This window comes from Physcomitrium patens, chromosome 21 (assembly GCF_059467195.1).
Source record: "Physcomitrium patens ecotype Gransden chromosome 21, ASM5946719v1, whole genome shotgun sequence".
Taxonomy (NCBI): Eukaryota; Viridiplantae; Streptophyta; class Bryopsida; order Funariales; family Funariaceae; genus Physcomitrium; species Physcomitrium patens.
Window position 1 is genome coordinate 7,066,101 of NC_143430.1, and position 71,318 is coordinate 7,137,418.

General features: G+C 37.7%; 4 protein-coding genes, 1 long non-coding RNA gene and 1 pseudogene across 14 annotated transcripts; 4 read left to right on the forward strand and 2 right to left on the reverse strand.

The window, feature by feature from the left end:
* The first annotated feature begins 3,860 nt into the window (after positions 1–3,860).
* LOC149986740 (uncharacterized) lies at positions 3,861–4,719 on the forward strand. The gene is made up of 2 exons (XR_016499756.1): positions 3,861–3,972; positions 4,473–4,719. It is a non-coding gene; the product is annotated as an uncharacterized LOC149986740 (long non-coding RNA).
* On the forward strand, positions 3,865–9,827 carry LOC112273950 (putative methyltransferase PMT18). 3 transcript variants are annotated; one of them, XM_024503040.3, is made up of 8 exons: positions 3,865–3,998; positions 4,764–4,964; positions 5,933–6,594; positions 6,962–7,172; positions 7,340–7,640; positions 8,118–8,510; positions 8,848–8,925; positions 9,220–9,827. In XM_024503040.3, exons 2-8 carry the CDS (start codon positions 4,943–4,945, stop codon positions 9,455–9,457), a joined length of 1,905 nt encoding a protein of 634 aa, XP_024358808.1. In that variant the 5' UTR covers positions 3,865–3,998; positions 4,764–4,942; the 3' UTR covers positions 9,458–9,827. The 3 variants fall into 3 exon arrangements, with proteins under 3 accessions (XP_024358808.1, XP_090101906.1, XP_090101905.1); XM_090245780.1 differs by having other exon boundaries at positions 3,872–3,907; XM_090245779.1 differs by lacking the exon at positions 3,865–3,998 and adding an exon at positions 4,486–4,576.
* Positions 9,828–16,353: 6,526 nt separating this feature from the next.
* On the forward strand, positions 16,354–19,079 carry LOC112274532 (photosynthetic NDH subunit of subcomplex B 5, chloroplastic). 4 transcript variants are annotated; one of them, XM_024504163.2, is made up of 6 exons: positions 16,354–16,613; positions 17,066–17,126; positions 17,319–17,381; positions 17,806–17,864; positions 17,999–18,135; positions 18,543–19,079. In XM_024504163.2, the coding sequence occupies exons 1-5, from the start codon at positions 16,374–16,376 to the stop codon at positions 18,113–18,115; spliced, it is 540 nt and encodes a 179-aa protein (XP_024359931.1). In that variant the 5' UTR covers positions 16,354–16,373; the 3' UTR covers positions 18,116–18,135; positions 18,543–19,079. The 4 variants fall into 4 exon arrangements, with proteins under 4 accessions (XP_024359931.1, XP_073386006.1, XP_024359932.1 ...); XM_073529905.2 differs by having other exon boundaries at positions 18,546–19,079; XM_024504164.3 differs by having other exon boundaries at positions 18,762–19,079.
* Positions 19,080–27,560: 8,481 nt separating this feature from the next.
* On the forward strand, positions 27,561–41,850 carry LOC112274409 (lysine-specific demethylase JMJ17). Of its 4 annotated transcripts, none has more exons than XR_016499925.1 (33): positions 27,561–29,096; positions 29,502–29,559; positions 29,670–29,792; positions 30,084–30,141; positions 30,326–30,462; positions 30,729–30,887; positions 31,450–31,536; positions 31,762–31,962; positions 32,343–32,495; positions 32,700–32,873; positions 33,050–33,121; positions 33,359–33,454; positions 33,617–33,715; positions 33,924–34,040; positions 34,261–34,465; positions 34,889–34,953; positions 35,171–35,229; positions 35,381–35,512; positions 35,668–35,827; positions 36,023–36,379; positions 36,579–36,764; positions 37,260–37,321; positions 37,764–37,842; positions 38,075–38,227; positions 38,393–38,514; positions 38,884–39,007; positions 39,166–39,239; positions 39,359–39,503; positions 39,640–39,786; positions 39,955–40,050; positions 40,382–40,477; positions 40,586–41,065; positions 41,332–41,850. XR_016499925.1 is itself a non-coding variant. In XM_073529738.2 (33 exons), the coding sequence occupies exons 1-33, from the start codon at positions 27,694–27,696 to the stop codon at positions 41,627–41,629; spliced, it is 5,781 nt and encodes a 1,926-aa protein (XP_073385839.1). In that variant the 5' UTR covers positions 27,564–27,693; the 3' UTR covers positions 41,630–41,850. The 4 variants fall into 4 exon arrangements, 3 of the variants coding, with proteins under 3 accessions (XP_073385839.1, XP_073385840.1, XP_073385841.1); XM_073529738.2 differs by having other exon boundaries at positions 27,564–29,096; positions 40,782–41,065; XM_073529739.2 differs by having other exon boundaries at positions 27,564–29,096; positions 31,762–31,917; positions 40,782–41,065.
* Positions 41,851–54,932: 13,082 nt separating this feature from the next.
* On the reverse strand, positions 54,933–56,066 carry LOC112274375 (uncharacterized). Its single transcript, XM_024503819.3, has 2 exons — positions 55,797–56,066; positions 54,933–55,570 (listed from the first exon to the last, which is right to left on the reverse strand). The coding sequence occupies exons 1-2, from the start codon at positions 55,971–55,973 to the stop codon at positions 55,145–55,147; spliced, it is 603 nt and encodes a 200-aa protein (XP_024359587.1). The 5' UTR covers positions 55,974–56,066; the 3' UTR covers positions 54,933–55,144.
* Positions 56,067–56,954: 888 nt separating this feature from the next.
* Positions 56,955–60,630, reverse strand: LOC112274374 (uncharacterized; annotated as a pseudogene). The gene is made up of 8 exons (XR_016499917.1): positions 60,399–60,630; positions 59,528–59,551; positions 59,194–59,299; positions 58,952–59,020; positions 58,594–58,794; positions 58,033–58,324; positions 57,357–57,827; positions 56,955–57,235 (listed from the first exon to the last, which is right to left on the reverse strand). The product of XR_016499917.1 is annotated as an uncharacterized LOC112274374 (transcript).
* Positions 60,631–71,318: the final 10,688 nt, after the last annotated feature.

Sequence of the window (71,318 nt, forward strand, 5' to 3'; positions counted from 1 at the left end):
TGCATCTATAAAGCTTCTAGGAAACTTTCATAATAAATTTTATAGAATTAACTTATTTTTACTTACTTTTATTTACTTCTACCTATTTATACATGTAATTATTGGCTTACATGCATATGTCTGTGACACCACTTTAAATATATTATTGTGTCTTTTGGACTCAAAAATATTCCAACCACTTCTTAACATTTGATTAAAATTACATTTATAAATTTATAGATAATTTATTGAAAGTTACTTTAAAAATATTTGTATCTATTCCAATAATGTAGATAAACATGAATAATATATTTATCTTATATAATGAAGCCTTAAAGCTACAAAACTATATGCTAAGATTAAAATATATATATATAATTGGATTAATAGAAGATATAGATTGTTAAAGATCCAAAAATTCTAAGAATTTTTTGTAATTTTTAATGTCTTTAGAAATTTTAAATTATTATAAAATATTTATTAGAAATAAATTTTAAGTTATTGTTTTACTTATATTATGGTATTTTCAACAAAAAAAATTATTAAAAAAATAAATAATAAAAAATTATTTAAAAAATATTATTAAAAACATAGACATTTTAGTAATGTTATATCTAATCAATAACTTTAGTTTGTATCAATTTTTTTGATAATATTCAATAATATAGTGAAGTTTGTTAAAAATTTGTCTTTAAATTTTTATTCTTAAATCAATAAAAAATATACATATATAAATAAATTATCAAAAAAAATTAAATAACTTTCTTGCTATTAGATAATGATATAAAAATATAATACTATTCAATAAAAATATTAAATTTTTTATTTTTATTTTAAAATAATAATAAAAATATCTATATTTAGAAATAATAATCTTAAATAAAAATAAATAGTAAATATTAGTTATTTTTTAATAATATTTAGACTAATTGATCTTATTATAAACTTAATAATTAGAGACTAGAAATATTTAATATTTAAATTAAATAAATTTATTTTTATGTATTATTAATATTAGAGATGATAAAAAATAACTATATAACTCAATAGTTGGTGATACTATTAGAAGCATGTATTATTCATCATGACATGTAATTTTTTTTTGTGAAATCAGTAAAAAAGACATTATTAATAATTAAAAAAATTATTAGTCTTTGTGTTGAAGTATGTGACATTATCAATAATTCAAAAGATTTATTAATCACCTTTATATAGGAGATAGATTAAAGCTTGTAGCAAACACCATTTAATGCATCTTGGATTTCATCAACTTATAAATTAGTTTTTTTTTTTTGTGTAATTTATTTTTAGAATGGATAATAATTTAATAAATGCCAATTTTATTTACATGAATGAAAATAAGTAAATTTAGATAAAAAATATTATAAAAAATATTTTTTAATAGATAAAAGAAGTTTTTTTAAACAAAAAATATATTTTTTTGAATTTTTAAGATACAATGACATGTAAGTTTGATAATTGGGCTACAAATCTAGTGGTCTTTTAAAAACTTCCATGTGACTTTCTTGCTAGTTAGTATATTTCAAGACAAGACTATCCTTGACACCTTATTGTATTTAAATTTAAATTTTAATATTTTTAATTTCATAATAACTAATAATATTTATTCTAATTTTTTTCTATTTTATACTTATATCACTTCTTTACTTTCTTTCTTCCTTCTTAGTGATACATATGTATATCTTTTTGGAATTTAAAAAGATCTATTTCGTCTGTTGAAAAAAAATCTTTTAATTTTTAATGTAGTCATTAAAAATCCAAAATGTATCCAAATACTCAAATAATTTTCTTTATATAAAAACTCTTTATAAATTCATATCCAATTCTTTTTGAGAATGTTTATCTATAAGTAAGCTTAAAACTTAAAGTTAATATAGATTCATATTTTATTAGAGTATATATTTGTAAGAAATATAATGCAAGTACAATATAAAATTTCAAATGTTTAAAATGATATAAAAGACTATGCTTGATCTTTTCTAATAATAAATCTAACTAAAATATAAACATGTATAAAATAGAATAATTAACTTAGTTAGTATTTTAACTATTTTTGTATTCTTAGCTATCATTAAACCTTCTATTTATAATATGATTCTAGTTTCTACTTAATAAGTGCCAATCGTAGTTGTTGTTTGGCTATAAAAAAAACCTTAATTATGTATTTATTTTTATTCAAATTAAATTCATGTTATTATTGTAATATTTGACAAAAGTATCAATAAATATTTTTTATTTTATCATTTCTAGTAAAAACATAATTATGTATAGATTTTTTTTAAAAAAAGTTGCTTAATTTTTTTCTTCAAGATTTAATTTAATTTTTAATTTTTAATTTTAGCACAATACTAAATATTTTTAATGTCAACATTTTTTAATATTTTTAATGTGTAGTTAAATTGCAAAACCCATTGCTACATTTTAGACAGACATATATCATCCCAATTAATTCTTCTTCATTCGTAAAAAAATTCAATTAGAAGACTTACAAATTATTTAGCAATTTCAGAAAATCACTAATCATTATGATACATTTTTATTAATTTAATTTCTCCACGTCCACCTCAAGGAAATATAACCGAAAACATTAACAGTAATTAAGTAAAACACCTAACAAACAGAGATGTGAAAAAATTTATTCAACAAGTGGATAGCAATACAGAATTGGAAGATACACTGGAACAATGCTTATATATATATATATATATATATGTTTATATATATAAACAATTAAAGAGGACTTGGTCATGTGGGAAAGAACTCACAGATTGACTTTCCATAAAACCTTCATACGAACTGCCCGCTGCCCGGAGTCAGCAAGCACTCTTTCCCTCTCAAAAAGGGGTCCACTTGCAAACCACATGGGGATCCTGACTCTTAGAAAAAAGAACATTCCAGACCCAATTATCAACTCTGCCTGCCTCAGTTCCACTATCATTTGTCAAGCCCCTCCCAACAAATAACATACTTGCTTTTTACTCTCTCCTCTTGGGTTCCATGACCACCTCCTTCCTGCAAGGTCTACCCTAAACCCTAATTGCAGCAACCCACCAAACCCTTTGACCCGTTCACACCTGCGATATGAAACGAACCAAGCAAAACCCTGGCTGGAGTAAATGAGCCCATGGAGGAGCGTTCAAGGGCATTCTACCCTCCCAGATGAATTCCGACACCCTGTGCTGGCATTGAATGCGCTAGGTACCTTCTTCCTTAGCAGCCCTGCCTCTGTAGGGTGGTACCATCCCTCCACTCTGCACCTGCACAATTACTCTCAGGACACATGTGGATGATCCCCTTCCATGGATGAATAACCTACGCTTTTAAATATCTGAAGGCTACGAAAGGCGCCTTCACTCCATCGTTATTCATCCTCAGGGTTTCTCAACCCGAAGAGAGGTCCCACTCATAGTGAATTAATGGAGAAGGGGTTCTTGGAATGAATGAATACAGCTCCAGATGGATGAATGTTGTTAGGATGAATGATCCACCGCCTGAGTGGGCTTTTATAACCTGGCCATGCTTCGTGAGTTGAAGGACAAGTGGAGTGGGCTACTGCCTTCGATAGAGTCCTCCTCTACGAAGACATCGACGGCAACCCCGGACGGAGGGACGAGGAATCAATGATTTACCAGAGGGGAATTAAAGTAACTTTTGAAGAAAAGTAACCGCGGACTCTGAACCGGACTGGGCCGGGCTGGAGCTGGGCTGGCAGAGAAGGGGACGGCTCCTGCTTTGGACCGGCCTCCCCCCCCCCCGGTTTGCTTTCAATCTGCAACGACGACGACGACGACGTCGACGACGTCGACGACGAGTCGTGCTGCTTTGCTATGCTTTGCTTTGCTTTGCCTTCCCCACTTCTTTACTTTCATGAATCCTCTCAGCATTTGCGGCATTCCAGTTGCGCCCGGTGCCACTTCCGTCCCCACCACCTCCTTGTCCAGCCTCGTCCTTTGCGTCGTTACTTCAATCTTGGTGCGCTCTAGTTGTTACTTATCGGGGTTAGATACCTCTCCTTGATTCGCTTGATCGGTGACAGTGTGTGTGCATTTGTGGACCCTGATAACGTCGTTGAGCTGGGATTCGGTATTTGTGTTAGTTCGTTGAGTTGGACTGTGTTGTTTTTTTTATTGTTTCGTTTTCCTCTGAGTTGAGTCAATGTGATGGTGGATTGAATGGTGTTTGATTTCGTGGGTGGTGTTGCATTGTTGGAGAGTGCGTGTCGCTGGTGCTAGGGGATGGTTGTGACGGTTGGCTCTGTTGCGGGGGTCGTTCTTCTTCTTGAGTTTTTTGAATGAAGGGAGATCTCGGTATTGATATAGCTACTTCCTTTTCTGGGTGATAGCCAAGCTTTGTATTATCTAGGAGGAGATCATGTTCACTTTGAACTTGTGTGGTTCAGTGTGAGACTCGTCTGCAAGGAAACTTGACAATCGTTGGTACTTTTCTAATAGAGCGCTTTTGAGCTCACACAGGCTCCACTCGTGTTCGACATACCGCCTGACAATGGGGACATTTCAATGCTCTTTCTGTGCTTTGTGATTCTTGTGTGGAGATTATTGGACAACGAGACTGAGAGGTTAGGAGTAGGATTCGCAGCCCTGTATGAATATCGGTCATGAACGCATGAGACGTCAAGGGTCATACCGTGCTTCTCTCTTTGTATTCAGTTAACGCCGAGGTCTCATGATTTGGACTCGTGGTTACTGCGCACACGTATCACTTCGGAAATCGGCCACTGATCACTCTGCAGACGTCCTTTCCAGGTCCACTCTCTATTCGTACTCTCCGAGGGTACATGGAGCGAGGAACTGGGTACATTTTTTATTCAGGGATATCAGTATAAATTGCTTGGAAGTTTGACGGAAGTCCAGTAAACAACCAATATCCCAGTCCGCGCATAGCGGATGGTGTATCAGTTCTTGCTGCAGTTGAAGTCCTCATCATGACCTCAAAGACCTTCATGGGTAAATTTCTCTGATCTCCTAATAACCTAGCTATGATGCTTTGCGTGATTCATGTTATGTTGCCTTTCTCCCATGAGTTTCATTTTGCTATTGGTCAGTGCTTCGCTTACTCATTCCCGCACCATATGCAACGTTCATGTTTAGGAAGGAATGGCTTTCAATCGGAGGTACCTTAACATAATGCTAGTTTTCTGTCAGAAGTTCATATAGATCCGTAATATTGAAATACCTGTGTGTCACTTCACTCGACAAATGTTTTTATTGATATCCTTCAGTGATTTTGCAATGAATAACTCGTATGTCAATGACTGCCTGAGGAATAGACCAGAGGTTTTAGATGTGAATTTCGGTCGCTGTTATGTTACAGTTATCGTTTGTTAACGAGTTTGCATTAGCAAGCTGTTTGAGCAACGCAGAGACTCATTTACAGACGAAATAGCGAGAAATTATATGGTACAACTGTGAGAAACACTTAGTAGGTTGGACGTCTTTTTCAGTAGAATAGGGACTTCTAAAATTTCACTTTTCGTCTGCACGGTCGTGCATGAAATTGCTTGTATATTCCCTGGATACTTTGTGAAACACACTGTACATCTGTTGGGAATTCCACGAGATGATTGGACATGACCTTGTAACGGAAACCTGATACTGATTTTTTTCTAGGTATGAAATCTGACACTGATTTCCTAGTGTAAGAGTCCCTCGATGAAATCCATATTAGCGCAAAACAATGGTCTAGATTTCAAATTCGTAGAGAATATTCGAGAACAACCATTCAGCATCTTTTTATCGGAGAATATTAGCTCAAAAGTGTGAGACTAAGAATGATTATGCATAAGAGCCGGAGGAGGAGCTAGTACTATTTACGAAATTCGTTTGACAAATACTGCGTGTGATTGAAATGTTAACAGCTCCTTCTCCTTGGCACTGCACAAAGTCCAGGTTCTGACGGTCACTTGTTTTAGCAGGTGTTCTTGGGAATGAACCCTGGTCGCCCAAGATTCATACTGCTGATCTAGTCAAGCGCAAGAGACTTGTATGGATGGTCAGTGTTGCTGGCTTATGTTGCTTTTTCTACATCTTAGGCTCCTGGCAGAATAGCGCTAACGATCTCCGACTGATTTCATTCGAAGACCAGAAGGTTGCCCGTTTGCCTTGCAAATTACCGGGTGGGCTTGATTTTAGCGCCCACCATAGCTCGTTGAACTCTGAATCCGGATCGAATTACACCACATTCGAGCCATGTGACATGAAGTACAGTGAATACACTCCATGCGAAGACACCGAGCGATCGTTGAAATTTCCGAGAGACAAATTGATATACAGAGAAAGGCATTGTCCTAAGGAGGACGAGCTCCTCCAGTGTTTGATTCCTGCTCCGGCTGGATACAGAAATCCGCTGCCATGGCCTCAAAGTCGAGACTATACATGGTTTGCCAACACCCCTCACAAGGAACTAACTGTTGAGAAAGCAATCCAAAAGTGGGTGCAGTTTCAAGGTGAGAAGCTGTACTTCCCAGGAGGTGGAACTTTCTCTGCTGGTGGTGCTGATAAATACATCGACGACATCGCTGCTCTCATTCCCCTTAATGACGGGTCTATCCGAACGGCAATCGATACTGGCTGTGGGGTAAGTTACAAGTAGACTTTCGAATCATGCAGATCTACTAACTTCTGCAAATCCATATCTTCCTGAAGATTATTTTATGATCCCATATTCACTATCCAATCTGACTTGGTCTCCTTGGTCTTCATCTTCTTACTTAGGTTTCACATTTATTTAGTAATGTTTAGTTTGACACGATTTTCTTTCTCTTTCGCTCTCTGTGTTGAATAGTATGTGTTTTTCTTATATGGTCTGCATGTCTTCTCTATGATCGCGAAGTCACACCAGTTTCCAAAGAGGCTGGCTAACATTACATTTGTTTGTGTGCTGAAGTGTTTCTACTTCAGTCCTAACTCTTCTCTCAATGATTAATCAACTTCATTGTTTCCAGGTTGCAAGCTGGGGTGCATACTTGCTGAAGAAGAATGTATTAACCATGTCGTTTGCACCTCGGGATACGCACATTTCTCAAGTCCAATTTGCTTTAGAGAGAGGAGTTCCGGCGATCCTTGGAGTTATGGCTGAGAACCGCATGCCATACCCAGCACGATCATTTGACATGGCACACTGCTCTCGTTGCCTTATTCCATGGGCTAAATATGGTAACTTCATAATATCTCTGGGTTTGAAGTGTACATATTTAGGTCTATGTAGGTTTCAATTTCGATTTGATCTATCAGAACGTGAAGCCGACGTAGCTTTTGCCCCAGAACAGTAGCTGCATTTCTTGGAACTTCAATGTTAACATTCTTTGTTGCATGGTTGGCAGATAGTTTGTACTTGATTGAGGTCGACCGTGTGTTAAGGCCAGGGGGGTTTTGGATCCTTTCTGGGCCGCCAATCAACTGGGAAACTCACCACAAGGGTTGGCAACGGAGCGAAGAGGATTTGAAAGATGAACAAGATAGTATTGAGAACGCAGCTCGAAATCTTTGCTGGAAGAAGTATGCTGAGAGAGACAACCTTGCAATCTGGCAGAAGCCTCTAAACCACGCTAAATGTGAGAAGCAGCGAAAGCTTGACTCAAGCCCCCACATATGCAGCCGCGCTGAAAACCCTGATATGGCCTGGTGAGAAGATCCTGGTACCCACTGCGATTGTTTCATGCTCTCTGGAAATTATTTCGTTCACAAAACTTTGATTGATTTCCTATTAGAGTCACTAGAACGTTACTCGTTTACTAACAATCGCTTGCCACCATAATGACCTGTTCATATTCAAGCTTCTGTAATGATGCGAACACAATTTGTGTAGTATATATTCTGGTTTGAAGTTATTGTTTGAAGAGATTCATTTACCCAAAGTCATGTCATGCCTGTTCAAGGAGGAGGAGTCAAATACAAAATGAACTTTACTAGTTAGCAAAGGCATCGATTCAGAATGATATCTGGTTTAGTGCAAAATTTGCATGAGATGAACTTTGACTCGAGAAGTGAGTCAATCTACGGGTGGAGTGTTGTGTGAGTGAATTCTAGACTGAAATGCTCACCAGTTGATGCGGGGATAATCTCTGACAATACATTATACTTTTAATTGATTCTGCACAGGTATTGGAAGATGGAAACATGTATTACCCCACTACCCGAAGTCAAAGACACGAAAGAAGTCGCTGGCGGCGCTCTTGCAAAGTGGCCTGTAAGGCTGACAGATGTACCTCCTCGAATTTCAAGTGAATCTATTCCGGGATTAACTGCTGAGAGTTTTAGAAACGACAATCTTTTATGGACCAAACGTGTGAATTATTACACTGCACATCTGATTACTCCATTGGTCTCAGGCAGATATCGGAACATCATGGACATGAACGCAGGACTAGGAGGCTTTGCTGCTGCTCTGGTGAAGTATCCAGTTTGGGTGATGAATGTCATGCCTTTTGATGCTAAGCTCAATACTCTAGGTGTAATCTATGAACGTGGGCTGATTGGCACATATCAAAACTGGTGAGTCTCCAAACCTCAATTTCCAGTTCGATGTAAATGGAGTTAAGGAACAGAATTTCTAAGGAGATCTGGTTTCCAAATTTTTAACTCAATACTGGTTATAGCACAGTTCTTCACACAAGGTATAGTGAGATTGAAAATAAAAGTAAACATGACTAAGATTTCATTCTTCAGTAGCTGTATAAAATAAATAATTTAATCAACTGTTCGGCTTGAGGAGATGCAGCTCTCATCTAATATTGCCATGGTCCCATAGCCCATCCTACATCTCCGCAACATTTTATATATAAATAAATCCCTGAAATGCTGTCTTTGTAACATGAATTTTTTTGATCAGGTGCGAAGCATTTTCAACGTATCCACGAACATACGACCTCATTCACGCAAGTGGCGTCTTCAGCATGTATCAGGACCGGTAATTATGTCTAAACAAACTTGGACAAGGAATGAACCTTACAATGGCTGCAGAGGATCAGTGTTTGAGTCTCATGGTGATCTAATTTTTTCAGTGTAACATCCTGGTTTAAAATCACCTGATTGAAAGCTAGAAAAATTTAGCTAGGCTGAGTCACTGCATCTGTTTTGAAATCATGAATTTAATGAAAGAGTTCCAACACGGAAGTACCTGATCCTTTGTTCTCTAGGGTAATAAAAGGTTCTACTCTGACACTTGAACCATCTTCAGTTCCCTAACTCTGTGATGTATCAGGTGCAATATTGAGGATATCTTGCTGGAGATGGACCGGATATTGCGACCTGAAGGTGCCATTATAATACGTGATGAAGTAGATGTTTTGAACAATGTGATGATGATATCAAATGGTATGCGCTGGGAAACTCGTATTGCAGACCATGAAGATGGGCCTTTGGTGAGTGAAAAGATACTCATAGGGGTTAAAACCTACTGGGTTGGATCAAATTCGAATAAAACAGGTGCAAGCACATAGCATGCCATGAATGCGTATCGTATCATGAGCTGTAGGTTTTAACATTCTGTTTTGCCCATTCTTTTCCTGAGTGAAACGTCAGTAAGATATAAGTTTGTCCTTAATTTTACAAGCTTGGCCAGTCTCTAGAGAGGATTATAAGTCTTAAGAGTTGGTTAGCATAGGCCCCAGTGTCCAACCCTCTGAGAGTTGATGTTCTTTATCGGAGAGGACACATAACTCAGAGCAAGCTTCTTCCTGTGTGGAATCGGTGACCATTGAATGCTGCGATCACTCTAAATCATCAGAGATGGAACTAACATCAGCAATGACATTGCATTATTTTGTAACCCTTCACATTGATTCATCAGTGATTCTGAGACCTGAAAAATGATCTGCTTCAACTGAAGATTGGTCAATCTTATTCTTGTTGACTTTGTCGTAACTTAGACAAAAGAACATGAACTTGAACCTGAACCTGGAGAATCTACTTTGTTCTTCTCATTTGTCGCGTCTATGCTCTATGTGATAAATTTAGTTTCTGCACATTATTCAATTCATGTCCAGACTGCACTATCCATCTTGTGTGAAAAGCATTATGTATATATATATATATATATATATATATATATGTGTGTGTGTGTGTGTGTTCGTATGCACTAGAAAAACGCACCCAAACACAATATCCACAGCATATATTCTGAGCTACCCTGGTTCTGAAGGAAGAACCCGGGTATCTCAGTAACGACGCATTGAGTGCTGAACTCGAAGACGCTCCTGCTCCGAGACAATGAGTTGAAAACCAACAGTCACAAAATCTCAGAGTTCACGAAACTTGCTTTTCCAACTGCACAACCCCAATTAATGAGCAACTACAGACGCCCTCTTCCCCAAGTCCTTCCCTACGTATTAGAGATATTCTTGTGCAGCAGCTCTGATAAATCCCATGCACAGTTGAACAGTGAGAAATGGGTACTAGATCCACAAAACACCTACAACACACACACATACACACTTGTCATGAAAGGATAACCAATCTGGGTCTGCGAGATTACTAAGCAAAACTCCCTCTTCGGTGTTTTTTCAAGTTGTAGCTCATTGTGTTATGTTTTGGTAATGCATGTGAATGGAATACAAGAATTTATTGAAAGAAGAAGATTATTAATGATTATATCTATAATAGTGTATTTACAACTTATTTTAAAAAAAATGAAATTATCAAAGCTAACTGTAAAATAAAATAAAGTAAAAAAATAAACTAACCTGACTTATATATTTTAGTATTTGAATTTAATATAACAACATTAGGATCTTTAAAAGTTATTATTCCAAATTCAAGTATACATGTTGAGCGATGTCTTTAACTTATAAAGATATTAATCTAAATACATCTTAATCAAAACACATATGTATAAAAAATAGCTCTAAATAAATTTATGTGAATTTTAAAAAATACTTTTATATTTAGAAATAAGCATGATGTTATCAACCCCATACATCTGAACACATACCTACAGGTAACACACAATTTGTAAAAATCAATGTTATTTTACCTAACCTTCAATTGAATTTTATGAAAAACAATTAATACAACCAAACCAATACTTATCACAGACAAAAATACTTCCAAGAAATATGAAACAAAGAAGCTCTAAGGAAGTACTAAATATCAACAAACAACTGGATTCTGAGATATACGTTTACAATCTGAGGGGATACATCACTTGTTTTGATCAAACAATAAAGCAATAAAACACATAAATGCAAGCAGCGGTTGCGCGATTTCTAAATAGTAGGTCTGGTGATGTGTGTAAGATCAATAACTTTCTGATCTAGCGGCCTGTTGCACTAGCAGTTGCTAGAAGGAATTGGTTTGACAAGTGTTTTCACCGTTACTATTCTCCTCATTTGCTATTGCAACAGCCGTCTAGTGTAATGCCGACGGCAGCTTCAGCAGCCATCCTCAGATCATGAGAATTGACAGTGTGAAGTTTTATTTACATGACCACAAGGACGCAAGCCTCTGTCTATTGTCGAACAATAACTAACTCCCTGACCACGGCCGTCAAGGTGGCCAAGCGGGACATCACCGGAGACCAGCTGAAGCTACACAAACACCAGAAATGCATTTGAACAGGAGAACTCATGGCGGGTGTAAGTTTTTTCACGAGGGGAACAGCATTTAACGAGTTGGCGGAGCCAACACGCTGGACTTGTCGGTGCAGGGCATGATGGGAGAAGAGCTGATAGCGGTGCCCATCTGGCGTGACGAGAGCTGAGTGCACAGTTACGGCATCGACGACGCCGACTGGTTCTCGCAACTCACCATGCAGTTCAGGTTCTGCGGCATGTTCACCCTTGTGAACGGCGTGCTGGGTTAGACCTACCTGCCGGAGTTTAAGAACTCGTCTCGAGGTGAGCGTTTACCGAGTTGACTGGTGCATCGCCTCTTCCTTTCCAGGCAACTGAATTGCAAGATTAGCCAGAAACAGCGACGACTGTCACTCCGGAGAACAAAATCCACGCTGTCTCCCTTGACCTTGTCCAGTAGTTGCAACGTAGGCGCCTAGATACATCGCAGATGATCGGAATGCGTAGAAATCCATCTAGCTTTGTTGTTTACCAGTTTTTCGGACTTCCGATCTGTCGGTGCTGGCGGACGATGACCAGGATCTAGACGACCCACTTCAACTGATGCAGTAGATTTAAACAGTATAAACTTCACTAACATTTGTACAGTAAGTTGATAAAAGTAAGTAAAACCTCTGATATCTGCAACTTGCCTCCATCGTGTTGATGTTAAACACCACAATCATCATAAGTTTGTTCCATTACTTGTTGAGTTCTCTTCTTTTTTTCTTTCTTTCTTTTGTATGTGTGTGTGTGTGTATATGTGTGTGTGAATGAAGGCAACTCACAATTTGCATGGTATTTCATTCATTTGTTATTCTTTGTTTTCGTCAACAAAATGATTAAGCTAAACGGGTAATAACAAATGGTTCTCACTCGTGTAAAACAACAAATTTGAACGTCTACAGTGAAATTATTTCATGGTGATTAAATAGAAATTTTGTGATGTAAGCAGGACCAAACATTCTTAGAATGACGAAAGAAAAAAAAGACAAAGTCTATATTTCAATTGAATGTCACTCATTTATATTATACTTAAAATTAGATGTTTGTCTTCCTAAATTCTTACAGTCGAAAAATTTGTCATAATCATTTTTGGACTACGTTTTGTGATAGTTATCTTGGTAATAATATCTTGATGATGAGATTTTCAATAAAAATGATAAAAATAGAAATTTTATCCCATTAAAAAAATTGCCAATAAATGTGTTTTTTTAATTTACAAAATAAATTTAATTTACAAAACTTAGTATATTTACAGCAAGTATTATATGTAAACGTATTGACCCCTTATTACTTCAATTATTTTACAATATAATGTATATTAAAGTTATTTAATTATATACTATGAGATTATTATATTATAATATTTAATACTTAGGAATATATAATTGATCAAGTTTTATTTTAAGTAATTTTTGTAAATAAAATTAGATCTTTGCTTTCATATTCACTTTACATTTATTTTATTATAATTTGTAAATAATGTATGTTTATTATTTTTTAATTCTGCCATTATTAAAATTAAATATCACTATTTCAATTTATTATTTTACTTTTAATTTTCCTTTTTTATTTCAAAAATATTATAAATAATTCTATAATAGTATCTTTTTAAATTATTAGAGATGATTATAAAAGATGAAATATAAAGTCCAATTTTTAACAAGAGAAAAATCCTAGAACACATATTAACAACATACATACTAAATTACAAATTCAATATCTTCATTTGCATACCATGTCTACATTACAATTTTAACTATCTTTTACATAAAACAACTCAAGTAGAAGAGAGGGGGACAAATACATGGGATAAACAAGAAGAGATAAAAACCCTCTCTAATTTGTTACATACCCTATTGTTTTCATCAAAAGTGAACCAAATCTAGAATTCACAAGGCCTTAACAGTCTACCCTCTACTCTCTAAGCCTTTACCTTTGCAAAGGTTTAAAAAAAAAAAAAAAAAAAAAAAAAAAAATCCCTCCCATTTAATATGTTGATGCAGCTCGCCTTTCCTGTTTGTAGGCTATGGAATTTTTTTTTTTTTTTTTTTTTTTTTTTGCAGATATAAAATCCATGCCAGTAGATTTTTAAAAATATATTTTTGTTTCTACAAACATAAAAGTTGTACCAATGGATCTTAAAAAATCTGCTTTTGTTTTTGAAGATAGGAGTACTTTGAAAATCAAAGAAGACGATTTCACATATCTGCTAATATATGTGAGAGGAATTTTTAAATTATTTATCTTTTTTAAAAGTAATTGGTTGCATGTATACATTTTATTTGTTGCTATTCTTTTTAGCGACAAGGTATGATTTGATTAGTATCTTTTGTTGCTTTACTTTTAGGTAGACTTTAAGGTTGCTATAAATTTTTTTTTATTATTATGGGTTGCTCTAAAAGTAATAGGTTCCTATCTTCCAATGTTACCAAATGCAGAAGCTAATATACAGGAATCTTAGAAGCATTTACTTTTTTTTAATAAAAGAATATGATGATTTGAGGTTTGATGTTTGCTTATGAGTATTATAAATTTAATTTGCTCTAAGAGAATGAGCAATAATATATATGAACAAGTATTTCAAAGCACAAATGCTTCTATGAAGTTCATGTTGAATTCATTAAATATGATACTTTTGTTCAATTGTATACCCAATAATTCCTTGGCTAATCTTTACAAGTGATTGCCTTTACAAGGTAACAATATTCTTTGTAAACTTGGACTTCATAACATTTAATCACTAATAGAAATTATTTGAGTTTAAAGTAAGAGAAGCTAAATTTTCATGAGCATTATGTTCTTCCAAGCAAGAAAGTATGTTTTGTTTTAATTATTAGCACATGAAACCTACTTGGTGACAAAAATATTGTTGACACTTAACTCTATACAAACATAATTTTTAAATGAAAATCTACATGTTGCTTTATAAAGTTGATGTTATTACTTTAGACATTAGTATACAAATGATCATCAAGTATTAGTGTAGAATCTATTTTGTTATGACAAACATTTATGTTTATTCTAATAATTACCTACAACATATGAGTAGGTAGTAATAGATTTAAGTAGATAAATTTAAAAATATCTTGTAGAGAAGCTTTATAAATATAGTTTTGCCTTTACATGTGTCTGTATGTGATTGATAGGTTAAAAACTTAGCCAACAAGTTGGCTATATGTCACATATGTTGGTGACTTGTGGTACAAGTTAAAAATGTGGTGCATATATTAGAAGCTTTTCTTACAAGTTAGACACATGTTAGAAGTCTTATAGAATGTTACCACGTAGTTCTTAATTAAATATTATATATAGAGATAAGAATGAAGCTTTCTTCACTCTTATCAATTCCTTTTTTGCTTCTACTTTAGTTTCAAGGATCTCTAATTTTCTTGTCTTTAAGAAATAGACATTTTAGTTTTTTTTGGAACATATATGTATATATATATATATATATATATATATCATCTTTCTTTGAGAAATATCTTACTTGTTTATTTTCATTTATTAAGTTCTTATCCTTGATATTTTCTTGGATAAAATCATTTTTTGAAACTATTGATTTTTATAATTGTGCTTCATATATTTGTGACCTTCATGTATGTTGTGTCTCAACATTTTATAGAGCTAATGCATACAACACTATTCTTAACCAATTAATATTTAATATGGGTAGAAGAGCAATTTAACCACTACGTATAAAGGGCTTGAAACATTTGAAAGTCTAAGGTTGTTCTTATAGAAAAAAATGTATAACATGATAAGGCAATACTTACATAACATTTGAATGTGAGAAGATAATTAGTCACATATATACATATACTATTACTTTGATAAATTTGTCTCAATATATCTAACTTTTTATTTTTAAGAGACAGAATTGATATTAATGAATTAATAACTTAATGTACGATGAATCGTGTAAAAGTGATTAACATAAAAGGTTCTGAAGACACAATCAACCAAACACCTTTAGTCCTATAAACAGTGTTTGACAAATTTTAGATCAAATTCTAAACTTATTATTTTTTTTGAAAGAAGCTCATTGCAAAAATCTTGACTTTGATGCATAATTCCTATCTTAAACAAAAGACCTACACTGATATCAAGTTTGAGATCATACCAATGTTTTAGTATTGTGGATTGAATTAACATTAAACGATCATGTCAGCCTTAAGGTGGACTAATATTAATTCATGAAACAATGCAAAATTAGGTTCACATATTTGACAAATAAAGCAATGTAATAGACGGCAAAAAAACAGAATACTCACTTAAATATAAAGAGCCAAACATAATTAATTACATGGAATTGATAAAAGAAAAAATAAAAAAGAAAAAATATTCTATTTAGATAGGAAGGTGATATTATTGTAATATGTTAGGGATGCATGGATTTAGTTAGCTTTTACACTTTTATACCTTTTTAGTAGCCAGCAGCACGAGTTTCCACTAGTGTATGTGTATGCATATATATATACATATATATATATATATATATATTTCTCTGAAAAAGCAAAAGAAGAAGAAAAGTAAGCCTTTACTTTAAAGGTTCACCCCAGCAAAGGTCGGAGACCATCCTTTTGTCTTGAAGGTCGGTGCGGGAGTTGAGAGGACGAACGAGATGCCATTCCGCATGTGAAACGAGGGACTGGGACCTAGATCAGGATGTGGGACGTGGGACATGGGGAGCGTGATCTCTGGAATTCCATCGCGAGGCTGCGGGCCAAGCTAGTTCTTCTTCTTCGACTGGGCAGGGAAGTGAAGAAGTGTTGTCCACCCCTCCTCCTCCCTCCGCCTTACAATGGCAGCCATGGCGTGCCTCACCACTCCTGCCTGCCTCTGTGCGGCTCCAACTGCTCCCCTCTTGGTGCGCTCCATCACCATCTCCGAAACGTGCATTGGGTCCTCCTCGCAACACCTCAGGGCGTTCGTTAAGCGGTCGCCTCGGTTGGTGGTCCTCAAGGCTGGAAACCGCACTGGCGTGGAGCCGGATTTGGAGGAGGATTTTCGTGATGTTCACCAAACCGCTGGAGAAGATATGGTGAGGAAATTCAGCTGTGGTGTGAGTTTTGAAAGAATTTCAGGTGACTGAGGTTCTGTGAGTATCGCCCTTGTGGGCATTCTGTTGGATTTGCTCTGGTACGTGGCGTTTTGGGAGTCTAGTCGTGTCTTGTTATTTGGTTTTTTCAGATTAGCTGGTGTTCAGCTTTTGTTCGGGGAGCGAGCGTTGCTTCTGCGGTTTCGCTTTTGACATTGTGTTGCCAGATTTGAGTTTCTTCCGCCGTGTTCTATGGTGTGAACTGCATAATTGACGTTATCGTTGAAACTGTGCCTAGTCCTACAAGATTGATGCTTTCTGCTCAAGTGTATTTGAAGAGATGGAAGTTTTCTGCCAATTCAGGCTTATGCGTGTCCTTTTCCACAACAGAAATCATGGACCTCCTTTGCATGTAGCACGTCCTTCTGAATCCAGTTTTTATAACCTTTTTGCAGGAAGATTTGTTTCCTTTCGGCAAGGCTGATGGTGCGCATACTTGGCACGAGGGGGACGACGGTAAGTTGGTCGCGAAAAAGAACCCACAGCTCATGGAATATACAACTTAACTAATAGTTCACTAGAGGTCCATGCATCGGATCTCTTTTTATTATTTATGCTCACGCTTACGTCTGAAAGTCGTAGAATGATCGTTGCAGGCACAGAGCGCCTCCTTTAGCTATCATCATGAAAATGTCATTTGCATTGCAGGTACTTGGTGGGATGGAATAAAAGAGGTCTTTGAAACATCTGGAGGACCTGTTGGTGCACAAGGTAAGGCTTTGATTGGCGTGTGATTCAGGGAAAATTCGGTAGATTCCTCAAAGAATTTTGAAAGTTTCTGGATAATTTCACATATGCTCATTTGCTGGCCTGGTTATTTTCCTTGTTTCCCATTTCAAGTTGAGTGGTTCTGTTACAGGAATTTAATTGTTCATATGCCTTATTCTGAATTTTCCAGTACTCTACGCAACAGTTTGTATTTGCAGTAGTTTTCCCTATCTAACATAGTATTTTATTTTTTCCTTTCTCTTTTCTGAAGCTAGAGTTAGTAGCAAATGTGTCGGTCTTTTTATTTTTTTACTTTCTGTTTTTCGTTGCGTGGGCTCAGCATCTTGTAAAGCTCACTGTTCATGAATTCTAGTGGTTTGAGGTGGACCAGCAACTCACTTTCAGGAGCATTGAATCTTATCCTCAGGTGCTATATCGTGGCTGTTCGTTCCTGGCCTTATCGCAGGCGTGGTCTTCAATGTTGATGTAATAATGGCGAACCATTCTGGACATCGAACCTTCTAGTTGGTGATGTTTTGAGTGTTAGGGTTTCCATTCTGTGCACTGCCTCTTCCCTGCGAAGATCACTGACGGGTTCTGGCATGGATTTTTGTGTGCAGCAAGAGTATTTGTTCTTGTACACAGCCCTCTTCATATTTGCATTCATTGGAATGGAGATGGCGAAACCTGACAAGCCAAGCCACTTCGAGCCAGAGATGTACAAATTGAAGGAATAAGTGATGGACAACAGATGAAGGCATTCTCTGCACCCCTTTTACCTTCGGCTGTAATTGTATGGCATCCATGTATGTGTATCAGAGAGGAATTTCTTATGAGTCCAAATCTAGAGAGGATTATATCTCTCAAAATTCCGCATTATTCTTAGCTTTTTGCTTATGAACAAACTAGCTTGAAGTGGTTGGTGATTTTGGTGAATCCTCAGTTGTGGTAATCGAAGCGTGTCATGTGAGCACGTTTGACTTCCCCAAATTGATAATCCCTTTTCTGGAAATGCGACCATCTATGTATAACGCAATGCTCATACAGTTTTACATGCAAGGATTATTGAATCTGGCGTCATTTAATGGATGATATTGATTAATAAGGTCACACCTTACCCTGTAGTTGGTATGGATACTGAGTTCGATGGATTGATTTCTGCAGCAGGACCCACCGCAGAACGACCTACTATCAATCAAAAATTGTATCAACGTACATATATTGTTTGAGCTTAATTCAGTTCACACAGTCGCCGGAAACGTCACATTAGATTTCTTAAACTAAAAATGAAAACATTCATTGTGAGCAATGTCATGCTCTAGATCATTTGGAGATCCCACATGAATTTATCTACTTGTGCTGTCACATTGTGTTGTTATCTAGATCGGAGCCTGGCTGGTTGTGAGAAGGATTGCTCCCCAATCTTCAACGAGAGAACCAAGTATATAATTGTTCAAAACATGCATGGGATAGGTACCTGAGATATGTGAAATTTACTGTTTCATATTTTATATCATTCGAGCGCCCTTTGCCAAGTGTTATAAATTAGGGTTGTGGAGCAAATGCTTTACAGTTGACCCCTGTCTATTCAAAATGGAATTGGCACAGGCTGTGACCTGATGACAAAAGTAGTTTTAGTTCTAGATTTAAATAAAAACTAAAAATAAAAACAGGGTATATCCATTCTATTGATGTGTCCAAGATTTGTCCTATTACTTGAGAATATTTATTTTTTGATTTGGTTTTTATTCTATTTTTTTCTTGTGCCTTTCAAACTAATTTGTCCATCTTCTAATAAACTTGAGGAAACCAATTATTGAGTATAGAGATTATTCCATACTTTCTTTTCAAAGATAAATGTGTTCCTATTAATCCATATTGTCCACATTACATTGTATTGATTAATCAATTATATAATGCAATGTGTGCAATTATCTAATGATTCTTTAAGGACTTCTATAAGATTTGTTAGGATTTGATCAAAATTTGATTATAGATTTAAGGCTCAATGAAGGTTTTTTTAGAATAATATTAGGATTGTTAGGTTCTTTGTTTGTTGCATTTGTAATTTATCTTCTACAACTAAATGCCAATGCATTCTCAAGTTAAATTTTTACATAACACAACATGCTTTGGGTTTGGACTATATATAATGATATTTAAAGAAGTCTAGTTCTATTAAAAAGCTTTATTTATTTGTTGGAAAATTAATTTTATTTACATAGTTTGTCAAAATATGTTATGAAATTCTCTTCCATAGACCAAAAATAAGAATGAAGATCAAAAGTAAGCTCATATACTAAGCTATAAAATAAATTGATATTTTCTTCTTTCTTGTGAAGATCGTTATAAAAATTACACTAATAATTTTTAAGAATCTAGCAACTTGAGGCACGTTTTTAGTGTTGTGCTGGTTTTTTTGGTTCATTGATAGAATTTAATAATAATAAAGAATTATTTATTGTATTCTAGATATATATACATATATATATATACATATATATATATATATATATACATACATATATATATATATATATATATATATATATATGTATGTATATACATTTTATTCTTTTGGTTGATTATGATAGACAAAACCAAGTATCTTCTTTTATCTTTATATGTTAAAAGCAAAGATAAAAAATAAAAAATAAAAATTGAAGGAAGTTAGTTAATTTCAAGGTATATAAGTAAATTCAATCTTGACATTTAAGAACAACTTTTATTTGTTGAATGAGAGCTTTTATATTTTTGAAAAGTAATAATTTAAGAAAAATCACATATATCCAATTCATATTATAAGTTTATTTTTTGGTCTAGTTTTTTTGATACAAGGTGGTTGTATATAGTATTAAGGTAGATTTTTAACTTGTTGAAGACCATTCAAGTGTAACATTGCAAATAACAAAAAAAAAAAAAAAAAAAAAAAAAAAAAAATGTAGAAAAGAAAATGGAATACTATTCACAATTATGACACTTCTCACTATGTTAAATTTAGCATCATATCAATAGTCTAACTTTTATTCTTTCAATCTATAATTTATTAATGTCTTGTATATGGAGAGATAAGCCAAAAGATGTATCTAATAGTTTGTTGAGATTTCTTGATAATTGATAAGTCCATTTCAAAAAATTGTAATTCTTTTCTTAAATTGTTCATATATTCAACAATTTTAGATTAATTGGCTTCTAAACTATATGCAAAATTAATATGTGTTGGAATATTTTTGAATGCCTTGTGCTTTTGATTTGGCATGATATAATATTTTTTAAGTAACTAGAAATTATTAAAAATGTATTTTATCAAAAAAATATTATTTGATCCCAATTTATTACTTCTATTAGAATTACTTATAGTTTCTTTTAGGGAGCTTTTACAAATATTTTATAAGTTTTAAATATGGTGATAAGATTTCAATTTCAAAGTCTAGTTCTATATTTTTCTTTATGTAAAAAAGTAATATGGTTTTTTACAACATTTTATAGAAAATGGTCTTCTTCAAGAGATTAATTAGTCATTATAATATATTCTTTTTTAATAATATTCCAAAATATATTTTTAAATTTTAATTTCAATTTCATCTACATTAAAAGTTTTATTTTTTATTATTTCTTTTATATTTTTATATTTAATATAATTAAAATAAAAAATAATTCATCATTTATATTTTATGTGATTTTGTAAGATGATGAGAGAGCTGTAATTTTAGAATGTGCTGAAAGACAAAAGACAACATTAACTTCATTTTCTGAAACATATACAGCAATGCCAATGGCAAGACAATATATATACTAATAGTTTCCACAACATTTTGTTTGGCATAAGATAAGAAGGACATGGGTATTAAAAATATGTAGATTTTGGTAGTTAAAGATTTTTTAATCTATTTATATTTATATAAAAATTTAATCTAATAAGTTAATATATATATATATATATATATTCTAATAATAGTTGAAAAATCTTCTATACTTGAAGAAGTTATTTAAAAAAAATCTAGAGTGAAAGAAATTTCATGTATATTTTTTAATTTTAACCAATATTTTTTTATAATATAAAGATTAATTACATGTTTTTTCCACCAAAATCATGTTACTTCCAAAAGCAAATGGGATATTTTCTATAATTATATCATCCAATTTAAGCCAAGTTTTGCTTCGATCTTGTTATTAATTGGATGTATATATATTGATTATATCAATAAAATCATTTAGAATGCTATTGAAAGTAAGCTAAAGAATCTTATTATCTATTAATTATCAAATATTGTTACTTACATGTTTAATTAATAATGAGATTAAAATGCATAATCCAAAAAGTCTTGCTATATTCAAAATATTAGCATAGCTAGGAATTGCTTTGAAGATGAAAAAACAACATAAGATTATAGAATGTTATTTAATTCTTGGGCCCTTCTACTACATAATATATGTTTTTATAAAAATTAAATATCACATTTTAGAAAGATGGTTTGAATATATCTTTGAACCTAAAGGATTTTAAATAGGCCATTTGATATACAAACATTATATAAAATAAGTTTTAAATTTAAAAAAGGATTAATAGAAGAGGGATCATATGACATATTATCATATAAGAGTTGTTAATGTAGAGATATATACATTTCTACTTTTTTTGCTATTAATTTCTTTTTTTTAATTCTTTTTATTTTTTAGATGCCTAGAAGAAATAAATTTCTAAAACAATCCATTACTTCACTTCTCATAAATAAGTCAAATGCAATATCATTTGATTTAATTAGAAGATTGATATAAGCACTTATTCACCTACAACTAGAGTATGGAAAACCATTAGTCCTATTAGAAGTAGATAGAAGCATGCCACTACTATCTATAAATATATTATTATTTTAATATTTAGAAAGTCTCAACATACTATTTGTTATTTTGTCAGAGGATTGAGAAGGATTAAAGTCTACTACAAATATTCTCAAGCCCTAATCAATGCTATAATGGTGAAGTAAGATGAATAAAATAACATAGAAATTGTGTAGTATTGTGCTTTATATGTCTGCATCCTAAATTGTATTTTGATGAGCCATCTAAAGTTAGAATAAAGTGATAGAATTATTAACTTGACCTAAGGAAATATTTGTCATGACTTTTACTATTTTGACTTGGTTTTTTGTTGTTGGTTTGTTTCTTTTAAGTCATATAATTTTAAGATGCTAATATTGATCTTATAATATACATTTTTTATTGGAGCAAGTGCGTAGTATTGATAGTTGATGGCACTTTATTTCTTATCAATATTTACTTTGATAAACATTTATACAAAGATTGCACCAAATTGATTCTTAGAGAATTTTACAACATTTTATTTTTAATATTGAGTTGAAATTATAGCTATAATAGTTGTCAATTTCTAAAAAATTAGAAAAGTAATCTAATATTAGAAATTATATATTATTAATATAAATTGATATAATTATATATTTTTATTTATTTATTTATTTTTACTTGATCTCATATTGAATTCTAGCATATGAATTGGAAGATAAAGCTTAAATGTTGTAGCTTGGAAATAGTTGTTTATTGTAGAATACAAATCATATGACAAATATATTTACTTAGTTTGAACTAATGGCTCAATATTATGTCTTCTTATTACATCCTTTCTTGTTTTCTATTTCTTTATACATACAAAAATAAAACCATTAAAAACAACATAATTAGTTCAAATAATCTTACAAGGTGGGGACAATGTTTTGACATAGAAGATATTAAGTGTTGGTAAAGAGAAAGTTTAACTATTGTGATGTGGTGCAAATCTTGTTCCAATTCTATATGTGACAATTGTTCTTTGACTCAGTTCTTATTAGGAGTAAGATAGTCTTTGATTCAATGGTTTATTTCTAAATAAAACAACATCTAATTGATAAATTAGTATAATCAATAAATACCAAATATTTTTATTACTCAAAAGATATATATATTACTAATATTTATATAGAAAGAGAAAGAATTATCCAACTTTTGTTTTAGTTTATTGTTCCAATTAATAAGGCTTAATTATTTTATTTTGCTATCCAAGAAGCATATAATAATTGTATTGCACCATAGATTTTAATTTCTTGTGACACCATATCTTGGTCTACAACAACCTCTCTTAGTTATATATGTGATAATAATCCTACATAATTTGTTGAGAAGCCTGTAGATATTATAAAAAAAAAATTAAAAAAAAAAAATTACATTGTGTGGAATAAAGATAGATATATTGTTAATAAATCTCAAACATACCTAGCATATCTTGCTTCTTGTTTAAATCTATTAGAAAGCATGATTCTAAATAATAACTTGTTTTTATACTTACCATTAGTATTTTATAGGTAGCAAAAAGATTGTCACTTCTATTTTCAACAAATGTCCTATTATTTTATTCCTTTTTCTTAGATCTTCATCTTGATACAACAAGACTTCATGTCATGAATCCCTGAAAGTAATTATAAAACGAAAAAAAGCAAAATCACAACTAAATACATCTTATTTGCATCATAATTTTCAAAAGATTGTTTTAACATGCCATGGCATGGCTAAGACTATATTTGTGGTTCACAAATGAGCATGGCTTTAAGAAATGAGTCTATCCTAATTTTCCTAATTTATTCCAATTTTTTTAATAAATATTTTTAAATTCATATTATACTCTTTTTTTATAGTATTTAATGCTATGATGAATTTCAAATTTTATTAGTGTTTATCATAAATAAATGTTAAACTCTAACTAATGTGATTTTAAAATTATTATATTTATATTTTAATTTAATTTTATATTAATAATAAAGATAAATAAGATTAATATATATAATTTAGATTAATAATAAATTATATATATATAGAAATTTACAAATACCACTACAATTTTTGCTATTGCCACCTCAATTTACTATCTACCACATGTCATTACAATTTTGCTTTTGCCATCACAACTTGCCATCCTCTTAATAAATAAATAAATAAATATATACATATTATTTTTATTTTAATAAAAAAAAATTGTATTTTTAAATTACATAAAGAAATAATTTTAATATTAACATAAAAAATTGATAAGTGAATTAGATTAATTTGTGATGACAATAGCAAAAAATGAAGTAACATGTGGTGGATGATAGATTAGAGTGGCAAGAAAAACTCGTGGTGGCATTAGCAACTTCCAATGTATATGTTTGTATAGTTTATTATCTCTCTACAATTATATCAATTCATGACTCTAAATTATTCTTTTTGCAAGAGCAAACTTGTAAGAAATTATCCTACGAAGTGAATTATAAGAAGTTAATGCATTAATCTATTATGATACAAACATCTGATACAATTTTAAAAAATTGAATTTGGAAAAACGTGCTCAAAACAATAGATATTCATTACAGGTTTTGATGCTGATTTTTATATTATTTTAAAAAGTAATTATATTTTTTATTTAAGTATTTCATAGGTATATTTCATGCACACTGTATAGAATTATCAAAGTACATAAAAATTATAATATGTACATATTTTTGTAATCTCAAATTTATTTAATTGCAACAAAATAATTTTTATTTATTTTTAATTTTCAGACAGCTTCAGATTTTTAGAATTTTTGTTTTATGATATCCACCTTTATGTTGATGGGACATCAAAATGTGTTATCTGTTTTATTATATACATGGATATAAGACTGAAAACGTAGAACTTAAAGCACAAATGTATGAACAGTGAAATGATTCTAGATTTAAATCAATCAATCAAATTAAAATTGTTGGATTACATGTAAAAGCCACTCCCAATGCATAATTTCATTTACTATCTTCAATAAATAAATAACAATATATATATATATATATATATATATATATATATTATGAAAGGTACAATTTCTCTTTTAAATCACCAAAACATTTTAACATTGCACATGCAACAAACTTTGTTCATTATTCTTCAAATATCTATAAATTGTAAACAAAATTTTCCAACTTTCAAACATGTATGGGTACATCACACATGCACACATTCATGCACACTTTTTTGTCATAAAATTTTCATCACAATGAAATTTTCAACAGCTTTTCTTTCCAAAGCTTTTCACAATCTTTAGTAGTACAGAACCACACCTTGATAAATCAATCTCTAATACACAACCTTGGGAATTATGTCATTGAAATCAACCACTCCATTGAGACTTGTGCATTCAACAATGACATCACAATTTAATGTAAAACCTAATAATAGTTCAGCTCTGTGTCCACAAAAAACATCACATCTCTTAGTTCAATGCAAGTCAGAGGGGCATTAGAAAACATTCTCACTGCCCACTGAGCTTGCTAGGCAACCACCAGGCAGTGGGTGTGGCCCACTTCATCATGCAACCCAAGATAACCAGCCCTGCACAAATCTGGATTTTTAACACCCAAACTCTTGAAAGCCTAAATATGTGCAACCCGATGTCTGATCTGGCAAATTATCAAATTTTTGGAATGCAACAATGACAATGCATAAAAACCATGTATTACTTCTGGGACTATAATAAAATGATGAAAGAGAATGTTAAAAAAATAAAGAGTACCATGGAACAAACTTCAAGCCTAAAATTGCTAATAACAACTTGCAAAATAATAATAGGCTGTAATGAAGGTTTTTCTGCGAATGGAAACCAATTAAGTCACTTTCGCAATCACAAGTTCCGAAGCTAGGGCTTAACGATTGCCCACGGCGCAATTGCTTGCAGCACCTGGACTCGTAGTTGCGTTAGAAGCGCACATCAAGGATTGATAGGAGTGAAGTGCAGGACGGTGAGCTTTTGGACTCCGAGATGGTGGCATGGATCTGGGTCAAGAAGTGACGGCGAATCCTTGTGGCACCAGTCACACCCAGCCAGTTAGTTCGAGAGGTTGTCATGGATGAGAAGCGCGAGGCACATGGATGGTAGACGACGACGACCCTTGCTTCCTGGATAATGGCTCGTTGCGATGTTGGTGAGCCGGGGGAGGGAGCTCTATGATAGAACGCCATAGCCATTGGCTACAGGAGAATAAGACGGAGGGCATAGCGATTAGAAGTCACACTGAGACAGCTCCCCACAGCACGCACTCACTCACTCATCAAGTCGTGTCAGCCACGCTCAACAATCCCCTCGACGCGTTCCAGACGTGGCCACTCACGTTCCCCTGCGTACCCTCCTCCCTACCGGAGTGCCGGGGGCTACGGATCATGAGCAGGCCGGACCACAAGGTTATCAGCCTGTTAGTCTTGATAAGAACTCCAAACGGCGACAGCGAAGGCACCCTAATTAGGAAATCCACCTCCACACTTGGAACAGGAATCCGAAGGCTTCCCTAGCCAGCAACTCATCCACGCACTGAGAAGTTGTATGCAATCGCAGGTAGGCTAAAGTCACACACTTCCTAAAGACCCAACAAACCGCTTGGCGATCGACGTTCTCACTTCCAGCACAGGGAGACAGAGAAAACAGAAGAGAAAAAAAGAAAGAAAGATAGAAAAAGCGCAGCTAGTGTAAGTCGGAATCGGCGTTCAGATGTTGAAGCAGCAGTGTGTAATGCTTGCGATTCGCTTATTGCAGGTCGGAACGGAGACAGATGGATGAGGTTTGGTCGCCGACCGCGTTTGCTAGGATAGCGGTGAGACATAGGGTTGCTCATATCGGACACTGAGGCCGTCCGGGGCATTTGAACGTCTGACTGCGGGACGGCGACTAGCTAGAGGAGTGAGGTTTCGTCTCTGGAACTCTAGTATTATGCCAGGGCAAGGTAGAGGCCCAGCCTTCCGCATTGTACCCTGACCCACTTTACGTAAACTCCCCCCCCCCCACCTCTCTTTCCAGTTACACTCGCTTAGCGGCCAGGTCGCTCGCGAGGTTACCCAATCTGTCGTAGGGGGTTCGTCGATCAATTTTTGGTTGCGCTTGGTATCGAAACCGAGGTTGTCCATGGCGAAGGATGTCGCGGCTGGAGCAGGAGGTTTGAGTTTTTGGAGTTGCTGGTCGTCGCCTGCGTCTCCGCCCAGTGAAGGTTAGGTAGAGAGCTTAGGCAGTGAGCGTGGCGCATTCTGGGGCGGGGAGAATTGGCTGGGCGTGATATTGCCGAGGTTTGCTACAGTTGTGGAGTCGGAACAGCAGCGTGCGGGAGGAGGTATTTTTCTTGGAGGTTAGGAAGGGGCTGTGGCGCGGCGGGGCTAGGTCGGGAGGGCATGATCGGATGAAGAGCGCGAATTGGATGTCGGAGTTCAGCTCGCGGTGTGTTTTGTGTTTCTGTTTGGAGGGAGCGTAGTCCGGGGGAGGGGGTGAGTGATGGGGCGGGGGAGGCAGAGGATTGAGAACCCGCCGTGGAGGCAGAAGCCTGGCAGCGGAGGGGACGGGAGCTTTTCGGCGTTGGGGTTGGAGGAGGGTCCGGTGTTCTACCCTACGGAAGAGGAATTCCGCGATCCTTTGCAGTTTATTGCGCAGATTCGAGAGCAGTCGGAGCCGTATGGCATCTGTCGTATTGTGCCTCCCGAGTCGTGGAAGCCTCCGTTCGCTATCGAGTCGGAGTCGTTCATTTTCCCGACCAAGCACCAGTCCATCCACCAGCTTCAGGAGAGGACCGCTGCGTGCGATAGGGACACGTTCAAGCTGGAATACAGCAGGTATTTGGAGAGAGAGGGGAGGCAGTTGGAGGCTTGGCCCGTGTTGGATGGAGAGGCTCTGGATTTGTGCAAGCTTTACAACGCCGTGAAGCGGCACGGTGGTTACAATAATGTTAGGGATGAGAAGAAGTGGGCGGAGGTGTTTCGGATGGTGAGGGACGACTCTCTCCAGGCCCCCGTCGCCACGGACTCGGTGTTGGCGTGTCTGCGCGAGGTGTACGAATCCCATCTTCACGGCTACGAGGTGCACCAGGCCAATGTGAGCGCCGGTAAGCTGCTGCGCATGAGCAAGAGCCGGGGGATGGACAAGACGAAGCACGTGGGGAGGAAGAGGCAGGGGGAGGAGGAGCAGCAGGAGGAGATGCAGGGTGGAAAGAGGAGGAAGAGCGGGGAGGGAGTGGAGGTGGTGGCGGTGGAGTCGGCGGGCGTGACGGCGGCGGGCATGGAGGAGCAAAGGGTGGATCAGATATGCGAGCAGTGCCACAGCGGAGCGTACGAGAAATCGATGCTGCTGTGCGATCGGTGCAACCGAGGATGGCATCTGTATTGCCTGTCCCCTCCGCTGTCCGCCATACCTCACGGGAACTGGTACTGCTTGGAGTGCCTGGCATCGGAGAACGACAGTTTCGGGTTCGCGCAGGGGAAGGAGTACTCATACGAGTCGTTCCAGCGTTTTGCGGACCGGTTCAGGCGCAAGTGGTTCGCATCGCGGAGCAGCCCCCCGAGCAACTCCGATGTGGAGGCGGACTTCTGGCGCATAGTGGAGAGAGGGACAGATCCGGTGGAGGTGCTGTACGGGAGCGACATAGACACGGGGCTATACGGGAGCGGGTTTCCACGAGCCTCGGACCGCGTACCGCACGGGTTTAAGGCGGAAGTATGGGAGGAATATGTGAAGGACCCATGGAACCTGAACAACTTCCCGAAGCTGGAGGATTCGATGTTGCGGATGGTGCAGGATGACATTCCGGGGGTGATCGTGCCGTGGTTGTACATGGGGATGATGTTCTCGTCGTTCTGCTGGCACTACGAGGACCACTGTTTCTACTCGATCAACTACTTGCACAGGTACGTGAGTCGGCGGAGGAGGGTAGGCGGCAGTGGTGGGGATGTTTTGGTACTGTGGTTCCTGGTTGCGTCACGGTCTTCGTGAATTCACAGCGGACTGGGCGATCCTGGTCGTTCCGGTGGTGATGGCCTCGTGGGTGCGACGCGAGGGGCGTTGGGTCCGGGTGGTTTGGAAGCTGTATAGAAGCATGGGTGCGTGGCGAGGTTCATGAGGGTGCCGATGAGCATGGTGGTCTCCGAGGCTGGGATGGGTGGAGGCGACCGGGCTGTGGAATGGCGTTGTGCGTGGAACGAGGAGAGGGGGCGTGTTTTCTGCGTAGTTGGCATGGGTGTGGGGTTGCGGGGATGTGTTTGTTGGGCATGGGAATGTGGGACTGACTGGTTTTACTTGTGGTGATGCGGCAGAGGCGCGCCGAAGACATGGTACAGCGTTCCCGGGAGCGCTGCGACGGAGTTCGAGCAGGTAAGCGCAGAATTGATGTGGAGGGAGATTTGGTAGGAGAACATGACATGTTGCGGGACGGGTGGAGGGGATTGTGGTCTGATAGAGGATGGATTGCATGGGTGGTGCAGGTGATGCAGAAGTCTTTTCCGGACCTGTTCGAGGCACAGCCAGACTTGCTGTTTCAGTTGGTGACGATGCTGAACCCAACCGTGCTGCGGGACAGCAACGTGCCTGTGTGCACCACGACACAGGTGAGGCGTGGCGGTTAGTTTGTGTGGAAGTTTGGGTGGGTGACGGAAAAGCTGGTTGGGTGCAAATGGATTGCAGTGAGCGTGTCGGATGTGAGTGACGGTCAGTGTGGGCAGTTGTGAGACGAAATGAGGTGGCATCTTGGTTGTTGCGTGATGAGGCGATCGGGTGAGGTGTGTAAGAGTAGCAGGTGTTCGAACGGCGGACGTGCAGCATCATTGGGCGGTGGTGCCGCACGGTGTAGGATTACAGCTGTGTGAGTGAAACCGTGCGTGGTTGTGATGATGTGGCAGGAAGCTGGACATTTTGTGATAACGTTTCCAAGGTCGTACCACGGGGGCTTCAATCACGGTGAGGAGGAGTGTTGAGAGGTGAAAATGAGATGCTGAATGATGTGTGTGGAAGCGCGCGTGGGCGGAGCAGTGTGTTTCCGGATCCCACGATGCGGAGAACGCTGTCGTGTTGTGGAAAAGTCGGGGGAGGGGTGGAGTGAGCGTTGTCGCTGATGTGGGGTGATGTGTGATGGTTTTGGCAGGGTTCAATTGTGCGGAGGCTGTGAATTTTGCTCCAGCAGATTGGCTACCGATGGGTGGATTCGCAGTGGAGCGGTATCGGCTTTACCACAAGCGAGCCGTGATTTCTCACGACGAGTTGCTGTGTGTGGTTGCCAAGGTATGTGACGTCGCGGAATGGAGTTTGGCTTCCGCATGTGCTTTTTCCGGCATTCCTTGGTTTGTGTGTGTGTGTGTTGTGGCGTGGTGTGGCGTGGTGTGGCGGGAGGTCGTGAGAGGTGGAAGTCCAGCAATGAGGACGTTGTGCATGTGGCGTAGAGTGGGGTGGGGGCACGAAGTAGGTGATGTTCATGGAGCACGAATCCCTAATCTGCTCCATGAACACGAGGTTGGTTTGTGGAGTAATGCTGGTGTGTGGACACGCAGAACAAGATCAGTGCAGAGGCAAAGCCCTACGTGCGGAATGAACTGGTGGCGATAATCAAGAAAGAGCGCGCTCATCGCGAGCAGCTTTGGGCAAATGGTGTAGTAAGGAGTGCACGGATGCCTCCTCGAGCATGCGAGAATCACATCAGCACAGAAGAGGTGAGTGGGTTGGGTTATGTATGTAGTCCATAGGTGATGTGATTGCAGTGGCGTGATGGAGTTAGGGGGTGCATCATGCTGAGCTGTGAAATGGGGTTGGCAAGCTGAGATGGCGGCCCGCTGATCGGGATACAGGTGGGATTAGTGAGAGACCAGTCGGTGCACGAGTTTGGGATCTGTGTAAGCGCAGGAATTGTTTCGTGGAGGAGCTGAACAACGCTATGGAAATATGTGGTGTCGTGGACAATCCTGGAGTGGAGTAGGCGTAAAAGTAGTGGGTTGTGGCATGGGGATGCAGTGAGGGGAGTAGTCCAGGGGCTTAGAAGCTGTTAGAGAGTGCAGTTTCGCTGTTGTATGTGTGGCGAAACCTCAGTGATGGCGGATGGGAGTGTAAGTGTGGAAGGTGGATGCATGGAGGGTTGGGGAGGAGGTAGAGGGTGGGGTGGCCTGTCGGGGTTTTTGTCAAAGTTGTCAAGGGCAATAGGTAGGAGCACAGGGATGGGGTGCGACGATTGTTTGTTGACTTGGTGATGTGGTTGGTATTGTGTTTACTCGGTGGCAGGATCCGATGTGCATCATTTGCCGTTACTACCTGCATTTGTCTGCAGTAGTGTGCAGTTGCCGCCCTTCGAAGGCCGTCTGTTTACAGGTTCGAGTTCTATCCTGTGTTTATCCTGGCCATGATGATAAGATTTTGGGAAGTGGGGTTGGCATGGATGACGCGTGCAGCAGCACTGGGTATGTGGAGTGATGGCGTGTTGTGGTGGCGAGTGGAGGGCGAGGTCGTGGGCTTTGGGCGACGGTGTAGGCCTTGTAGGATGGTGGAACGAGGTGGGGTGTGTGGTATCTGACGGAAAGGCGTGTGGTAGTGCAGCATGCTCGGCAGCTGTGCGAATGTCCGGCAGAGCAGCAGATGCTGTTGTATCGACACTCTCTTGCCGAGCTGGACGACCTGCTGGTGGAGAAAGAGAGCGCAGTCGATATTAAGGTTGGAGACCTTGCTGCGCAGTCTGAGCCTACGAAACGCAGTGTGCGTCGTGGCGCTCCTCCCCTTACCCAGTCCATGTCTAAAAAGGTTTGGTCGGTATGCTTTGATCTGATATGGTCTCAGAGTAGGTGGATAGTAATGGGTGCTGCATGCAGTGAGTGCGTGGTGTTGGGTGCACATGGAGAGGAGGGCGAGGTTCGGGTTGGAGTGACGTGGAGCTAGGTCGTGTTTCTGAGGAGGGTTGTTATTCGCGTCATATGGGTGGGAGTTGGATCTGAAGGTGGGAAGAGTGTGATGCGGGGTGGTTGGTGATGCCTAACTAGCGGGTGTTACGGCAAGGTGTGGTTTGGCAGTGGAGTGGTGAAGGTGCGGTACAGAGGGCGGGTGGGGGGTAATGCGTTGTTGTGGTCGGAGAGCAGGCACGACTGTGAGTGCAGCAAGATGTAACCGGGGTGTGTTTGGGTCAGGTGTTGGGCCGAGTGCTGAGGCAGACGGATCTAGCGGAAAAGTGGCTGGAAAAGGTGCAGCGAGTATCACACGCGAGTCCAACGATCGAGTTTTTGGAAAGCGTGCTCCGAGATGCGGAGCAGTTCCTATGGGGGGGTCATGAGATGGATGAGGTAGGTTGCTGCGAGCGGTGAGCTTGGTGGGGTGGTTGGTGTGTGGCACGGCGGGTGCGGAGGGAGCAGGTTGGGGAGGGTAAATGGTGCATGATAGTTGTGTAGAAAGTTGGTTTTGCATGGACGGGGCGATTGGATTCGAATGAGAGTAGGGGAACGGTTTGGGCGGCCAACATTGACGAGGCAATGGTTCTGTGGATACAGGTGAGGAAGGTGGAGAGGAAGCTGGCAGCAGCCCGGAGGTGGGCGGATGAAGTGGCGGAATGTGCCGTTTCGGTGAATGACGGACGGGTTCCCAAAGTTACGTTCCGTGTGTTGGAACGTTTGGTGGGCACGGAGCCGGTGCCATGCATCGAGTCTAATCTCGCGTTTGTGAAGGTAGTGACATTCGGTCATTATGCCACGTGGGATTGTGTTTTGATGGTGTTGTGAGGTGGTGGAAAGTCGGGCGTGAGAGATTGTGACGCCAGGGTCGCTGGGTGGAGCAGCGATGTGGGGATGATTCAATGTGACGTGGGTGGAGGTGTGCTTACGATGATTGTGGTTGCGCGCAGATGCTGTATGAAGACGCAAAGCGGATGCGGGAGAAGATAACGGGGTTTGTGTTGACAGAGCCATGCCTGCAGGTATGGGATTACGCGAGCATGATGGTGGTGGGCGTGTGATGCGAGTGTGCGTGTTGCGGTTGATTATGTTGGAGGTGGTAGAGTGTGGTGGTGTAGATTGTTGATGATTGTGGAGGACGAAAATATGCGTGGGTGAGGGTTAGCGGTGTGGCTGTGATGGCGGTGATTACAGATTGGGTGGCGAATGATATGGTGGTGCGATGGTGGGTCTTACTGGGGGAGGTTTTATGTTTGCAGAGCTCGAGTCTGGAGGCACTAATCAAGGAAGCGGGGATGTTTCCAGTGGAGTTTGCGGAGTTGTCAAGGTTACAGCAGCTGGTGGATATGGCAAAGGTGTGTTGGGATTGTCGGTTTTGGCAATTGTGCGTTGCAACGTCTGCGTGAGATTGTTGCTGAAAATTGGTGTGTTTGCCGAGGTCCTGTAACATGGTAGGACATGTATAGCTTTGTTCTGAAAGCTCGGAATGGTGTTATTGACGGGTTTGGTAATGGCAGTTGTGGTCTGAGCGAGTGAGGAAGTTGCTCCCGCCTATAAAAGCGCTGCGAAGTCGCAAGCTCGTGAGCCTGGAGGAGTTATTATTCTTGCAGCAGCAGGTGCGTGTTGGATGAGGAGTATGTGTTGGATGGAGAATTAGCGTCGGCGTGGATGGATGTGCTGGGTGCGGATGCAGGGATGATTGGAGACGATGTAGTTGTTTTGTTTGCATGGGTGACTGGTGAGTGAGTTGTGAGTGCGTGGGAAGCATCTGCTACGTTGGTTAATTGGTTGAACGCGCTACGCGGGTGGGTTGGTGTGCTGCAGGGGTTGGCCTTGCCGGTGAAGATGGAGGACAAGGAGATTCTGGACATGGTGATTCTTCGAGCGGAAGCTTTACAGGAGAAAGTGAAGGCCTCGCTTGGGTCATCTTTGTCTCTGGAGGTATGTTGGGAGTGACTTGAGTTTTGGTTTAGGTTTAAGTTTGGGTAGCGGGAGGAGCGGTGTGAACCGTGGACACGGTGTGGTGGGATGGATTGTGGATGTTGTATGGCTGCGCATAGTCTCGAAGATGTTGAGGCAAGCGGGTGTAGCAGTAGTGCAGGGTTTGCAGGAACGCAGATTGAGATGCCATGGTGACCGTGCGATGTTGTTGAGCGTGCAGGAGATGGAGAAAATAGTTGAGGTAGTGCAGGAGTTGCCTGTGCAGTTGGCGGGGCTGCAGGAGTTGGAGCAAGGTGTGGCGGACGCGCGTGCTTGGGTTTTGCGGGTGCGGACAACCCTGACGCTCATCCAGCACTACGACTACAACACGTCGGTGGATCTGTTGACAGAGTTGCTGGCGTCGACATCAAACCGTTGGGCACAATGTGAGTGTTGATTGGGAGGGATTGAGTGATGGGGAGATGTTAATGTTTGAAGGCTGAGAGATGGAGTCTGGTTAGATTGAAATTTGTGTGCAAGTCGCGTGGCACGCGGTGCACAGGGGTGGCCGCATGCGACTGATGCTAGTTTCCATGGGGTGTAGCGGCGGCATCGTTTTGGATGAGAAAATGTGTGTTCTTGGCGTCTGTGTTGGAGGCATGTTCGGTGGCAGGACGACGAAGCGATGGAATGTATTGGTTGAGATGTGGTGGATGGATTGGTGGATTGTGTGGTTGTATGCGTTGTGGACGGGGAGAACGGACATGAGTGGCCTTTGTTGATCAGTACGTGAGTCGATTTTAGGTGGATGCGGTGGTGTTATCTAACACATGAGTCTGACGTTTGTTTTTCTGCGTGCGTGGTCGCAGTGGAAGTGGTGGAGAGTGTAGAGAGTGCGTTGAAGAAAGTTCGATGGCTTGAATCTGCTGCAAAGGTATGTGGCCCAGGGGTTGGTGCAGGCGACGGACGAGTGAGGGGTTGGAAGGTTAGGATAGAGGAGTGAGCCGTGGGATGAGTAGGATGAATAGGCGGTGTGGATTTGCGGGCAGGGGATGGCGGGTTTGAGTGAAGGTTGGGAAGTTTGCGCGCGGGGAGGCGTGGTCAAGATGCCGTGTGCGGGATGATGAATGGTTTGGGTTTTTGTCTCACAGGTGGTTGAGGAAGAGCCATCCACTGACAAGCTAGTGGAACTGTTGAAGGAGGCGTCGAGGTAAGAGCTTGGTGGTCTTTGTTGTGGTGGGCGCCGAGAATGAAGTGAATTTTGTATTGCAAGCGAATTGAGGTGGGGTGGGTCGAAGGGGTGGTGCGGTGTGGTCGTGTGTGGTGGGTTGATTGGCATGAGGCGTTGTACTGCACTGCAGGTTGGAGCTGAGCGACGAGAAACTGGTGATGCGAACGCAAGAGTTGGCAAGCACGGCTCTGTCGTGGGAGAGCAAGGCCGCGCAGGTGTTGAAGGTTGGTGACAGTTATGCGAACGTGGACGAGCTGCTGCGGTATGTGGTTGATGAAAGGGCGTGTGAGAGAGTTGAGGTTGTAGGATGCGGGGTAGGTTTGGTTGGATGTTGATGTTGTGGAAAGAGAGGAGAGAGGGCAGTGCGTGGGAATGAGGAAGGATTGAGGGATGTTCGGACGTGAATGGGGATTGCAGTTGTGCGGTGAACATCAAGGCACGGTTGGAGGGGTTGAGTGCAGTGAAGGAGCTGCACGGCGCTGCGAGTTGTTGGAAGGGGCGGGCCCAGGCGTATGTAGATAAGAGGATGAAGCGCGGGGAGGCGTCGGGGGATGGATTGAGCTTCTGTACACTTCAGGTAGTAGCGAGTACGGTGGGATATGATAGGCATGGGATGTGAGAGGGGGTGTGTGGGTTATTGGTGACTTGCGGAAGTTAGATTGCAGTGAATGTTGATGGGGTTACGGATGAGCGTTGCGGTGTGGAGGTGCGCAGAGTGGCAGGGTTTGGCCATGACATGAACGTTAGAAGTTGTGACGGGTGGGTTTTGCAGGCTTTGGTAGGAGAAGCGCGGAAGCTGAGGTTACATGTGGAAGAGAGTGGCGTACTGGAAGCCTATTTGACGGAGGCGGAAGGGTGGATGGCGAGGGTTGCGGAGTGGATGCCAAGGGTGCGAGCAGCTTTAGCGGGTAGCGAGGGGTCGGAATTAGAGCATAGTGGCGATACGGAGCATCGGCGCGGTGTTTTGAGAGAACTGGAGGAGGTGGCGATGAAGGTGAAGAGTGCTTTGGAGGCGGGGTCGGAACTGGGACTAGATCTGTCGTTGATGTCGGAGCTGGAGACGGTTTTCAGAGTGAACGCGTGGTGTATCAGAGCGTTGCATTTACTGGACGAGCGTCCGGAGCTGGAGGTGAGTGGTGTTTAATTTTGTGGAGGCGTGGCGTTGGGGTGTGTGGAGAAGCTGGGTGATTGCGAGTTTGAGTGAGGTCATTTTTTTCTTTTTGGTTGTTGTGGTTGGTACGGGGGTGGGGGGCGGTGGCAAATCGGACGGGCTGGTTGTTATGGTGTTATTGCGTGGTGACGGGTCTACATCTGCGTGGGTGGAGCAGGTTGCGAAAAGTGTGTTGGAGGAGGGGTTGAGATTTTCTGTGAAAACGCGAGCTGCGATATATTTGGAAGGGGCAGTGTGCAGAGCCGAGACGTGGAAGAGCAGGGTGGAGATGGTGGTGCCTTCGTATGGGATAGCTGGGTCGTGCTCCAGACAGCAGCTGGAGCAATTGGTGTCGGACGCCAAGGTACGCTAGGGTATGGGTTAAGGCGTGGTTTGTGGTGTCAGCATGGGTGTTATGACATGCACAAAGTCGGGAACACACGGGACGAGGGAATGCGGGCGACGAAGAGGTGGTTGTGCGCGGTTTTTTGTGGGAAGTGGGTGGCTTTGGATGCATTCGGTAGGATGAAGTGGGCGTCGTGAAGTGGGTTGTGGTTTGTTGAGGTGGGTGAGCGGATGAGGTGGGTTGGGGTGGATGGGAGGGGGTTGGTTGTAGGCGTGCATTGGTGGGGTGTGATGGGTGGAGTAATGCATGGGATGGTTCGGTGAATGTGGGAGTACGTGAGGTGTGAGTGTCATGTGGTTTGTTTGGTTGTGGATCGTTACGGTGGGTTGAGATGCACTGGGGGGATTGGAGTATTTGAAACCGTGGTTACCAAGTTCGTAAATGTGGCATTTCCGGCATTAGTTGGTGGTGGCGTTGAACTTGGCGTAATGAGAAAGTGGTGCGGTGTCACAGGGTCTAGAAATCGCGGTTGCGAGCGAGGAGGCGTACATCGAAAGCGCTCTGAGGTTTCATAGGTGGGTGGACTGCGTGTGGAAGTGATTGGATTGTAGCATTGGGTTTGGTGGGGAAGGTGTTTGTGCGTATTGATGCCCCGGTGTGGGTTAGTGGTTTGGTCCCACAGCAGAGTTTTTGTTCTGGTGTGTTTGGTGGGCAGTTGAGAAGAAGTTTGGAGGTAGGGGTTTTGGGAGGATGGCAGTAGCGGAGGTGTCCAGATTCCTTTGGGGGCGTCCGCATGGAGTAGTTGTTGTGATGTACTGGAGATGATGTTGTGTTGGACGTGAGTGCTGGATGCAATGGGCACGCGGAGATTGTTGTGTGGATGGTCGGTGTGCAAGTGTGCCTGAGGCGTGCGTACGTGCGGATTGAGAGGGACGGATGATTGCGTGTGGGCCGAACTAGTGGAGATTTGACATGTGGTGCATCCTGACGCGGAGAAGTGGGTGGCGTGTGGTGTAGTTTGTGGCAGAAAAGAGTCGGGGAGGCACTGGGAAGAAATGGAGGGCATTTGACGAGGCAAGAACTGGTTGATCTTCAGGTAGGTTGGCTGCAACACTGGTCGTGGTGGTGGCAGGGGGTGAGTCCTGTGGCTTGGAACGAAAGGGATGGTACGCGCAGGAGAGTGGCTTTGTGGGTGTTGGTTCTTTATTGGACGGCACAGAAGCAGGCGGTGATGGTTGTGTTGGTGCGGGAGGTGGTTTTATGAGGGGGCTTTTGAGGATAAGGGTGAAAGTGGGGGTTGGCATCTGAAACATGGGTGTGATGTGCAGGAGGACAGTGTGGCGAGGTGGGTGGAGTGCGGCGAGAAGGAACAGATTTGTGCAATATTGGGTGACATGGATGTGTGGTTGTCAAGGTGTCGGGATGCAATTGGTGGCCCTACAACGGAGTCCAGAATGGAACTGAAGGAGATGCTTTGTCGGGTGAGGCCTTGGAGGTGGAAGTGTATTGTTCGGTTGTTGCGTGGTGGAGGGGAGTAGCGGAGTTGTGTGTGGTGTAAAGGCATGTGGGTGAGGTTGGAAGAGCAAGTAGGTATGGAGGGTATGCAGCTAATGATGAACGTGTTGGACGATTGTTGGATGATGCAGATGCGCGAGTCTGTGGCGAGAGCCTTGCAGAGAGTGGAAGGGGAGGAGTTGAATTGCGTGTGCGGCGAGGTTCTTCACAAGACAGACGCTAGCATGTTACACTGCGATTCTTGTGACGACTGGTATGTATGGTTAGGTTGGGTGGTCGGAGGTGGGTATGAATGCGAGGTCGTGTGTGCTTAGGGGAGTTGAGGAGATGTGCATGTTGGCTGGTGATGTGGAATGCTGGGTGCAATCTAGAGGGCTGTGTATTGGGTTGGGTATATGTAGGAGTTTTGGTTAGATCGTGGCGGATGGGTCGGAGAGTACTCTTGGAATGCCGAGATGGCGTTGGAGACGGTGTAGCGGGAGGTGTTTTTGTTGCTCGTTCCTTGTTAGCGCAGCAAGTGTGGACGGTGATTGGTGATTGTGTGGGTGTGGAGTTGTTGGTGGTCTCATAGTTGATTCGGGAGGCGTTTTGGTGAGGTTCATTTCTGTGGGTGTTGATGCAGGTACCATCCCAGTTGTCTTGGTCTATCAGCGACTCAGGCGAGGGTTCAGAAGCAGTATATATGCGCATATTGCAGTGCGTTGTCGAGTGGCGTGTTGTCCGTGAACGAGAATTCGCAGAGCAAGGTAGTTTGTGGTGTGGTTTAGCTGTGCCTGAGGTTATAAAGGCAGTTAGGATGCAGGCGAGAGCATGAAATTGTGATGGTTTGGTGCACAGTGGTTTTGAGGTTGAGATGTGTTAGGGTGGAACAGAGTGTGATGAAGCGATGTTTTACGATGTGCAGTTCCATGTGACGAGGAGGCCATGTTCGTCAACGATCGTGAAGTTGCTGGAATGTGCAAGCTCGATACCGTGCAGGTTCGGTTTGTTGCGGGAGTGGTTAATCTTGCAGCAATAGGTGTGGGTTGGTTGATTTGGAGGAGTAGTAGGCGGCAGGGCGCAGGTGGTGGATACTGATGCGGCGTTGGAGTGTGCAGGATGGAAGAGGCGGTGATCATGGTAGATGTGATGCGTATGCTGGAGGTGTGGCGGCAGATGGTGGACGACATAGTGGAACCGGCGCTGGTGCAGCGGTCTCACAGTGTCGTGGTGAACTTGTGCTCACTTCTGCGAGCGCTGAAGGTGAGTGGGGGTGGATGCATTGAGTTGACGGCGTATGATGTAGCGGATTGGTAGAGATGGTGGGTTCGTATGAAGGGGGCGCGTGGTCGACAAGGTGGACATATGGGGATGGCTAAGTTGTGGAGGGAATGTGCAGGCTGTGGAAGGCATGGAAGTGCAAGAGGAATCGAGTTTGCGGCTGAGGCTGGCGATCAAGTCGAACGCGTGGCGGAACCGGGCAATGATATTGCTTGATGGAGTTGAGAAACCTTCTCTAGGATACGTTACGAAGAGCATCGAAGAGGTGGGTAAGAGCGGCGGGTTGGTTTGAGCGCAGGAAGAGTAGTTATGTGTTGAAGTGGTTGTGAGCGAGGATGCGGGAGGGAGTGAAAGTTGGAATGGGTTGCTTGGAGTGGTATTGATGCATGGTGAACTGACGTGAAGTGGTTGGGGTGGAAATGGAAATGAGCAGGCGGCGGGAGTGCCGATGAGCGAAGAAGACTGCATACTTCATGATCTTAGAGTGCAGGAGGCACTTGCGGTAGATTGGATCGAAGCTGCAAGACAGGTGCGTAGTGGCGTGAGCTTATAGGGTTTTATGAGGATGTATCGTGGCGGTAGGCAGGTGTGTTGTGTGTGAGGCATGTGACGAAGGGTTGGTGGAGGAGTGGGTTTGCTGGATGCGGTGCGAAATCGTGTGTTGTTGTGCATGGCGTTCATATGGTGGAGGTTAGGAAGAAGGGGTGGGTGATTTGAGGAGATTGCGGTTGGAGCGGTTTTATGAGTTACTTCGTTTTTACATGTTAGGACGGTGTGAAGGCGGGCGGTTTATCGAAGGTCGGTTGGTGGGTGCCGAGTGTTGGTGCAGTATGCGTTTCTGACAGTATGTTGATTGACAGGTGATGGGGGACGAGGGGGTAGCATCGCTGGAGGATGTGGAAGATTTGATCGCAGAAGGCGAGCGGTTGTCGGTATCAGTGTCAGAAGAGCTGAGTGTAAGTGTGGAAGCATTTCGTGTGGTGATGAGCAGTGGCGTTTGGGTTTGCAGTGGGTGATGATGGGGAGGTTTTGGCGTGATGGATGGTCGTGGACTTGAGGCGCAGGTTTGATTGCGGTGTACATTGCTGGGAGTTGAGGAATGGACGATGGATGAGTGTCTGAAGTCGATAGTGGGTGTGATGAGGGAACGGGTGATGGCCGCGTCGAAGGAAAGGGGTGGTGATTGTGGTGGAGGTAAACGTTGTGAGGAGTGATAGCGTCTAATGGGAGTTGGATTGCATGGGGTTTTGGTTGCAACAGGGTTTGAGGAGGAGGAGTGTAGTGTACTGCATATGTCGGAAGCCTTACGACGAGGAGGAAGCCATGATAGCGTGCGACCAGTGCAGGGAGTGGTACCATTACGGATGCTTGGGTTTGGCGGAGCCAGAGAGAAGCGAGGGGGGGTCGTTGGGCGAATTGGAGAACGCGGAGTACGTGTGCCCTGATTGCGAGCAATCGCAGCACGTTGGGGTAGCAGAGGCGCACGGGATGGAGATCCCATGCATGACTTCCAAAACATTGGAGTTTTACGACAAGGAGACGGAGTACGCAACCTCCCTCACGACACCCAGTTTGGTTTGCGTAGAGCGTTGGATGAGGAGGGTTGGGTGTATTGTGTGGATTGGTGGAGATGGGATTAGGGTGGAAGATTGTGGGAGGGCAGGGTGACGGTGGGGTAGATGAGCGTGTGTTGTGTTGCGAGGTGAGTGGTGTGAGAGTCACGGTGGGAAAGTTGGTTTGATGAAGTCACGATGATGAGTGTCGCTTGTAGGGTGTGGAGGAAACTGATGGGAAAGAGTTGATTGGACAGGGATAACGGGTGTGGGTCAGAAGCTCCACCGGCGCCGGTGACACCGGAGACACCAAAGGAGACGGAGGTGCCACAAGCAGGTCTAAGAGGGAAGAGAAGCAGTCGAGGCAAGGCAAAGGCGGTAATGCAGCCAAAATGGCAACTCAGCCACGTTCTGACGAACGACGAGAACAACAACAGCAGCAGCAGCAGCAGCAGCAGCGAGGCCGAGACGCCGACGAGCGGTCGCCCCTGCCGCCGCACTGCGGGTCGCCACAGTGGGTTCGACAACTACGTGCTTCTGATGCGGACAAGATAGGGGGGCGACACATTGAAGTAGGGAGGAGTGAAAATTCTTTGACGTTTATGGAATAAGTGGTGGTAGGGGTAGCACAAATCGGGAGTTTTATTGACGATTTGTGAGGATGAAGTGATAGTACTGTGGATAGGCTTTGTGAAGGGTGGAACAGTTAGCTTTTGCCATTGATGGCGTTACTTTGATTCTTTATTCATTAACCCGGTAGCTGATGCAGCATGGTATGTTTGGTTTGGTAGAGGGTGGGAGGTGTGGATGCGATGTTTTGGAGGTTGGAGTTGGGAGAGTTCATGGATGGTGTGTTGCGACAGCGGATGGTGACGAAATCGTGAGGGGTGGTATGGTTTGGTGGTGTGTTGGGACGTCGCATTGAAGCTGCGGTTGTGGGTTGTGGGTTGTGGGTTAGTGTGTAAAAGTTTTGAGTCATTGAGTGGTGTGTTAGAGTACGTGGTCTGTGAAGTGTTAAGTGGTGCGTGGAGGAGAGTGGTGACGAGATATTATGCTTTGGGTTGCTTGGAAAAGCGAGATTTGTAGGAGTTTTTGGGGAACGTTGAGGTGTGCGGTCGGGTGTGTTTTGGATGGAAGCGGATGTCGAGGATGTGAAGTAGCCCTGACGTGCAATGGCGTCGCGACATGGTGGGTGTGAATCGTAGGAGATGGAGAGTGTTTTGTGGATGCATGAGCTTGGGTGCGTGGCGTGGTTATGCGTCATGTGAAGCGGCAGGGAGGAGTTCGTGTGGGTTTGTTTAGTGGTTTATGTGACGAAGGTCGGAGAGAATGTGTTTGTCATGTGGGCAGGAATAAGCGGAACGCGGTCAGCATGGCACGGACACACGTTTTTGTGCGCCGCTGGGCATATTTAGAAGGCGTGGTGTTTTTAGAGATGGGTGAGCAAGGGATGACAGTGGCGGGGGCAGGCGTTGGGGTGGTATAGTTAGGAGTTGAGGTTGCAGGGTGGCATGCTGGTTTGGAGACGTGGATGTGAAGTTGGCGAGGTGCAGTTAGTTGGGCGACGTACGGTATTGTATGTGGAGCCGATAGGTTTTAGGAATAGACCCGGGAACAGTTGATTGTTGGATTGGTGTGGCTGGTGACTGTTGGGGGGTTGAGAATGGTGCCTAGCTGTACAGTGTCAAGAGAGAGATATGAGATGGACTGTGAGCGTAGTTCGGAGGATCTGTTACGAGTCCAGTTGTAGGGGATTGAGATGTGATATTGCAGCTTGAGGAAAGCGATTGGTTAGGGTCGCATGAAGTTGTGACTATATAATTTTGCGGATTGTCCCCGTTTGTTGGCTTTGACAATGATTCGACGGGCAGCTCTTTCGTGCAGGACTGGTCCGGCTGTCGTCGAGTCGCAGCACATATTGAGAACGTAGATGGCAGTTTGCACCTGGGTTCGATGTAGAATTTGAACACCTAATAAGGTAAGGTGCACCGTGTAGTTGATCTATGGTGTGGTAGTGAACTGGAAGTAAGGATTTAGTTGGTGTCACGATGGTTTGAGTGTACAGCAGGTGGTATTGGATGAAGTGTTTCAGCAAATATGAAATACGTCATGGAAGACGAAGTGCTGACTATAAAGTAAATATTTATTTGAACGTATGCAAATAACCGTACTCCAACAAGAATATTTTTTTCTCGTACTGAAAGTCAGCACGGGCAAATGAATATCAACGTGAAAATACGAGTGTGTCCAAGGCCGAAAGGTGCCAAATTCTCAACAATGAAATGAACTGTGGTAATGTTCCGCCTCGAAATGTATTAGTGGCTTAGACTTCCTTCTAACGTTCTCTTCGTTCCACCTAAAATTGTCACCTGCAAAATTTTCAAACTCTTGTCATCCAGTATATGTCAGGATCGTACACTTTTGATTTTCTTTGTTGGTGAGCACCTGAACATGAGCTGTTAAACAAATTTCTATCTTTCATATGTTTCTGGTCAATGATTGGTTTTATTTTTGTTTTTAAAAGACGAAATTACAATCAAGATATCATTAGGGATCTATTCTATTATCACGTATTTGATAATCCCTGCAATAGTTGATTAGTTTAGTTCCTTTCGTGTAGTGAATTTGTGGGTGAATGTAGAATGTGAAACTTTGTCCATTGAAATATGTAATAAGTGGTGTTGAAAATGCTCCATTGTGTATTGAGTTTTGACAGCCTTTTTTTTTTTTTTTTTTTTTTTTTGTGTGTGTGTGTGTGTGTGTGTGTGTGTGTGTTTGTGTTACTTTTGAAGGGGTAAGGAGGAAAATACTTGCTTATTATTATTACAATATATAGAACCAACCCTTTTAGGAACCAATTTTATTATGCTAATAAACGTATGAGAAAAAAAACATTTTTAAAACTTGGAAGTGAGGTATGAAATAAAATTAACATGGAAGGAGCTTGGTTCAATTTATATGAAAATGAGATAACCAACAAATGTGTCCAATAGTATAGGAATTATATTTGATGCATCCAAACAAAATAGTAGTGAAAATTTAACATTTATTTTATTTGTTTGTAGAGTAGATTTTTCTTTGTTTTGGTTTGTTATTTTATTTTACTTTGTTTTCTATAAATTTATTCTGCAAATATGATCTTTTTAAGTGCAATTACATGCTGTTCAATGTAATATGCACTAATTCTTTTTAAGGGTTGTTTGTTGTAATCTACTATGCAATAATTCTTTTTAAGGTTTGTTTGTTGTAATCTACTATGCACTAATTCTTTTTAAGGTTTGTTTGCTGTAATCTTTTAATTTTATTTTAATAATAACAGAAATAATTTGAATTTGGAATAGGCAAGCTTACTTTTTAGATTGCCAAGTGATAACAAAATAATTGAATTAATTAGAATTTAAAATCTATTTTTAGAGGTATAATTTTTAAATATTTTTTTGTATAATTGTATATATATATATATATATATATATATATTATTTAATTAAGTTATAAACTAGACTTTTTAGGCTTAAGCTTATATAACTTATCTTATTATAAATATATATTATTTGGTTTAAATAAATTCTAAATAGAATTTTAATTATTTTATTAACCATTACAAGTTTTTGCATCAAAAATAAATAATTTTATGGAAGAAAATTAGTATCTAGGCTAAAACATCTACCTTCTAATATTATATTAAAATCTGAATATTTTTTTCTATTAGTCTTTTTTTAAAAATAGTTTATGAAGATCAAAGTCATATATTCAAGAAAAAGAGTTTTTTATTTTATTTTCGGATGCTTTAGGCAATAGTATTTACAACTCATCTATGATTTTTTTTATTTTATGGTCAAGTACATTTTAAATTTAATAATACAACCAAGTCTAGAAAATAAAATAAAATAAAATAAACTGCTCTAGTTTAAAATCTTTGCATTTATCTCGAAGAGTGAATTCTACTTTTGGAACATCTTGTTGACAAGTTCTATAGTTTGGCATTTGTCAAAATTATTAAACTGAGTGGTTAGGTTATTATTTGCATTGTTGAGTATGAAATATATTAAGAGCACTTTAGTGCCAATCGAAGTTCTTTTAAAGATATATGTTAAAAAAATGAATGTTTTTTAAAGAAAATAGATATTTTGGTACACCCCTTTGGTTAATCTAGTATCTCCTAAGGTTCTTCTCAACTAAGAAAGTAGTAGTTCAACCTAGAAAATTGAGAACTTGGAAACTTAGGAATTATTTCCAACTTTAGAATATAGTTTTTAAAAATCAACTATTATATTTCCATAAATTTTGGTCTTGATGAGCGCAATTAGTGTTTGATTTAAAGAATTTAAATATTATTAAAAATCTATTATTAAAATCAAAGTATTGAGGAGATTCTACTTGTTCAATAAAGAAAGAATTCTAAGCTAGGAGTTAAAATTTCTTAATTGATTAATAAGTAAGTTAATAAAACTAACAAAAACATAGCATTTTAGTCTATTTCAATGTATAAAATTGCAATATGATTTGGCTTGTGGTTGTCATTACTATTTTTATGTATTTATTTAAATATTTATGATTTTTCTAAATTATTTATTAAGCTTATAGTTTAGAATTTGTATTTGTGACTTTAGATTTTTTTAAGACTGTTTAAGAAAATAGGTTTGGAATTTAATGGGCTTTGTAATTTTTTAAATTTTATTTAAAACTTTGATTAAGATTGATATTGTTAGAATTTATGAGATATTATTAGAATTAAGATATTAATTTCTATATTAAAACTATTAAGGTTTGTTGGAATTAATTAGAATTAAATAAGGATTAAGATTAGAATTTAGAATGCTTCAAATTAATGATAAAACTATTAAAGTTGTATGACTTAGATTCTGTATAAAATTCATCAAATGAATGAACATTGAAAGTATTATTAAAACTTAGAAATATGATAAGCTTTCTAAATTTTAATTGTATAGAATGCTAAATCTAAGAATTATTAAAAGAATTATTTTAAATAGAAATTATACATAATAATTTTCAAGTTATTAAATCATATGTTAAAAATTCATATCATGTAAATTTTTTTTATGGCATTACATATGTTTTTAGTAGTGATTGTAAAGTTTACTTGTCAATTTAAATTACAAGTTAACCATATTTTTCTACAAACCAAGCTCCTTTTACAGATTGATTATTATTTATAAGCTTCTAATAAGTAATTTATATAAGAAAAATATCATTTAAAAAATTACCTTAAGAGATTAAAAAGATTCTCATAAAGAAGAAAAAAACATAAAAATAATATCAATATAATAAATCAACTAGAATAATTCCTTCTAGATTTACTAAATCTCTAATTTGAAGATTTTCTACCTTATAAGACTCTAAAACTGAATTTGTACCTTGGTAATATGATGTTTCATATCAAGATGTAAGATTTCTTTTTCTATTTATTTTGAAATTATTTTTTATTTTTTTCATTCCTAGTTAAATTTTCAGATACTTGATATGGCTTGAAGTAATATTAAATGTTTGTCAACTATTTGGATTCTACGTAGAATAGTGTGGTACCAATTGTTGTCTAAAAGATATTTAAGATATGTTTAGAACCTAAATCGTAAATTAGGTCAAAATATTTATTTTATTATAATTTTATTTTAGCCAAATCAATATCAAAAAATAATATTAATTTAGTTAAATAAATAAATAGTTTTTTATTAATATTTTTAGAGTTTTAAAACTAAGTGTGGTAGAGTCATGTAGTTCATTAAGTACATTATTTTTTCTTCTAGTAGATAATAGAAATTTTTTTATAAAGCACACATACTGGGCAAATCTTTGCATTTGGTAGTAATATTACTTTTTTAAATCTAATGTATTAATACAAAAATGGATGCTTTAGATAATTGTTTTTTTTTTCTTAAACATATATTAAAGAATAATTATACACTGGTTTGCTAAAAAAAATCTTAAGTTTATAGGTATTATTTTATTTTTAACACTTTTAAAATACATATATATATATATATATATATATATATTTTAAATAAATATTTATGTTATCATTGATTTAAAAGATTTCATCCAAGTTTCATTTTAAGGTTTTTAGATAATCCTAAAAATCTCTCATAGTAATCTATTAATAAAGTGTAATAAAATTTATTAAAATTCAAGACATTGCAATCTACAAATGCGTTATTTATTGTACTATAAAAGAAAGAATGTTAGAGTGACCCACTATTTTACTAAATCGCCCCACCCCCCTCCCGCTCCCTCCGTTCCCAACACTCGTCCCTACCTACCCCATCCGTTCTCAACCCCAACTCTCAACCCCTTCGCTGTCACCGTCCCTCATACCGATCCCTGTTATGGTTTTGAGAGTCTGCCGTGAATTCGAAGAAGGGGTCGGAGAGGAGGGGAAGGTGTGCAAAAACAGAGAATGAAGTTGAACAAGAGAGTTGGCGGGTCACGTGGCCTGAAGATGAGTCGGAAACAGTGCAAGGATGCCAATGAAGTACTCAGAAGTGGACTTTCAGTCTCTGCTCAATGGAAAACAAGGTGCGTGAGCATGCCAGGAAGCTGATAGAGAAGGATATTCATCAACCATTTTTGACGCGTCGTATGCAAATTCTACCCCACGAATGGACAAAAAGGATCTGGAAAATGGTTGCAGGATAACTTTTTCCTGATCAGACATGAGGATGAAGAGCTTCCTTCTGTGGACTGGGTGTTGAATCTTGTGAAGGCCGCAGTGATGAGACATGGAATTCACGAGCTTGTTATTGACCCTTACAACGAGCTTGATCATCAGCGACCTGAGAATCAAACCGAGATGGAGTATGTCAGTCAAATGTTTACAACATGGTGGTGGTCATGTGCCACCACCCACAGATGGCCGGGTCGCCGCCACTACTCCGGGGCCAGCCGGATTTGGACTTTGCGTTGCACCGCTACAAGGGTGTGGCGACTGAGGAACGGGAGAAGAGGAAGCTGGACAACACGACGTTCTTGCACAACCAGGTGCAGAAGCTTGCTCCCGATTGACACCACATGGTAGACCACAACCGCAAGCTAGCAGACCACTTGGAGGATTACCTTTGGCACAATCGGCTTAATTCTTACAGCGCCGGTAAGTGCTTCGGAAGAAGAAGGCAGTAACCGATTGGCTAGAGTCAGCGATATCTGCAGTTGGTGAGAGAGGCTACAACCAACTCATGGAGAAATACAATCATCTCACTGATCCAGCCCAGCAAGTTGCTACCGGCTCTTTGGGATTTGTATTGCAACGCAACCAGAACGATGACAGACCAGGGCAGGATTTGCTGATGCATTTGCTGCTGCAGCAACTCATGTCCCTGGTTGAAGCCTTTCGGTGCTCAGATAATGCGACCATGGCAGCGTTCCTGAGTCGGGATGAGGGCTGGTAAAGGTGACGGGGCTGAGCTGAGGTTGGGAACAGAGGGGGTCGGTATGAGTGTTGGGAACATGGAGCGGGGGCTGGGAACGAGGAGGGTCAGAATGAATGTTGGGAACGGAGGGAGCGGGGCTGGGAACGAGGGGGTGGGTTGATTTAGTAAAATAGTGGGTCACTTTAACATTCCCCTAAAAGAAAATTTATAATTTTTTAAAAATATACCCGAATTGAGTTGTATATAACTTTGATAAATAATATTGATGAAATTAAATAATAAATAAAATAGAAGTAAATCTTTCTAAGATACTTGATGAAGTTTTTGGTAGTTAATTTAGAAATAAATTTGGTCATTCTTCTTTAGAACTACTATAATAGATAATATATATATATATATATATATATATAAGAATCTAACATTCAAAAATTAGTTAAAATCTTGCTTTACTACCTTAGCACAATTTGGATTTATTCTATTTTCAAATTAATAGCTAGGTCAAACATTAGCACAATTTGGATTTATTCTATTTTCAAATTAATAGCTAGGTCAAACATTAGAGTTGAGTTCTTTCTCATATTGTACTAATATTGTTGGAATGCACTTTAGATCTTTGTTGTGATATCTATGACTCATTTAAGTTAGGTATTTATTTACACATGTTTTGGTTTTTCATTAATTTTTACATAATTTTTGTAAATCTTTTTTTATTGCAATGTACGTATTATTGTAATGCTTTAAGGATTTATTTTTTAAAATCTTTTTACATAGCATATATTTTCTTGTAGAAGATATGGTTTTCAATTCTTTTTGTATTGTTTAGTTTATACATAATACATCCTTTTTACTTCTAAAAACACAAAAATACAATAACATTGTAATATTATATTTTTTTCTTTTCTTTCTTTCTTCAAATAAAATTAATAAATTCAAACACATTAAGATAAAATTATTGCCAATTAATTGGACTCTTATAAATTTCAAAAAAAGAAGAAGGTAGTATTATTTTTTTGTAGTTATGTCATATACCATTTTTACTTGTAAGAAATAAAGAAAAAATAAAATAAAATAAAAAGTTATACATATTAATAATTATATGTTGAATCTACTATCAATAAGTTTTATAATACATATTTAACTTCTAATGACTCTTATTGGAAATTATGAACATACATTTTTTTTTTTCTTGTCATAATTGGTAATTTTATTTTAATAAAACAGAATATGATTATAGAATTTTACTTAATAAAAACCAATACATATAACAATACTATAGATATATACGTTTTTTTTTGTTAAATTTTACTATTTACTATAATAAATTCATTATTTATGTCCACAAATTTGAAGATTTTTTTGTCTTATACAGTTCATGTACAACATCCTTGCCCGTTTTATTGGATAAGTTTGTAGAGTTATGCTACTTACACTTACATTTATCTTTGATTATTATTATTATTATCATTTTAATAATTATTTTTTCTCTATATTTTTACATAATTTTTTCTAATTTGATTATGTTCATTTTTTAATCCTTAATTTTTATTATTTTGATTTAAAATGATGTATTGACTTTGTGATTATGTCTTCTTTGTTTTAGATTTGAGACACAAATATGAAGGGTTTGTTAGAAATTCTTTAGCTAAGCTCCTATAATGATTCAAATGTGTTTTTATTTGTATTTTTGTTTTTAATTTTTTGATTAACTTTTGGTGCAATTATCTTCTTTATAAAGGATCACTTATTTTCAATTGTAGTTGTGAAAGGTGAATCATGATGCTAAGATGCATAGATACCTATAATGTTGTTTGCACACTTTTAGATATTTAATATAAGCATGGCTACTAAATATTTACTCTGAATGTGTTTAGTCATTAATTCAACATACATACAAGTTGATTTAGTACTGAGTTGTAGTAAACTAATTTATGATTACTAATTAATTAGTTATTACAGATCTTTTCTAAACTCCACAAAATATCTTTTTTTAGTTAGAATTCTATCCCAAATTGATAGAATTGATTCTTTACTCTTATTCAAGAAGTACTTGGTTATACAATAAAAATACTTAGCATAAGAAGTCAAGTAATTTATAATTCAAAATTATTAATGAATTGTAGAAGAAAAAAAATGAAAAAAATCCAACTAAGGGTGTCACGAGACAATTGCACCCTAACATCACTAATCTTCCAATGTCTATAGCCAGGTGTCTAAAGTGATAAAAACTTTTAAAGTTGTAATAAATCACCTATCATAGCAATGGTATGAGAACAGGTTTGGAAAAGACTCTAAAGTATTGTGCCTATTGAAACAACCATTTCATATGTGAAAAGAGTTTGAAGAGCAATGGTTGTTATGGTTGAGAGAGAGATGAAGGAAAGAAATATTTTTGCACAAACTGATGATGAACGTCAGCGACAGACGGAGCAGAGGAATCCAAATGTTGCCCTTGCACTAGACCTTCCTGATTGCCTTGATCAGTAGCGCCGATACCAGCCAACATTTCTATTTTCTCGAAACACTGGTGTCTACCGACTAGATACGCTCCTCATTTAGCCTCTTGGGGGTGTGCAGATCGTGGGCATCCCGCATTAATCGAAGCCCAGAGGGATTACTGTAGTAGCACACCGAGTGACCTTCGACTTGGCTGTCTACCCCTACGACACTATACGTCATCACAACGGTATGATGCTCCATTACCACCGCAGCCTGTGCCTTGACTTTGACCTTCAGATACCAGCAACTACGTTTTCTTGCGCTGAAACACCGGCCTCCTGGATCAGCAGTTTGGAGGTGCATGGTTGCGTATGATCTGCGGGACAAGGCTCGGGTCGGGGATGAGTGAGTGCAGACGCTTGGGGTTAATTGTCAATTCGCAGCTTTAATCGTTTAGAGAGTGTCACAATTTCGATGTACTTTGCGGGGTGTGCAGGTGGAACGTAAGTATGTAGTTGCGGATCCGGTTGTAACAACATCACGGGCTGCGAGTGGAAGTTGTGGGAAAGGTTGCGCGGGACTAGAGAGTTGTGATGAGGCGCCTAGAGCCATTATCGACCTTGGTGAAGCTCGGTAATTTCCTGGCTTGCCTTTCATATCATGTGGAATCGGTTGTCGGGCGCGGTCCTGACATGCTACCGACGCGTCCGATCTGGGACTTGCCCAAGGTGGACTGTTCATTGTTTCGGAACGAGTCAGTACTGCGTCCATTGTTCGGTGTCTGACCTGAGGAAATTAAAGACGTTCCATATCAGTACTGTTGCGAATACGAGCCCAGCGCCGTGCCATCGTCCGGATTCGAGCTCAGCAAATACAAGTATGGCCCACATGGCGGAACGCTACAACCAGCGCCATGCCTTGACCTCGGCATTGTCGATAATGACGCCATGCGCTATAACTTGCTACATTGGAGATTCTGGAGGTTGCCCAAGAAGCAGTTCACCGCGCCCATGCTTTACTGCGACGTGACGGACATTTAGGCGCTGCGCTACCATCGGCTACTCCTTGCGTTGCGACGAGGATCAGTTTCCTTCGCACTTGTCTTTTTTGTGGTTGGAATCTCGGTGTTTCTCCCTTGATACGAAACATTCAACGCTCTTGCACGCAACCCTCATAGGAATGGATTAATCACGCCTCCGAAGAAAATCGACAAGGAGGAGGCACTTTCAGACACTTGCCACATCATGGTGCTATCGTTAGTGGGCAGTTTCCTAATGGAAGGCATAGCACATTCGTCGATTGAGGGATGGAGGTCGCAGCTCATGTTCAACGTGGCCGTTGTGTACACGTACTTGACGTTGTTGGCGATGGCATCCGCTGTAATTCGGCACCTGCTTTGTCAAAATCTGAAACATGGAGAGGACTGGCGATGGCAGAAGGTGTTCCGTCAGCTAGCCGCGCTGATTATGATGGGAATGTACCTGATGCTCGTGGAGGATGTGTCGGGGCGTAGCTTGGATCCCGTTACGGCTCTTGTTCCCGGGACTTGCGTAGGCGCTTCGTTATGGTCCGCAGGATCGGACATGGTCATCATCGGGGGGGGGGGGGTCTCTCGCAATGGGAAATCATGGACTGCTTGCGAAATGTACTTGCGAAATTTCATACTGATTACGTACCGTAATTACTCTATATAATCTACGGAGTACGTTCGTATAGTAATATGTACGGACTAAACAAGTAGTGACCTAAATACGTGGGGCTATGATTATACTAACACATGTCGTCATTTCACTTGGAGGTCGTGCACTCTGAGGAGAGTCATTACGGTACGTAATCAGTATATAGATACTCATTTATTTAAGTGTAATTTATTTTTTTTCCAATCATCATGTTGTATACAAGAACGTGAATTATACACAATAATATATATTTGTACACAATATATATATATATATATATATATAGATGTATATATATATGCACACAAAATTGGATTCTGTGATATAAATTTTATTTAAAGCAACCATCTCAAAAGTTTGACTTGGATTTGAACACAGTATAAACTCTGTTTTCTTTGTCATTAAAACCCCACTTTAAAACTGATTCTTCAAGAAAATTGTATGTCCATGTGCAACTTCCAAAGAAATTTATGGATTTATGGACCATTTTAAAAAAATCTTCAAGACCGTTTGTTTCTGTTAAACTTCGTGAAATGTTCTAAAGTTCTTTGATCTTTTTTCAAATTTAGTTGTGTGCTATTAAAAAGAAGAAGAGTAAGAGGAGTACTCTTAAGAATCTTCTGTATTATGTTTGATAATCTGTTGCAACACAAACAGTTGTGTAAAGTATCATACACATTTATCTTTAAGTTCCTATTTCATGTTTATGAAATTCCTTTCCAGCAAGTTTTAGCTAAAGAATTTATACAAACATAAAAAAAAAACGCACAATCCAAAATAAATAGTTTTTTAAAAAACTAATTTATACATATCTCTTAATATTTACAAATGTGAACTTATATTTACATTTTTATTTTTGATATGGATGATTAAAAAATCTAATTCCATCCATTTAGTTTAATGTGATTTAATTTTCCTCAATTTTGTTGAATTTTTTTATTGGAATTTGGAATTTTATAAGATTTAAAACCATCAATTAATTTTGTTTAAAAAACAAGTTTACTATCATTTAACTTCAAGATCTACTTATTACCAAAGAAAATGTACCATATGCTTTGAACCATTAGTGGGGTTCAAACATGGCACTTTTGCAAATCCAAATAACTAGGATTTAGCGCCTGATATTTCCAAAATCACTCAAAATATCAAAACCAAATTCTCACCATTCAAACTTTTTCCTAAGCTAAGGCATGGTGTTAGATGGTGTGGTATGGAATCAAAGACGGAAGAAAGCTAAGGCAAGCAACATGGCCCTCTTTTGATATTTCGATTTCATAATCACCTACCTTGAGTGATTTGGTGAAGTATCAAATGTCATTTTGAAATATCACAAGATACTTCAAGATCTCATCATAGGTGAAATATCACCCAAAAAGGCCATGTTTGAACCTCCTATTATTTTAACTTATAAATGTCATTGTTAGCCAATTAATTTATACGTTTTATATATTATCCCAAATACAACTTTTTATCTAACATGTGAATATAAATATAAATATATATAATTTAGCTGAAACATATGTAATTGGGCACAGAACTATTTATAGATAATAAACTGGAGATCTTTCTGCAAGTTATGCAGGGGCTTTCTGAGAACAAGAACGAGAAGGCTTCTTTGTCATATACCTACACCTAATCTGTGTCGCAATATCATATCGCCCTTCTCACAGCATGGAGATGCAATAGAGTGGAGCCCCGTCGCCGAGGGTAACATCTAACGAGGAGGAGGAGGATTCTCCACTATTCTCCAGTTGCCGCGACCTTCTTCCATATCCTCAAGTTTGTAGCTACGCCTTTGCGCTTGAATTGCTGCGATGGTGATGATGGGTTACTTGATATTCGGGCGTTAGTCAAGGTTTTGGGGGATTAGTTGCTTGTCTAGGCGCTTCAAACTGTAGAGTTAGGGTTTCGATTTCATAGAAACGGGCTTGGAACAAGATTGAATCAGAGCAACAGTTATTTGGATAACTTCCTATTTCCCCGTGTAGAATAACTCCGTCACTTCCACTTCACCTTTCTCCTCGTTTTCGTCTCTAAACTGAGATTCTGTCTTCTTAACATTTATAGCTGTTTGCTTCGCGAAAATTTTCGTTTATCTTTTCTAGAAGCCAGTGATGTGCTTGCGAGAATGTGATATACGAACAAGATCGTTTTCATGTTCGTGCTCACAGTTTTTGGAAAAGAGAACCAGGGAATAGCAGAGTTTTCAGCCGTGTTTAAGCTAATCTGCTACTGTAAGTGCCGAAATTAGTGCTGGGATCGATTCCTTCCATGTGCGCGTGTTTGCGAAAATCAGGTAACGTAATGAGTACAAAATTGGAATGATGTGAGTTTACCGCATGGAAAAGCCAGCCATGGAAGTACTAAAACGAGCAGATCAGAACTTATTACTTCATCAATCTTGTTCAAAGATACAATTGTGTCACATCAGTAGACACGATCCGACTGTGACGTTAGACCCTCTTACAAAATTTACAATTGCAAGCAGCAAAGCTTCTCAGCAACCGGGTTAGAACCATGGAAAACCTATGCTAGAATGCATATCTTCCCCGGTTTAAGAAGAGCTTTTACGCTCACTCCCTTGCATCACCACCAATCACTGCAGGTTCTGAGCTCTCAGAGCCGCCGGAGTTCCCTGGGGAGTTACCCTGCAGGATTCCCGCCGGAGTGGATCGCTTGCCTCCTGTCTCGTCAACCCCATAGGTGCTGCCCTGGGGTGAGCGGTACGCACCAGCAGGCTCATCAAGCCTGGGCGCTCCGAGGATCAGTCCTCCTGAAGCCTGAGAGTTAATTTTCCCAGCCTCCTGCACTGAGTTGCTCTTTGCAGCACTGAATCGCGAAGGCTCTCTAATTCCTGTGGTCACAGCGTCTTGCGTTTCGCGTTCTGTACCTTCCACCTTCTGCATGGCAGCGTCGGCATTCCCAGCCAAAAGCGCCACCCCAGCCAACGCCACAGCCGTGCTCATCAATGTGCTAAGCTTTGGTGCGCTCTCTCCAGCCTGAATATTGTCCAACATGCTCAAACCATCAACCATTATGCTCCTTCCACTCAGAAGCAAGTCTGGAACTAAATACAAACCTTGAGCACATATCTTGACAATGCACGTATGTATAGTACCATGATCCCATTATTGCAACTGCTCTGCAACTCGGTTACAACATTGGAAATGTGTTCAAGCTCTGGTCAATAGAATCTTGCAATGGAGAAGAGTGAAAGACACTGACCGATTCTCGCTGAGATGCAGCGGCAGTCACAGCAACTCGAGATTTCTTGAAAACAGCTCCAGAAGGGGAGCACACCTTCAGCTCCTGCCCTTGCTGCCATGTCGCTCCCTGATTCTGCCCAATGACTGTCAAGGAAAATACAGATGTGAGCTCTGCTACTCCTGCCGACATTGCCATAACTTGCAAACAACGATACTGTACTTGATCAGGCAAAATTCTAGAGCCGGTATGTCTGCACAAGTGTAAGCGATTAATTTGCAAACGATTACAACACTTTAAATTGCAAAGAATGAACTGGGGTGGGTATATAACAAAGCCCCAGTGATCAGATCCTCCAATGCTGGGGGAGAACGGCAGTCAAGGTGGCGACGAAGGAGGGAAACCAAGTGGCATCCAGGAATGGCCCAGTTCATGCAGACTTCCCACGTACTGGGCACTTTTACAACAAAAACAAGCCTAGGCTTATCTTCCCATCGATTTGATGAGAATATGATGGCGTATGTCCAATGACAATCTGTGCACAAGATTCACGGTAATCGAAACCAAAAATCCGGTAATGTTCGACAAAGTGCTTCCAATCCTAAGGAGATCCATTTTTCAAGAGAATTCCGCACTTCAAACCAACTCAAGGGTGGTGTCATGTAGGGTGTCTAGTAGACTGATGGTTGTGGAGACATTCGAAATCCTGTTGAGAACCAGCCTTGGATAAACCTTGCAGGATGATAAATGTACATTAGAGTACTTTTAAAAACACGCGACGATTAATTTGTCTCATTACACCATGTGAACTTCGGAGGGCTTCAATACAAGATGAATGCATCCACGTAAGCATATTTCATTCGACTTGATGAAAAGCAGAAATTTATGCCGTAGACATCAGATGTATTGACTTTTTCGTTGTGAGGACATCGGACAGAAACTTGGAGTGAAATACGCCGGGAAAAGGACTCAGCAAATGCTCTGAATCAAGTTGCTGAAACCAAAATCGACACCTCTGGAACCATTTAGGAATACTCAACGACTGCGACATAATAGTAGTCGCATACAAACACTACTCACCAACCCACTCTAATTACATCTTTGCTGGTTTACAGACAGCAATTCCACAATTCCCAAAAAAACAGACAAGCAACCAGGCTGTCATTTAAAAGAGTGGTAAAAAAAAACCAGAACGAACTGTCTTGGAACTTCAATACAGAAGTGAAGTGCCCATGTGATTCATCAACAATAAGTACCAAAAGAACACTTCCTTTCATATCATGGCATACTCCAGTGAAAGATGCAGGTGAAAAACCATATTCTAAGCGATCCCAGAAAGAAACAATTGCATTGATTTCACTGCTAAAAAACCCATGGATCAATAGGGAAAATCTCAATCCTCTTCTTCAGCTTCCTCCAACCACTTCACAAATGGCTCCAACCCCTTCACGAATGTTTGCCTGCCATCACAACCATCGCTTCAGTACACCCACTTCCACTCCTTCAACACAAAAACACTCGCTACTCAACACCGTTACCCACCGCACTCAAATTATCACCGTCCTCACCTAACCCCCTTACCTGCTCTTCGGATTCGTCCCCTTCTTGAACCACTTCAATATCGTGTCCTCCGCCAATACATCCTGGTTATACAGCGCTCGAATGATGTCCGGAAACAGCTTCATCAGCTTCGCATCCTCGTAGCAGTGGATCTGAATATTGTACATCAGGTCCATCTCCAGCCTTGCCGTAGTGCAGAACGCCCCCAACAGCTTCCCCCACTGCTTCACCTGCCGAAGCGCCAGGTTCGAATTCTGCTGCTGGTTCTTCCCGCTCCACTGCACGGCATCCATTATCGCATCCCAGATCGTCCGCACCACGTCCACGTCCGGCAGCATCGCTTCCTTCCGCCTCTGCTTCACCATCTCCACCACATCATTCACGTTCACATCCTCCGCGATCTGATCCGTCATCGTTGTCAGCAGCTCCTTCAGCTTCACATCGAACACCTTCTTCGTGTTGTACTACACCAACACACCCAGCCCCTCCTTGCTGCAACACCCGCCAACAAACCCCACCCTTCACTACAGGCTTTCCACAACCAACGCTCATGTTCTCATCGCGACACACCCAACCATCCACTCCTATCCATTCATCACCTACCACCATTTCTACATGACCTCACTGCACGTGAGCACTTCACACTTCTATGTCACCCCCGGAAACCCATTCATCTCAGCGGGTGCAGTGGCCGTACTCAAAGTGCTCGGCGAACGCTTCGATAGACCGCTTCTGCATGGGAAACAGGTCCAGCAGCCGGTCGTCCATCTTCGCGCGCTTCAAAAGACTCACCAGGTCATCCAAGCTGTTCTCCACCAGGTACACCTTGAAAACATCAGTCACGAAGTACAGCACAATACCCTTGGCGATCAGCGCATCGCTCATCAACGCGGAGAAGATTGTTTCAGGTGGCAGCCCGGACAGCTTCTGTGAGAATGTAGAGCCGTGAAAATGGCCAGCTTTTTGCGATCCTCGGGGCCATATAGCTCCTGCAAAAGGCAACGTGAATGTGGAATACATTGTGAGCAAGGGGCAAATTGACATAAAACAAGCTTTTGATGTACGCTGACTTTTGTTCATCAACTTGTGCAGTAAATCTATGAAAATGGAAAACGTATCCGGACGTAGTGCTCTCATGTATCAACACAGTGGAAACAGACAGTATTAATGACCTTTTGACTGAAGCATGAGGCTGGCATTGATAACTACAATTGTGTTGTAAATGACTTCTAGAGAGAGTGTCGACGAAAAAGATTACCAGGGATTGCAACAGTCTCTTCATCACATTCTCGAGAGTCTTGATCATAAAAGGCCTGCGCCTGATGATTTTTTGTAAAAACAACACAACCGGGAGGATGCTCTCCCGAGTGTCATCACAGTTTAACACGGAGTAGGGATGGCGTTCTCCTTCCTCCGGTTTGGTTGTTCCTGGCTGGTTGGGTTCTCCAGTAAAAACAACCTGATGGATAGAGGGGATAAGTTTTCGACACCGGAAACAATGGAAATACATGTTTCGAAAAAATCAATGAATATACAACTTAAACCCAAATACATCATCTGAAAGGTACGATGAAAAGAGGTGCGCAGTATTTGAATCCCAAAGAAAAGGATCTTACCTCAAAGAAGGTTTCGCCATATCTTGAAAAGTCGAGCTCTGATGAGTCCACATCCTTTGCAATGAGTTCCTGCAGAGATTTTTGAAGAACATTTAATAAAATAAAAAAAATAAAAAATAAAAAAAATCCTTGGAACTTGACAACGAACGTCAACATGTTCTTGACAGAAACTACACGCCCAACGACATACTCTAAAATAAGATTGACATTATAGAAAAGACAATAAGAAACCTCTGACATACCAAGTCCCCCTTGTGCTCGTTGTAGATTTGGACCACGGCATCTGCAAATGTTGCTGTGTCCAACGGAACTGCTATGTTGCGTTTGCGGGTTTTGATCCGCGTGCCACTGCGAGAAACCATTACAGAAAAAATTTCAGCTACAAGAATAGCTTTAAGATGATCAGAGCTAAGGTCTAATTTCTGGACTAATAGCGATAATCAAGGTCATAGATCGAATAGCTTCCATCCCATAGATGAACACTGTTTCGAACCGCTCATGCTACTTGTGATTACAAATAAACAAACAAGTGCTGAAATTCAAATAATTTTATTGAACATAGCCTGAAGCACATACCCAAGTGTCGGTTTCTCCTTCGAGCTGCAGAACAAGATTTCACAACAAAAAATCAGAGAAAAATATATCACAAGTCAAGAGCTACACCAGTTAATGAGTAGTTGAATCATTTCCATATCATAGAAAAGCTCATACAGACGCTGCTAACACATAAGAATGGTGGGGCAAAGCACTTGGACTAAGAGAAATGTACTCGAATAAGATAGCAAATCGCACATTTGATTGAAATCTATAACACCGAACTGCGAATTGACCCTGCCTTAAACCTGACAATTGTGAATAATCCTGAAGGCACATTCTATCTAAAATTGAAAATCGACAGCTGCCAGACGAAACTTCATATAGAACAGACACCTTCTCGACATACCACATAATAAAGCTCAGGAAAACACGGACATAAGATAGTAATATGTTGAAATCCACAAAAGAACTCCGAAATAAGAAGTCACAACCACTGAACCGAATAACAAACCCTAGATTCTTTCTAAGGTATTCAAGTCGCTACAAATCACTGTCGGGTAAACAGTAAAAATCCATTCACACCAGATACAAAGAGAAACACGAGACTTAATTCCCCATCCTCAACATAACCACAGAACCCACCCCAAACGCAACACACAGCCTCATCAGCACACTACCCCGCCCAAACAGCCAACCGCTCTTGGAACACCAAATCTGCAAACTCAAATTCATAAACACCCACAAACTAACACACCAATGAAACCAAACAACGTGCAGAGCACCGAGGATCTTACACATGACCCAACCAAGCATTCAACACTCAAACGTGAGCAAAACCGTACACAAAATCAAGCAAAGCAACCCAAACGAGGGCCGCCTCGAAGAATCCCGAAGAACCCAGCTCACAAACCTCATAAACTGAAGTGAGCGTACACAAGGGTGTTTAAAAAAAAGGTGCGCTGGGGAAGACAAGCACGCGCCAGAGAAAGAAGCTCCACGAAGCGGATCGGCTTGTGGAAGCTTGGCAAATCCAAGTGCACTGGGATTTGCACAGACCTAAGCTCGGAGCTGGCCAAGGGCGGTGTATGTGTGTGCACGCAGAACAGCAATTGATCACTCAGGCCAAACTTCGCCAGGGCTTCGTCTTCGTCTTCGTCTTCATCCTCTTCCTCTGCTATAGTTTCACCGCACGGTTTTCGTCCCGGTTTCACAGCGTGGTTATCTTCTCGGTTCCGCTGCGCGACTTTCATACGGTGCGCGGAACTAGGCTTACGGGACTTGTGGATGGTCCCTGTGCCACGGTGGCAGGCAACGCACTTGGCATGAACCCAATTCCTCGCAATCCAATGGCATCCACGTTCAGTGCTTGATCCGTTTATAGGCCCACTTTTATTGATATTTATTCATATTATCTTCTTCTGTGTTTATGAATTATATTTATGTTCTATATGTATGTGCCACCAGGTGAATTGTTATATTTCGTCCACTTTTTGTTTCGTCAACAGAATTGGGAAAAGGTAGATTTGTTGCGTAAACGGCATGGGCTATTGTTCATGTTTTCTATTGAGGTGTAGTTCCACCTGTTATTGTTTATTCCCACTTTTGGCTATTCACTTTTCATTTCTTCTTAAAGCCAAGATGGTTTGAATCTTTCTTTTTTAAGGTGATTATGTTGCATGAGATTTTCCATGTCAAGTAGTCATATTCTAGAAAATGCACATTTTAAATATTTATGCAACCTTCTTATTATGTCATTTATTTTCTTTCAAAAGCTTTGAAGTATTTATGAACATTTATATGGTGTTTGAGAATAGATTTTTTTAAAATAACAAAATCACTAAGATATGTTGATTTACCTAAAATGGTTTTGTTAAGAATGACTCTTCTTTTACAAAACAATAAAAATATTTAATTATGAATATGTATTAAGTAATTAGTACATAAGGTAGGAGCACATACCACCTTGTGCAAAGACATAGTTCGTTCAGATTGCATAACAGTTCCAAAATATTCTTGGCAAACTTTCTTTTTAATACCAATTTTTTTAATTTCAAAACCTATTTCTAAGCTCATGATGACTTCATAGTTGCTAATCAAGTAGTATGAACCAAATTGTGTTTAGTTCCAACAAGCACATTAACACAAAAAAATTAATTAATTAATTAATTAAATTAAAAAATTAAAAAATCATATTAATTGAAATTTTTACATCTAGAGAATGTTAATGCTACATCCCCAATTGATATTGCTACAAATCATGTGACCTCCTTGTACACAACTAGGTAATAGTAGGCCTATTTGTTTGTGCATTTTTCCTTTTCTTTGCTTTAAGAAAAGATGGTTGTTGAGAGGGAGTCAATGAATATTTTATGAAAAAATAGATTGTTAGTTTTTAAACTTTTTTTTAGACAAAATATTTGCCTTCAAAATTATTTAATTTAAATTTTTTTATATGATTGAAAAAAAATTAAAAAAATTATTTTTTAGTTTATCCTAATTTTGGATCAAAATTAGAATTAAACATTAGGTTGCCAAAATTTGCTCCATATATAGAAGCACACTTTTTAGTCAACATAAATTGTGTAAAAGTCACATAGGGCATAGTGATATCAATTAGAGATGTAGTATTAATAATTCTCTAAATCTATTATTTCTTCTACAAAAATATCATAACTTAATAAACTTTGAGCATGTTAGTATTTAAAATTTTTAAAATTAATTTTTTTTCTTAATGATTGGATATCTTGTTAATAGACTTTTATTCCAATTTAATCTAATATATTCTTTTGCAAAATTAATAAATACATCTAATAATCTAAAAATTTTATTATATTTTAAATAAATAATTTATTAAGTTTTAAAATAAATTTTAATTAAAATTTTACAAAGAATAAGATATAAGTACTATCAAAATATTTTAAAAATTTTAAATAATTTTAAATGAAAAATATTTTTTATGTTTATTTTATAATATCAATAATAACATGATAAATCATAATTTTTTTATACACCAAAGGCCATCATAAATTCATAATTAAATAAAATATACTTATAAAGATATCATTTGAAATTAAATTACTTTACTATATTGATAATATCTAACTCTACAAAATTTTAACACCTAAAGGATTTCCAAAAAGAAAAATTTATACAAATCGAAATCTTATTGTACTTGACATTTAATTGTTAATAATATTATATATTTTATAAAATTATTATTATTATCATTATTATTTTAAATATCCACTAAAGACACCACATTATAAAATAAAGAATAAAATGCATCATTATAGCTGTAAAGATCTTTAAAGAAAATAAAACCTCAAATACAAAAAAAATAAAAATATAAGTAGTAATATTCTAAAACCAAATATTTGTATAAAAATATGATTTATATCACACTTTTATTTGCACCAAATTTTATTTCTTCTAAGTATAATAATTTAGAAATTTATTATACATATTTTTTATATAAATAATATTTAAAAATTACAAATAATTATATGAATTTTTTGGCTTTAAAATTCTATCTTTTCCTATGAATTCTTATTAGAATGATAATACATGTGTAAATTTACAATTATTAAATACCATGGTTCTATCATGCATCTTTGAATAATAAAAAAAATCTTCGATATGCTTTGAAATATGATACATAACAAGTATCCAAATATTATTTAATTTCATTAGAAGCTTTTGCATTATCTTTTCTTATATAAGATTTGACAAGAAAAAAATTATATAGTTATATATTTTCATAGGTATTTTATAGCACTCATTGTACAACAAATTTCTATATTAATGTGACAATCAAAAATATAACAAAAATAAGTTTATAAGAATTACTTATTTATTTCTACTTTTATATTTTTGCTATTCTTTGTCTTAGAATAATGTGTATGAATTTTGTTATCTTTCCAAGTCTCTTTTTAAAATTATTTTAAAATTATTTTTTAAATGTATGGTACATTTGACTAGAAATGTATGCAAGTTAAAAAAAACCATGTGGTTAGTTTTTGTAGCATAAAACTAAGGTTGTATAAAAAAGTTTAAAAAATTAAAAAAAATTAAAAAAAAAATTATGAAGAGTTAGATTTTTCTTAATTTTTAATATTTCTTTAATTTTTAATGTATTACATTTGATTTTATATGATCTTGTTTTATACTTTCTAGTAATTTCAAAAGTCCAAGTAATATTTAGCAACCATGCTAAAAAGCATCACATGAAAAAATCTTGAAAGAATTCAACAAAGGATGAATACAAGATTTAAAAATAAAATGAATAAAGGAACCAAAGCGGAAGAAGACACAAGAAGATCTTCTCCTAGCTGACTTGAGTTTGGCATGTGTAACTCAAAAGAGGACTCCATTATCTCCAAAGAGATTAGAAACTTATATAATAAGTTACAACAATATACCATGGCAGTAGAAGATTACATGAAAACGACTTTATAAGAAATGTTATAATATTAAGAAGAACTTGCACAAGTAATCATGAATTCATAGGCATCTCAAACACAACAACAAAACAAAGAAAGCTACAATCAAATTCTATGGAAAAGTCAATCCATTATTCCAATACCAATGACTTCTATCTCAATTCCAACTATAGTAATAAACTTAAGATGATATATTATTATTTACATACATTATTATTTATATAAGAATCCAAACAAAAGAACTCAGATAGAACTTTGACAATGTATAAATATTACTACAAGATGCACTATGTGGTTTATTGGTGGGATTCTTCAAATCCAAAAAAATATTTAAATGATATTAAAAGAAAGCTATCTTCTATGACTATAGAATTGAAGGAAGAAACCAAATGTAACACATTCTATCTACAATCCAATGGAAGGACAATCAATTGACTAATACAAATATTTTTGTATTTTTAATATAGAAAAAATCACTAAATCAACAACTATGCTTATGTACAACAACAATAGACAAAGTATCAAAATCAACAAAATTTGTATTGAGTTAGGATAACTATCACAAGTACAAAAGAATAACATCTATTGATAATATTAATAATAAAAGTAGATTGTGCTATAACAAGTACTTAAATTAATTAATACCAACTCCAAATACTTATAAAAATGAAATAAGAACCTTATCTCTTGTATACTTCAGAACATTAAAAGTTGCTTAAGAAGATTTGTAAAAAAATATAGTATGAGCTACGTATATTCAAGGCCACAAAACTAATTGACTCTAATACTAAAGAAATAGCAATTAGTGACATATTCAATAATACTATTATTACTATTTTACTTGTTAAGTTATTCAAATTGAATCTTAAGATACTAATTTATCTAAAAATATGAAGCATGATCCAAACCATCACCATAAATAGTTGTGGACTTAAATGCTACAATAATAGATCCTAATGTAGTAATTATTGAAAAAAATCACGTAGCTAACATACTTATGGATGGAAGATCTGGGATAAATGTCACAAAAAATCATATCTGCAAGTTCTTCAAAATTTTTCAATCCAAAGCAACTCCATTCATATTGCACATGAAAAATGATGTTCATGTTAAGTCCCTTAGAATATTTTAGAATATAATCATTACAACTCAAAAGATTTGAGCATTGGTTATCTTTTTAATAATTGAGATGCCTAACAAGAATCACTTCTCAATCATTTTGAGAAGATTATAATTGTAAGTTATGATATCAAAAATAAGAACTTGATGAAGGTAAATAAATAAATAATATTTTTTTTAAGAAAAGATAAAAAAATATAAATAAAAAAATATATGTATATTAAAAAGAAACTAAAATGACTATTGTCAAAAGACATGAAAATTAGAGATTCTTAGAACTAAACTAGAAGCAAGAAATAAATTGATAAGAGTGAATAAGGCTTTATTCTTGCATCTATATATACTATCTACTTAAGAATTATGTGGCAATATTTTATATGACGTCCAATACGTGTTCAATTTATAAAATACATGTCTTAATTTGGAAGGCAAATTTCCTATATATATGCCATATTGTTAGATTGTACCATAAGCTATCAATATGTGCAATACATGACTAATTTATTGGCCGAATTTTTAACCTATCAATCACCTATAGACATTTATAAAGTGAAATTGCATCTACAAAGCTTTTAAGAAGCTTCTTTAGTAGATATTATTAATTTACTTTTACATGTTTTTATCTATTCATATTACCTAGGTAACTATTAGAATAAACATATATATTTATAATACATGAATACATTCTATGACTAGTTTAGTAATAAAATCATGATTCATTGTCAATATTAATACATGCATATCCATGTTTATAGCTACATAACTTTTAAAACAAAAAACCTTGACAACTTGACAAATCATAAGCAATGATTGATCCATCAAAATGAATCTTGATCAAAAAGTACTAGTGTTTGCACTAGAATCCTACTTAATTCTTGTTGTAAAAATAAACCTTATAAAAGTAACAAACAAAAAATAATTGGACCTATCTATAAAATTTATTATTAAAATTTAAGATAATCTTATTATTAATAAATAACCAATTTATATTAAACTGAAAGAAATAATGATCTTAGGATGGTTGTATAATCTTTAAAAAAAAAATAGAACTTCTTAATCTTAAAGCACCTTTAAAATCCAAACATACAAAGATAAATATTGATGCATTTAGTAACATCAAAATTGTTGCAATCTTGCTATTCTATGAATATCAAGATATATTTTCATGACCACACAAAGATTTAAAGAGAATATTTATAGAGATTATAGTATATTAGATCAATCTTGTTCCAAATGCCATGCCAATTCAACAAAAATGATATTGAATGAATTCCAACTACACTCAAATTATGAGCCATTCTTGTTTAAATAAATATAGTTTAAATAAATATTGCTTGGTGGTAAAAATGCATCTATGATATTCTAATGAATGATAGAATTTACTTTTAAGTTGTATCTCAAGAAATTATTTAAAATATATCTCTATGATAGAATAATCTATATATTTATGAAAGAACACGCACAATATTTATGATAAATCTTTGAAGTCTATCAAAAATATAACATTACTTTTAATACAAATAAATACATTTTTTTTTTACTTATATTCGAATATAACATTTGTCACTTGGATAAGTTGTTCAATCTTAAGAAAATCAAGCAAATCCAAAATATGCCTAAAGCCTTGCAATCAAAAAATAATATTGAGTATATTCATGATTTTTTTAGTTCAACATCGCCTTTATAAAAAATAATTAGCACATTTAATCTCTTACATATTGAAATTCAATCAATCCAAGTATAAGTAGAAATTTCATTGAAACTTATGAACTACTAAAGCTTTTGAGGAGATCAAATACATGAATACAACCATCCAATATTATTGGTACCCAATTAGAAACTCTCTTTTTGCATATATATTAATACCTCTAATATTGTTGTTAGAGTAATACTTATGCAAAAACATATGAAAAAAGTAGATCAATATGTATCATATATAAGCCAAAGATTAAATACATCAAAATGAAATTACTCAAACATAATATGCAAAGCCCTGACAATGGTTTATGTTGTAAAGAAATACAAACATTATTTTTTTGAAAATAGATTTTAGTTTTTCTTCAACTATCACATGTTATTCTATTTGATAAATTAACCCGTGATTATTAAAACAATAACAAGATAGATAATATTACTTATGGAATATGACTTTGAAGTTATTCACATGCATAGAAAATATAACATAATCACGGATTATTTCTTGAAAACATCCAATCTTATATTAGATTTAGATATTGACAAATTATTTCTAGATCCATACATTTATAATAATATTTTGTATATAAAATTACCAACAAATGATTGGATATGAGATTTTATTAAATATCTTATCCGCAAATAAATCTTGCCAATACTTATGAGATTACATTATTTAAATTTTGCATGCAAATTTTTATTATATACATATATTAGTGATAAGTTATATAAACTTGACATAGATTATAATACTTGATTATACTTCCTAATAGCCTAACAAAATGATCTAATCTAAGCATCACATAATGTTCTAATAAAAAAAATACTAAATAATCAATACTACTATTAAAAAACTTCGTGTTATATAGAAATCATGGCCTATATTTTATAAAGATATATTCAAGTACTTTTTCTTTTGCCATGCATATCAAATAATCAAACTAAAATTTGTACAAACAGAACAAGTCTTATTATGGTCATTACCTCTACTAGCGCTTTTTATATATTGGAAGTTAAACTTTATAGGGCCTATTAAACTATTTACTTGATAATATAATAAATGTATACTTGTGGCAATAAATTATGTTACTAAATGGTACAAAGTATGTATATTAAAAAACCAATACTACCTTGGTCATCACCAAATTCTTTTATAAAAATGTCATCACAAGTTTTTGATGTCTATTTGAAATAATTTCCAATAAAAGTATACATTTTGTAAATAAGATAATCAAACAACTTATTGACAAATTTATAATTAAATATTAAATATATATGATATACTATCTTTAAAATAATAATCTTATCAAGTTTATAAATAAGACTATTATTAATATATTATGCCACTTTATATATAAAAATAAAAAAGATTAAGATGAATATTTATTAATTGTCTTTTGAACCCATTGTATTACATATAATACTATAATGACATATTTACCATTCAAACTTGTATTTGATATTCAATTGTTACTCCCTTCAAAATATATTATATTTGCATTCAACAAACTTATGTCTTTGAAGAAATCCATTACAAAAGCACTTATAATTTGCTTAGAAGATCTTGAAAGAATTAAAGAATTATTCCATCATGCCATAATTAATATCAAGCATAGTCTAAGAAAAAAATGTTGATTGTATACTAGAAGATATATAGATCTTACAAATTTAATAGATACAATATAATCATTTCTATTCTAAATATTCAAAAATTTGCAATTCCAAATTTGATACACTTTGGTATGGATCATATAGAATACAGCTTACGTTGCTTAACAATATAGTCTTATTGATCAATCAAGACAACTAAAATTTGCATACTACTATTGTAATCACAAATAAACTTTGTCCATATAGTTTTGCAAGCTCAGTCCTTATTTTTTTGCGTGCTACTTCTTAAATAAGCCAATAGTATAGGATTAAGAAATTACTATTGCCAACTATTACCCACCATAAATGAGAAGTGATATAAAGAATTTATATAAAGTATGTCTTCTTGCAATCCAAGTAAGAATTAATATACAGACACAATAGAAGGCCAATCAATCCTGTAGAGCATCAAATATCTCCAAGTTATATTTGGCTATAGACTTAAGTGTAAACATACATATTCCAACTACAAAGATCTTATCACTGCCAAGATTAATATAGTTGGAGGATACAATACAAATACCTTCAAGATTTGATGCAATTTCAAAAAATATATGTATATTTGTAGTATACTTGCCTTTATATTTTTTTTGCAAGCTAGTCAATATAATATCAACAATTATGATGGATGTTTGCCCCTAACAAAAGATAGAAAATAAATTGAGTAGAAAAAAATTATTTATAATATCTTTATATAAGAATTAAAATACCTTCAATAAGAGCTATATTCTTGTAGCATTAGTAGCCCATTTTTCACAATGTATAGAAGTGAATATAAGCATTATTTTGAAAGTCCTAATGCCTACAACCCTAGATGTTAATAAAAGACATTGAAAAAAAAATCAAAGAGGATGCTAAAATCAAACAACAATATAAAGAGCACAATGAGGAACCCAAGCAAAAAAAAATCTTATATTGATGTTGATGTCAATACCATCTTCATTTACTCAAAATACCAAAGTTCTTAAAAAATAGCTTACAAAAGAATAGTTTGTGACACTTTTTTTCAATAAAAAATCCTAAGACAAATAATACATGAGTTAATAATATTGGATAAAGAATAAAGCACAAGGTTATAGCATTGCAAAGGCCACATCAAGCCATGATCTAAAAGTATTACAAGCTCAACATATTGTTATAAATACAAGTTTATTAGTTGAACAAGAAGATAGTCAAGTTGCACAATGCCTCTTTAATATCCATAAGCGTATAGGACATAGATGATATATATTACAAGATAGAGAGCACACAATTACAATTCAAAAAAAAAAACCGCATTATACTCTAATAGCAGTATAAACTTGTTACTTTTATGTATGATTATATTACTATGGATGGCAAGTTTTAGGAGCTACAAAATAAACTTTAAGTAATAAGGCAAAAATATGGTACTTTTGAGGCCCTAAAAAATACTAAAAAAATTCAAGTAAAAGTATTGCAAGTGATCAATATCATGCTATAAGAGACACAAGTGACATTTAAATTTGTAATTAATAAACTATTTACATATCTTAAAAACACAATACATAGAATGAGTATTGCAAGCAAGAAAAATTTGACTACATGAATGTAGTAAGTTTATGACAAATCCATCTTGATTTTGGCTAACTTAACATTAATAAAATCATGATTTGTACCTAATATACTATCAAATACTCTAACAATCTTATATACTAAGCAAATTCATGAAGATATAAATTTATCTCATATTTCTTGTAAATAAATAGTCCACTATGATAATCAATTGCAAGTCATAGATAGCATATCTAATCACAATTTTGATATATTTGAAGCTTATGCCTCCTAATCAATGTTGTTGGTGTGTCACAAGTAATAACTTGATGCTTTGGCCATTCAGCACAAGTTCAATGATAAAGACACATACAATAGCAATTCATACAATAAAACTAATAATATATTGAGGATAATAAATACGATATCAAAATATTTTATCAAATATCTATACTTCAAGGAATGGTATGCTATGCATGCCAACTTAATAGATTGTTTATTTTATAAAAAATCAACAAGTAAATTGATTTTTAATATTTATTTATATGTATTAAAAATCTAGAACAAATATTATTATATGCATTAGAGATTTGTAAGAGTAATACAAAAACTATATGATAGACAAAAACCACTTTATAGTGCTCAATCTTATTCTTGCAAAACAAAGCCAAAACATTTCTTGCATTATAAACATTATAAGGATTGGATGTGAAATACTTTGAAGAATAAATGTTAGTTGCCTAAGATGACTATACTTGATTATGAAGGTGCTATATGTTGTTGTAATACATGTTGTCTTCTTTGGAAATGTATTGGACACCTGATTGTGGAAGGTGATGTTGTGTTTTAGAAATATCCAAGAAATCCTAATAGATTCTATCCAAATAAGAAGAATGCATTTCGAATTTTAATTCAAAAGTGCTTAAAGTTAATATAATATTTTCAAAAATATTCTTCTTCGAAACCTCAATCATACATAAAATCCAATTGCCTTATTACTTTCATAATTAAGCAATTTTGATTTCTCTTTGCAAGCCCTAATTTTAATTAGTGAGCTTTGGCAAATTATAACTCCTAATCTAATTATCTTTTTAGTGCAAAACTTTTCTTACAAATGACATTATAAGTTTTTTATATGCTCAAAAAAATTCAATCCAATTCAACTAACAAATTGTGAAAAAAAGTCCAAAAACTACACTAATGTCACTTGGCTATCAACTTGAAAGTTGATGCAGATGTTCCAGTAGCGATTTTTCCTCTTCCAATCATTAACTTCAATTCAAAATTAATAAATGGCTTGAACTTAAAGTCTTCTATTACCATGCCAAATTTCACCTTATTCTAATTAGTAGATCTTCAGATATCATAAAAATCTTAATCAATCCCAAATTGCCAACTTTTAATACCCTCTTATA

Excerpts from the sequence above, each read along its gene's own strand:
- LOC112273950 (XM_024503040.3), top strand. The coding sequence starts at position 4,943 with ATGACCTCAAAGACCTTCATGG. Across the intron at positions 7,641-8,117 it reads GAAAACCCTGATATGGCCTG|GTATTGGAAGATGGAAACAT; the intron begins GTGAGAAGATCC and ends GATTCTGCACAG. Across the intron at positions 8,926-9,219 it reads TTCAGCATGTATCAGGACCG|GTGCAATATTGAGGATATCT; the intron begins GTAATTATGTCT and ends GTGATGTATCAG.
- LOC112274532 (XM_024504163.2), top strand. The coding sequence starts at position 16,374 with ATGGCAGCCATGGCGTGCCTCACCACTCCTGCCTGCCTCTGTGCGGCT. Across the intron at positions 16,614-17,065 it reads AAACCGCTGGAGAAGATATG|GAAGATTTGTTTCCTTTCGG; the intron begins GTGAGGAAATTC and ends ACCTTTTTGCAG. Across the intron at positions 17,865-17,998 it reads GCGTGGTCTTCAATGTTGAT|CAAGAGTATTTGTTCTTGTA; the intron begins GTAATAATGGCG and ends TTTTGTGTGCAG.
- LOC112274409 (XM_073529738.2), top strand. The coding sequence starts at position 27,694 with ATGGGGCGGGGGAGGCAGAGGATTGAGAACCCGCCGTGGAGGCAGAAG. Across the intron at positions 36,380-36,578 it reads ACGAGCGTCCGGAGCTGGAG|GTTGCGAAAAGTGTGTTGGA; the intron begins GTGAGTGGTGTT and ends TGGGTGGAGCAG. Across the intron at positions 38,228-38,392 it reads TGAAGGAGATGCTTTGTCGG|ATGCGCGAGTCTGTGGCGAG; the intron begins GTGAGGCCTTGG and ends TGGATGATGCAG.
- LOC112274375 (XM_024503819.3), bottom strand. The coding sequence starts at position 55,973 with ATGGCAATGTCGGCAGGAGTAGCAGAGCTCACATCTGTATTTTCCTTG. Across the intron at positions 55,571-55,796 it reads CTGCATCTCAGCGAGAATCG|GCTGGAGAGAGCGCACCAAA; the intron begins GTCAGTGTCTTT and ends GACAATATTCAG.